This window comes from Apium graveolens, chromosome 4 (assembly GCF_009905375.1).
Source record: "Apium graveolens cultivar Ventura chromosome 4, ASM990537v1, whole genome shotgun sequence".
Classification (NCBI taxonomy): domain Eukaryota; kingdom Viridiplantae; phylum Streptophyta; class Magnoliopsida; order Apiales; family Apiaceae; genus Apium; species Apium graveolens.
In genome coordinates this window covers 287342258-287414346 of record NC_133650.1, presented here as the reverse complement: position 1 = coordinate 287414346, position 72089 = coordinate 287342258, and the positions used below count along the sequence as shown (strand labels likewise).

The window sequence follows — 72089 nt, the reverse complement described above, 5'->3', positions numbered from 1 at the left end:
AAAACAACCCCCATAAGAAATGACCTATGTACTAAATCATATTCCATTCGCCGTATGGGCCGTAGACATAGTCGGCATACTCCCAACTAGCACGAAGCAAGCAAAGTACTGCATAATCGCCATCGACTACATGACCAAGTGGGTCGAAGCCCGTCCTCTATCATCCATAATCGAAGAATCCGCAAAGAAGTTCTTCCTAGAACAGGTCATTCTCCAATTTGGCATTCCGAAAACTTGCATCTCAGATAATGGAAATCAGTTTATTGGGAACAAGTTCCGCAAGTTTCTGCACCACTTTCGGAATCGAACAAAAATTTAGCTCAGTCGCTCACCCTCAAGGAAATGAGGCAATCGAAGCAGCAAACAAGGTGATATTTCGAGGAATAAAAAAGAGGTTGGGCGAGGCCAAAGGAAGATGGACGGGAGAACTCCCTTGGATCTTATGGGCTTACCGAACGACCCCTAGGACATCAACAGGAGAAACTCCCTTCAGAATGGCCTATGGAACCGAAGCCCTAGTTCCTGTCGAAGTGGGCTTGGAATCATACCGAACTGAGACCTACAATGTGGAAACTAATAGCTTCGGGTTGAGGGCGAACGTAGACTTATTGGAGGAGGAAAGGGAAGCCGCCCACCAAAGGAACATGAGGTACTTACTACAAGCGGCACAACACTATGACTCCAATGTGAAGAAAAGGTATTTCGGAGTCGGAGACCTAGTCTTAAGGGAGTTGGCCTCATCTATGCCGGTCAAACAAGGAAAGCTTCAGCCTAACTGGGAAGGGCCCTATAAGGTGATCGAGGTCGTTCGTCCCGGAATGTACAAGTTTGAAACATTGTCGGGCTAAGCAATCAAAAACAACTGGCACTCCAGTCGCCTTCAGAAATTTTATCAATAAGAAATTTCTTTAAAGTTTGTATTTGAATTTAATATGAAGAATGTAAGCAATTCGATTATAAATAAAGATGCATTTTCTGTCACATTTTTTTATTTACCAAAGCCGCGGCCGCATGAGTATTATCTGAGGGCGATCCCGAAGAGAATAAACCCTTCGGTCGCCGCCCTTATCTAATTTGTTAATGAAACATGTAACTTAAGGGGCAATCACCCAAAACTCAAACATCCTTCACCACACTATAATGATTTAATTTGCACGTGGTAAACATGAATTAAGGACTTTAAGGGGCAATCCTAGAATAATGCCCTATCATTCGTCTTTCCCTTGTTCGTGTGATATTAAAAAGTCTGAAGGAAACCCTGTCCAGGGGCAATCTAAAAGAAGAACATGATCCTTCGACCTCAATCATGTGTTCTTAAAAGGACAAAAACCTGGTCTAGGGGCGATCCCGAAGAAGACCTCTTATTAACCGAACGAACAATGACATGCTGACCTAGGGGCAATCACTGAAAGATCAGCATCCCCGTTCCTTCGCCCAAGTGCAGTAGAAGAATTAACAGCCCGAAGTCACCTTCGGCCTTTAACCCTTGGGGTCATAGGGGGTAGTAAGGCAGCAATTTATTTTATTAAAATTGCTCAGGCAAAAGCCGAAGATGCTATTTACTTCATTAAAATTGTTAAGGTAAATAAAGCCGAAGATACAATTCATTTTATCAAGATCGTTAAGGCGAATGAATATGCCGATGATACGATTTATTTCATTGAAATTGTTAAGGCGAATGAAGCCGAAAATACAATTTATTTCGTTAAAATTGTTAAGGCGAATGAAGCCGAAAATATAATTCATTTCATTAAAATTGTTATGGCAAATGAAGTCGAAGATATAATTTATTTTATTAAAATCGTTAAGGCATCAATATTGTCGAAGAGGTGATTCATTTTAATTGTTAAGACGAATGAAGCCGAAGATACAATTATTAAAATCAGTAAATAAAAGAGACAATGCTGACGAAAGATGAAAGATGCATTAAAATATAAAACTCCGAAGGCTAGTTAAATTACAAAAGCTCGAAGGCAGGACTAACAATTACAAAAAATAAAAATACAAGTCAAAAAGATGAACGAAGAATGTCGCTGCAAGAGTTGGGTATGACTATGGAAACACCAACGACAAACTTCGCAACAAGATCATCTTTCGTCATATCAAGCACTTCAGTGCTGAAGGCTTAGGCCTTAGGGTCTTCATCCGAGAGCTCTTCGTCTTCGCCAGAGGAGACAGGAGGGACTTCAACTGCTGGCCGGCCGATAGGATCCTCCAAGCTGTCGTCCAGCAACTGTTTATAATCTTAGTTCAGGCCATGGGCCTTCTCCAGGACATAGTCAGCGCCGAACTGGAAGCAGCGCTCCTCCGTCCGGTCCAGCTGCTTCTGCTTCTTCCGAAGCTCCTTTCGGGACCTCTTCATCTGGATGTTCCGGTGGGAGATCCTCCGGTTTGCCTTCTCCAATTCCTTCTCCAGCCGGGACTTATCCCCCTTCAGCACGGTGGCCTCGCCATCCAGGATCTCGTTCTGGGCTTTCACCCTTACAAGTTCCTCCTCGGCCACCGTGGCCTTCCTCTCTAGCTCCTTCACCTCGGTCATCCAAGTCTCCATGTCCCTAACTTTATCCTTCACAGCTGCGGCCCAAGGAGCAGCATGCAAAAAAGACACGGCAAAAGCATTAGAAAAGGTGTTGAAGGAAAAAAGGATGAGCGAAAGAAAAAATGAAAACTTAAAAACATACCAGGGACAAAAAGGACAGAAGCTCAGTGCAAGCCTCGGTCGGAGAAGCCGAAGCAAAGGCCGGCAGATCGCTGGGAGCTGGAGGTCGTGGCACAGGTCCGAAGCAACCTCCTTCGTAGACTGCCTCGCCGGGTAGACAGTGTGGTCGGATATCAGCACTCCCCATCCAGGGAGATAGGAGTGAACGACCCCCTCCCGTTCGCGGGTCCTCTTGGAAGAGTTCCATTCCCTCACCACCATCGGTTCGTCCTCATCCCTATCGGAGGCCGCCAGAGCGGAGTGACCCTCTCCGCCTCCGATCTATCCTCCGTCTCCTCAGAGGGATTCGGTGTGGACCCTCCATCAACAGCCCTCTTCTTCGCCGCCTCTTCTGCGGTTCTCTTCTCGGCCGCCCTGGCCTTCTTCCTCTCTATCAGGGGCTCTCTTGAAGACACTGAAAAGTAAACAGGAGACAAGTCAACACGAGAAGGTATGACAAAATGCATAAAGAAGACATATCATATAGGCAGTGAAACAAAGTAAATAATGAAAGAATGAAGGAAGAAGTTTTGTTACCCCCGCCCCACAAGCTGAGGAGCCAATCTCTATCCCGAAACTCCTCGGGAGTCAACTTGCTCATATTGACGTCTACCAGGGCCGCGTAGTCCTCCTTCTCCCTCTCTGTTAGACTCGGAGCGAGGAGCAGCGAAGGGTTCACGTCCCGCCAGACGCCCAACGGAGCCAATTTCCGACCACTCACAAAACACCAGTGAGTACGGGTCTGCTTGTTGCTGGAGTTGGTGGCCGTCCAATCTGCTCGGCCAGCCCGACGAGCAATGGTATAAAAACCCGGGCTCTTCGGGTTCTTTCGGAAGTCATAATGCCACCAGAACAACCTTGGAGTTGGGCGAACTCCGGTATGAAGGCACCTATTCTGGAAGCAGTTGATGTGGATGAACCCGTTGGGATCCATCAGCCCCAGGGCGATCCCCATCTGTCTGAAGAGCTACGTCACCATCTTCAGAATCGGCACTCTGAAGCCACATTTAAAGGCCGCCTCCGAGATCCCGACGGCACAGCCACCAAACCCTTCGGGCACTCCAGGCGTGTCATAAATCCGTTCGTGCTCCTTAGGGGCGTAGAGCCAAAAGAAATTCCGAGGGACGAAGAAGTCAGAATACATCTGGACTATTCTCTCATTCATCAATTCCGACCGGTTATTCGCCGCCGGGTAATTCGCCACCGAACCATAAAGATCCCGACCCGTTCTCTCGGGGCGGATAGAAGAGGCTCCCGCCAAAGTGCCCGACCTTGGATCCCAAGTCTCTGGGGGCGGTTCGCTCGGTCCATCTCCCTGTATTTGTAAACAGAGTGACGTTAGTCCATGTACTCGGGACACGACAAAGGAAAAATAAAAAATATTAGAAGGCCGAGTACATGTCCCAGAACCGAGCGAACAGGAAAAAGATCCGGAGTCGGCTCCCGAAGACTGTTCTAAAGGGAAAGTCTCCCGAAGGACGTACTCGCCCCCAGAAAACTCTTCGTCTGCCATCTTTAAACTCCGAACCGCCCATCAGCCCCCGGGTCGGCTTCCGAAGAGTGTTCTTAGGCCAAGGACCCCCCGAAGAGAGTTCTTGGCCATAAAACACCTCGCATGCCATCTTTAAACCCATGGGGAACCCAGAAAAACTTCTATTTCCTACCCAGAAATGCCCAGAAAGTTAAAAACTCCAAAAAACACAACAACGCACGCGTAAAACCCAGAAAAACCCCATAAACTCAGAACCCCGTCAAAAACCATTGAGCCCACATGCAAACATCATAAAATACAGAAACTTGCATGCAAATGTACCAGGAAACTGAAAAGCAAGAAAAGGGACTTACTGATTTGAAGGTGTTCTTGGATTGAGATGGGATAATCTGGGAAAATGGAGTTGTTGTTGCCCGTGATTGAAAAACTCGCCGCAGTTAGTTGTTGTGTGTGGAGAAACTGAAAATGATGAAAAGAAAAGGAAATGCACAAATAGGCTTATATAGGCGCCTAAAATGAATTTGTAAAGGCGACGTTTGGGGTTTTTTAAAATAAACGACCCAGATTAAAATGGTTGAGATTCAACGGCTGAGATTGAACCATGGAAAGACGTGCCAACAGCTGTCGAGTTAATGCACTGCAAGTTCCCACAAGCTTCCCACATGTACGACCGAAGATCAGGGAGGAACTGAAGCGGTCACCCTAGGGTTTCTTCACCCCAATATGGGCCGAGACCGGTGTCCGTCGACTGGCCCGAAGGCCCAGCCGAAGGACAGGGACATGTTGGTTATAGGCCCACCAAGGCCCATTGAACGAAGGCCCAATATGCGATTGAGCTACGGGGCCGAAGGACCTACAGGCCCGCGAGGCCCGCGAGACGAAGGCCCACGGAAGCTCAGGCCAAGGCCCGCTACTCGCAGACCGTTGGAAATAACAAGGGACATAACGCCCCATTTTCACTCCCTCCTTAATGATTGGTAACAGCTGAACATTCATGGCAGAATTGGGTATAAAAACCCTGTGAAGTAAGACAAGATACACACATTCTCGCATACACTCTGCTTTTCTTGTATTATTACCACACCTTAACTACCAGATTCTTATTCTCACACCGGAGGAGAATCGGGGGTACAAACCCTCGCATTATCTTAACTTTCAGGTATCAGCCGAAGCAACCTTCGAAACAGCCGAAGCCTGTTCAAACTCACGAAGGAATCTGGGCGTAACAATACCTAATCACATTTAAACTCAGACAAAATACCCGTTAGATTTTGTACTGGGGTATGAAATCAATACTTCATTAACAAAAGAGTATCTGATCTGACTTTCCATTTTTAGTACTCCTTAGCCTAATATGTATTTGACGAAGCGACGGATGGAATCCTCTTTTTAAGTGAAATATCCTCTTAAATTTTAAAATTGTTGACTTAAACCCCTAAATCGTAAATCGAAGTGCCTTTTATTATTTTTTGAAAAATATTTTAAAATTCAAATTGGGGATTGTTGAATCCTAAATTATAAAAAATTGCAGAAATAGGATCCACACTTAAAAATTGTAAATTAAGGTCCATACGCTAGTCAAATCCTAAATCGATGTGTTATTTATTATTTTTTTAAAATGATTCTAAAACACAATTGAAAAAATATTGAACCTGAAAAATATTAAAACTTGTAAAAATACAGTACATGCTTAAATTTCAAAAGATATTTAATAAATATTTAAATATTTTTTAAAATAAAATTTTTGTACACTACTTTGCTGTAAAAATAAAAGTATTTTAAAGGTAAATTAGGCCTGATACTCCACTAGCACTAACAAAGAAGTATTATGTTCAATACTCCAACACATTCTGGAATTTGATACTCTACTCAGACGGAAGTATGTTGGTACATATTCAGACTTACATATTCTAGAATTGACATTTTCGGCCATGTGATCTCAAAATTTCAATAATAGTTATTCTGATAATATCTCTGTATATTTGAAAATGGTATAAATTATGTTATTCACAAGCATACAATTAACAATATTTGTATATTGTACTCAATATTTCTAGGAAAAGGGGAACGGTTTTTTATTAAGTTTAACTTAAATTTATGGTTTTCTTTAACAAACTTTATGATATTTTTTTACTAAATAAAATCAAACTTCTGATATAGTTCATAGCAATTTCAATTTTCAACATTATATAAATAAGTCCAAGTTTTACAATACACCATTCGCCTAATTTATATTAACTTTTTACTTTTTGCACGCATATTTATATATATATAAAGATATTTTTATATATATTAAAAAAAATTATTTTGTACTTCCTCCGTCCCAATTTATCTGTTTTGTTTGATTTTTTTACGATCAAATTGACCCAACTTTGACCGAAAATTTCACATAGTATAATATCAAAAATACTTATAAAATTTATATCATTAAAAAATATGTTTAATCTACATGTATATGTATATTTTAATTTTTCAAAATAATGAAAGAATTCATTTTTATTTACGATCGAATTTGAGTCAATTTGACCATCAAAAGTCAAATAAGAGAGAGTGTTGGTCCTACGGAGACGGGCTCAAGAAGACATAGGAAAATAATAATATAACTCTTATTAATAGGCTCAAGAAGCCCACATTTAAAAGAAAAGTCCACTGGGGACTATTTATAAATATAAGGGTTCAACCCCATTTGAAGGGGTTGATAAATTAAAGTAAAAAAATTATCTCCTAAAATTATAATTTTAATAATATAATAATATTATAGGCCTGTACAAATTTGAACCTTAAACCGATACAAAAGAGTAAAACTTTTGAATTTTGGCGACGTAGCGGGGCAGATGTGTTGGTTTGTTTGTAGAAGTGGATGCAATATCCGTCAAAAGTCCAAGTCTTTAAATAGGGCATCCGCGGGCAGAAGCTTCTCATCATCTCATGCCATCAAGGGAGATAAAAAGAAAAAATAAGCCCAGACTAGTCCAACAAAGAAGCTTTATCTCTCTCTTTTTTTGACCATGAACAAAGAAGCTAGTCGAAAGAAATACGGAACCTCTTCGCCAAAAATATATCAATTTTTTAATAGAAAAAGTTCTTTAAAGAAAAAACATATGGGCCGACCCAACTACATCAGGCCGAAGCCCCTAACAACAACAATAGACCCCTTATTTCTGTTTAGAAAAACAACCGATCAGAAAGATTAAAAAATTTTGTCAAAAACAAGAGAGAGTAAAAAACTTATATTACATGTGAATTTAGGGCCAGGAAGGGCAAGTACAACAAATTCCCTGTAAAAATGTCCTAAATTCAAATTTAGTGCGATGATTAAAAAATATAGCTCCTGAATGTATATTAAAATATTAGGACACTTTTTAAATGTCCTATTTTTATGATTACTGAAGCCATATTTCACTTTTAATAATAAGAAATTATTGTTACATCTTTTTTTCACACTAATTTTCTTTTCCTTACAATATTACATTTGAAATTATTATAATAATAACACATAAAAGTAAGTTTCATCGTTAGAGTTCATGTATACAAATAATTTCCTAAATTACTAGAACACTATGTTTTTTTAATATTTAATAGACAACAATTACAACACTTTCGGACCTTGTTAAATAAACTAAATTAATAAAATTCACTATTAATGGGAACACCACACACACAACAAATATTTAAGAATAAGATTTATTTTAGAGTAAGGGGTCATTTGTTCAATCTGAATTCTTATCTCCGAATAATTTATATTTTTGAATAATTAATAATCTGACACAAAATAATTAAGATTTTGGCAAAAAACACTTTGTGAACTCTGAATAAGTATATTTACTTCAATAATTACATTTTTTTTGACAAAATGCAATTTTATTACTCCATTAAATCTTGGTGAATACAAACTTTGATTCTAACTGGAACAGATTCCCAATAAAAAATGCAATCACGATACATATACGACACATGTGCTAACTCATGAGCCGGTATATTCGCAGACCGCTTCACAAAAACCAAGATACTCCCAAGTTTTCGCAACTATTTTCATGGCTGACCATCTCTTGTTGTTCCATAACAGGTTGTTTCTAGATCTCCAAATTGACCAGCAAAGAGTGATTATTTTTTTTCTCTCATTCAACGATTGACTTGCTAGTACTCTGTCTAACCATTTTACAAAATCTCTACTCTCCTCCATATTGATCCCTGGGTCAAAAAATTTCCAACACATAGCTGCCAACTTACAATGGACTAAAGCATGACAAATGGATTCATTTCCTTCGTTATAAACTGGACATATGGCATCCAGTTGCACATGCTTAATTTGTAGTTGTATTTTGGTTAGTAGGCATGAGTTGGCTGCTCTCCATACTAGATTTAAAACTTTTGGGGGAGTTTTGATTTTCCACAAATATCTCCAAAATGTACTATTGTCTTCCTCGATCCCTACTACTTTTTTGCTCTGAATCAATCTATAAGCGCTCTTTACTGAATACTGACCAGAGTGCTCGTGTTTCCAGCATAAAACATCTTTCTCAAGCTCATGTTCAATCATGGTGTTTAAAATACACTGTTGATCTCATTCTTCAAAAATGTCTTGAATTATTTCGATGTCCCATTGTTTTGCATCAGTGCGGAATAGAGAAGCCATCTTTTTTTGAGCTATAGCAGGAGAGTTCATGATAATGTACGGGTTTTCGACATTTTGTAACCAAGGATGCTGCAAAATTGATACGTTTTTGCCATTACCTATCCTCCAACACGAACCTGAAGAAATTACTTTCTTGGCTTCCCACACACATCGCCATATAAAGCTGGGACTATTTCCCAACTCAACCTCCATAAAATCCTTATCCGCATAGTATCTAGCTTTATATACACGAGCCACCAAGCTATCTGGGTTCGTCAACAGACGCCAACATTGTTTTCCCATCATGGCCATATTAAAGTCCCTTAAACACCTGAACCCCAGACCACCTTCATATTTATGCTTTGACATTTTTTGTCAGGCCATCCAACTGATCCTTGACTTTCTTTTCTTTAAAGTACTCCAGAAAAATTTGGACATACATTTCTCAATATCTTTGACAAGCTCCATTGGTAGTAAGAATATCTTCATAGCAAATGATGGTAGATCTTGAGTTACCATTTTCAACAAAATTTCTTTGTCTGGCTTCGAAACATTCTTCTCACTCCAAATTTGGATACTGGCCTTGACTTTATCTTTTAAATAACTAAAGACCGCTGATTTGTTCCTCCCCAATATATTTGGCAATCCCAGGTACTTAGAGGAGTTATCAGCTTCCTTAATTTGCAGATTTTGGCAGATCATATCCTTATTATATTGAATGACATTTGCTCTCTAGAACACCGTAGATTTAGCTCTGTTAACCCTTTGTCCCGAAGCACGTTCATAAATTGCCAACAACTCCATTACTTTCATTGCTTCTCCTGTATCCGTCTTACAATAAAGATAGCTATCATCAGTGAATAGTGTATGACTGACAACTGGAGCTCGCCTTTAAATTTTGACGCTCGTCGACCATTTTTTTGATTCATAATGGGAGATTAGAGCAGATAAGCCCCCTGTACAAACAATAAAGAGATAAGGAGGCAAGGGGTCTCCTTGTCTCAAACCTCTACTTGGCTTAATCAAGTCACCCTCAAAATCACCATGGACTATTTTGTAATCCACAGTTGATACGCATTACAAGATCAGATAAGTCCACCAATTGCTAAACCCCATCGCCAACAACATACCCCTCAAAAAATCTCCATTCGATTCGATCATAAGCTTTGGACATATTCAATTTAATGGCCATGAAACCTTCTTTTCCGAACTTCTTGCGTTTCAAGTAATGCATAATCTCAAATGACACCATGATATTATCGGAAATCAACCGACCTGGTAAGAAAGCACTTTGAGTGCCCGAGATCACAGTTTCCAACACTTTCTTCATTCGGTTTGCAACTACTTTCGTGATTATTTTCATAATAACATTACACAATGCTATTGGCCTCAAGTCTGTCACTGATATTGGGTGTTTCTTCTTTGGAATTAACACTATATTGGTAGCATCTAGACTTTCCATGATTTCTCCTGTTGCAAAGAACTCATTGGTCGTTTGAATAACTTATCTTCCTACTACAGACTAGTTTTTCCTGAAAGAAGGCAGGGGTCATGCCGTCTGGCCCCGGTGCCTTGTCAGGGTGCATGTGAAACGGTGCTTCTTTGACTTCTTCATCCGTAATTGACAGTAATAATTCATTGTTCAGCTGCTCCGTTATTGACTGGGGGATACAGTTCCATACAGCTTCACATTGTGTTTGCTCTTCTGTAAACAACTGTTAAAAATACCCTGTAATCACGTCCTGAAGACCATTACTTCAGTCAACCCACTCTCCCCCATCGTTATTCAGTTTTTGAATATGGTTTGTCCTTTTTCTTCTGTTGCAAGATTGATGAAAATACTTAGTATTCTTTTCACCAGCCTGTAACCACGGTTGTTTAGACCTCTGGCGCCAAAAAACTTCGCGTTGGTCCAGCACCAAATATAGTTGTTTCTTAACAGTATCATATTCTGCTAAAGATTGAGGATCTCGGTTATTTCGTAGCCACTTCAGTTTGATTTTACAATCTTTAATACGTATGCTAAAATAACTAGTGATCTCCCTGCATCACACTTCCAAACTTTTAGTACAACTTCTAACTGTTTGAATGACATTGCTTTTACTGTTATATTCCCAACAATTCTTAGTAATTTGAAAACACATTGGCTCTGTTAGCTAGGCATTTTCGAAGCGAAACTGCTTCTTTTTGTTACCTCTAGGTTGCTGTTCCGGAACTACCAGCAATGGACTATGATCAGACGGCGAACCTTCAAGGTTATAAACCTTTGCCATTTGAAAAATGTTAAGCCATTGGGAATTAGCAAGAACTCTATCCAACCTTATTTCAATCCAATGCACAGTATTGCGTCCTCGCTCCCATGTAATTTGATGTCCAGTAATATCAAGATCTTGGAGTTCTGTGTCATTCAAACATTCATTAAAACCATATATCAGTTGTTCCGGGAATGGAGCTTCTCCTCGCTTATCCGCTTGAGAAGTAACATTATTAAAATCCCCTACTAGACACCATGGCAGGTTTGCATCTCTGGATAAATTTCTCAAAAAATCCCAGGTTTTATATCTCTGTGATCTCATTGGTTCTCCATATATACTTGTGAGTCTCCAAGGAGCTTTATTAGTCGAACTTATAGAAACATCAATGTGCGACCTCGACAAACTAAGCAAATTTACTACATCTGAATTTTTCCAAAACAAAGCTATGCCACCACTCTTACCTTGCGGCTCTACTGCAAAAAAACTTCAAAATTCAACCGACTGCATAATTCCTCCATCTTGGCATAACTACTTATTGTCTCACTAAGAAAGATAAATGTTGGTTTTTCCATATGGGTTGTATCTTTGAGAAACTGAATCTTCCTTGGGGAATCCAAACCCTGGCAGTTCCATGACAAAATATTCATAATGATTGGCGGGCCCGCCAATAAGTCATTTTTTAGCCTTGATCGAGACTAGACTGTGTCTCTATGTCTGTGTACTGGGCTTGGGCCGTAGGAGTAATTTTCTCGTGGTCTCTTGTTACTTTACGTTTTTAGGGTCCACCACAAATAAAATATCCGGTCCATTGAGATTTCCCTCGTTATCAGTGTTTGAATTGTGATTTTGCTCTATCACTTCCATAATCTGTTGGTTTTCGCCAATCCTTCCTAACATTACTCCCTTAGAACTTGTACCACATTGTTTTCCAATCCCTGATTTAGTGCTAATCAGCTGTACCTGCCCACTTTTTTCGTGACTTACCATATCCATATTGTCCTCTCCTCCACCACCCGAGTTGCTTCCCTGAGAACCACTTCCGCTCTTCAACCACTTGGCTCCCATCGTATGTGTTCTTCTTCGTGATTCTACCCTAAGCCATGCTCCATATGGTTACTCGATACGTTCAAGTGGAGTATCAAAGATACGATCACAAAAATGTTCACCATGTCCAATCATTCCACAAATGAAGCAAAATGTGGGGATAGTTTCGTATTTAAAATTGACCCAACTTCATTCCTTCTCTGATTTTCTTAACTTCTGTTATTCCCAGTGGACTAACAATGAGATTTACAGAAGGGGGTTGAATGTAAATCTCAAAACTTTTTCAAGTTTTGAGTAGTTTCTAAGATTAAGTGTTTTAGTGAGCAAATGTGTGTGAATGGCTTGAAGCTAATACCGACAGATATATATTCAAACACAAATGTAAAGAACACAAAGAACTTAAAAACTTTTCTGGTGGATTTGTTGTTCCACCAGAGATGTGTTATTTCAGAAAATCTGTGATTCAAAGAATTAAATCACAGCTGCTTCCTAGTACAAACTAGATGATTTTCTCTCTGGATTTTTCTAAACAGCTCTGGAAAATTCACATCTAATTACTAGCTGTTACTTGGTTTATATATCACCAAGTTTACAAGTGAAGAAAAAACTGTAAAATACAATTAAAAAGGTTCTTCACATGTTTCTTCTTCATTTCTCTATCCAATGCAATTTAGGCTTAGCTGTTAATCTTTGAATACTTCCTTGTTTGCACCAGAATGGAAATGCTGCATTTTCTTGATTCCTCCTAGAGGCTTCCACATTCCAGTTTGTCTCTGTCAACCCATGTGCCTCTGTCAGCTTATGAATTGTCATTATCAACTGCTAATGAACTAAGCATCCGTTGAAGCTTTTATCCGTTGATGCATTATCCATTGAGGTTTTATCCGTTGATGCATTAGCAGTTGAAGTCTTTATCCGTTGAAGCACTTATTCGTTGATGGATATTATTCGTTGAAGCTTTAGAGACATCCGTTGAAACTTTGTTTCTTATCCGTTGAAGGTCTTCAATATCAGTTGATACTTCCTCACTTATACAAAATTACAAGGCATGAAATATTTACAATTAGCCCTCCTATTTGCATATCCACTAGTAGTCAACATGACTGATAATTTCCCACAACATCTAAGAATTACAACTTGAATCCAGAGAATGAAATGTGCTACAATACTAAACTTATTGCTAAGTAAAGCTACTCCTTCAACGGATATCCAAGATGGTCTTATCCGTTGAGGCTACAAACACTAGATTTCTACTTAAGTGTTTTGTTTAACTTATCATCAAACTAATACACATATTCCTAACAATCTCCCCCTATTTATGTCTACTAGAACTGTAGGCATAAATTTGGGTTTAGCTTGATGATAACAAAATACTTGACAAATATATTAACTATAATAAAGCATAAATTCAAAAGTGCTGCAAAAATGTATATGTTGAGATGGAATTGAAGAATTACATTATTTCCAAGGGTGCTCCTTTATCCTGAGCAGATTAATTTCTTTTCCTTTGATCCCTTATTTTCTTTCCTAGCCTCCTGTCATTCTCCTCTATTTGAAGTTGAAGTTGTCTGTAGAACTCAGCTTCATCTTCTTCATTGATGTCCAGCTTAGATTGCATATCCTTGAGAGTTTCATTACTGGCAATCTTGAGTTGATCTTCAAGTCTGAAAAATCTTCCGACTCCTTTGTTGTCTCTGAACTCCATCAACCAATGAGGTGATTTGTGAACTGTAATTCCTCTTTCTTGAATGAGTAATGTTCTAGGCAAGGCATTGGGCTCCCACCAAGTTTTCCTTATGTTGGCAATATTGTTAAGAATCTCAGTCTTGGCAGTCCTGGTAAAGCCAGAATCCCTTTGTATGGCTGAGTAGACTCTAACCAAGGTAGAGTAGCCTTCATTCAGAATCCTGTAGAGAGGTCAAGTTCTTTCCCCACTTCCTTTGTATTTGAATACTAGTCTTTCTGGTAGCTGTCTGTAGGAAGCTATTCCCCTTACTTCCTCCAGCTCCTCCAGATAGAGTTCAATGTCTGAAAATTCTTTTATGTCACAAATGTGAACATAATCATCCTTAGAGGCTTGTGGCTTAGGCTTAGGCTTCTGAGTGAATTTGATTGAGGTTTTAGAAGGTGTTGATTTGATTCTTCTTTTCTGCTTCTTTGATGGTGGAGAAGAGGTTAAGAAGGTGGGCAATTTGATGGTGTCCCAATCAATTGGTTCCTCCTTAGGAATGATTGTTTCACCATGAATATTTATGAAGGGGTCAGGCACAATGGGTTCAAGAATAGAAGGTAGTGGTTTGGATTTTGATTGGGTTTCTTCAGTCTTATCTACCATCTTTCTCTTTGCATTGGCCTTCTTTCTGTTCCCTTTCTGCCATTCCTCTCTTTCCTTACTTCTTTCTTCCATATCATTATCAACCATGTCCACCATACCTTCATCTTCACTTTTGTCTTCAATTTCTTTCTTTTCTTCAACTTGACTTGACTTTAGCTGTTTTTCAAGCTTTACTTGTGCTCTTTTGTCAGCCTTTAGCTTTTTGGCTTCTTCCTTCAACCTTCTGGTTTCTTCCCTCTTGGCTATTGGGAATTTGGGATGTCCTTGCATCACACAAATGCTCTTTCCCTCTCTAAAGATAATAGCCATGTTCCTCCTTTCAACCACATCCATGGTCTCTTTGTGCTTTATGATACTTCCACCCAAAACCTTGTCTTCATCAGGCTTTGGAAGAGGAAAGTCCACTTCTTTCAACTGAGCAAGGCTTAGAGGGTTCTTTGTAGAGTCCTTGTTGGATCTGTTGTTGGGCTTGAGAACCATAGGTTTCAGATTCTTGGAAGAAGTCTCTCCAACCTTATTCCTCCTTAATGGCTTGAGCTCCATAATAATTGGTTCCACCTTTGTGCTATGCTTCACAGATTGTGATTTAGAAGTTGTAGAACCAAAAATTTGTTGCATCTTTTCATCAATTTTCCTTCTTTGCTCTTTGACTTGCAATTCAGCTGCTGCTATCTGGATTAGATCAATTCCATCAAGCTTTCCTTTGATTTGAATAGTTGGAGAAGTGGTGATGGCAGGAACTAGCACTTGAGATATTGAACTGTTGTTGATGGCTCTCCTTCCCCTTCCCCTTTATTCTCCCCATTTTTGTTATCATCAAGGGTAGGGGTCAAGCCTTGTGTTTTTGCCAGCTGCATTAGTAGATTTGTCTGAGTTTGTTGATTCTGAAGAATGGTGACCATAGAGTCTTCAATGATCTGAACTCTGTCTTCCAACCTGGCCAGCCTCTTGTCAGCATCAGATGCTTTCCTCAGCCTCCCCAACAAATCTTGTATAGTACCATAAGGCATGACTGAATCCATCTTCTCAGCATTGTAGGATTTCAGATCAGCAATGTCCTGCTTGAGTTCATCCACACTTAGATTCTGTTTGAAATGCTGCAACTGCAAGAGATGCAGAGAGTCCAGATGAGCTTGAAGAATTGCCTTGGTACCAGCATCTGTAGTCTCCTGAAGGGCCTTCTGAATAGTCATTACTTGCCTGACCAAAGTGACACCAAACTCTCCTGGTGTAGATGCCTTTGACCATGCCCAATCAGGGAGATCTGGAACAGAACTTGGACCTGCTTCTCCCCCTAAGTTCATGCTCTCATCCAAAGAATCAGAGTCATCATCATTAGAATTTACTCCAAATTCTTCAGATGGCTCACCAGCTTGAGAAGGCAGCCTGTTAACAGCAGCATTGTCTCTGAGAAGAGATTTTGAAGTGTGTACAATGTTTAAAGTCTGTTCTGCCTCCACATTTTCCTGAGCAGCCAATAATTGATAGGCTGAAACAAGGTGAGTAAAAGTGTCAGCATCCAAGGAAATGTTATCAATTATAGCTTTGTAATGTTGCTGCAATTGTATTTCCTTTTCTGCATCATCCACTATCATTGACTCACTAGCAATGGCTGGATCCACCCTAATAGCTTATGTACCTACCTTTCTCTCATTTTCTCTATTTTCTTGCATCAGGGACTCCCCCTGGCTCACACACACCCTCACACCCTCACCCTCACCTTCTAAGGTGGCACTCCCCTCACTCACTTTTGCCATGCTGGAAGAAATAGCATGCATATGGTGACTCTCAACCTCTCCTTTTGCCTGGGAGCAACCCAGCCTCTCACTCAAATTATCATTCCCTTCCCTCAAACCTAAAAGTGATTGTACAGTAACCATGTCCTCTACAGTTGGAATTGTTTCTGTTATATGTGTAGAGACCATCAATGGATAGGGAGTATCCGTTGAAGTGGAAACTGATGGTATCAACGGATAACTACTGTTAAGCTTATCCGTCGAAGAACAACCACTTATCAACGGATGAGATATATCCGTTGAAGAAGGAAAAGATGTATATATTGAAAGTGACATAATTGTTGAATCTGTGTGAATTGATTTTAAGTGAGGTGACACAGATTTTTCAACTATATCTGAAAGAATTGGCTGATGATCCAACAAATCATCTAAAAGATGATGATCATCAGGTTTTGAGTGGGGCTCCTCCCTGAGTTTTAATGAGGGAGAATCAGGAATTGATGTGAATATCATATCCACATCCAGAGAGGGTGATGGAGAGTTTGAGGATTGATGTGTTTCTATTATGAGAGAATGGGGCTGTGACTCCACATTTGCTGGAGTCACATCAAGCTGAATTTGAGAAGGCAAAGATACAGGTGGATGTATATGTGCTGTGTGTGCCCCTTGTGTGGAAACTAGGGTCTTGGCCTTCTTCTTCCTTGAAAAGGCTTTGATTGGTGAATGTGTGGCTTCAGTGTCCCTCCCTCTTTTGTTCTGTGTCCCTGGTTGGGGACTATTTTCAATAGTTGCACCCTTTTGGGAGGATGCAACTAGGGATGTGTTTGACTCCTTTTGAACCACCACAGTCTTTTGAGAGACTGTGGCTTGGCTGGCTGGGGTACCACTCACCTCTCCCACCTTATCCTGGGGGGTTTCTTGATGTTCACCCCTCCCCTCACCACTCACACCCTGTTCACTACCTTCAGGGTTTATGGTAGTTGTTACAACTGTTGTCTTTTGAGAGACAGCAGAGGTGGTTTTCTTTGGCTTGTGTTTTGAAATTTTAGTTTTGGTGGCTTTGGTAGGAACCTGTTTGGACAAAGACACAGATTCCATTGCCACACTGGAAGGCAAAGAAACAATGGGGTTGGAAACAGTAGGAGTTATAGAAGTGTTTACCTCACTTACCTGTGGTGCATTCATGATTGGAAAATATACCAATGGCACCTGGCTGTTGAGGTTCATTCTCAAAAGGTCTGCAAGGACCCTTTTCTCTTGTGCCCAGCATTTGAGTTTATTATTCTCATTAGATATAACCAATCCTTCAGCAACATGGTTAGCCAATAACATAAAGAATCTAGTATAGTAGATGTTATGTGGTCTATTAGCTTTGTTACCTAATCTGGAACCTAATTCTAGCATGACATAGTTGCTAAAATTAAAGTACCTATCAGAAACTAGCATATAGAGCATATTAACAAGAGATGAAGTTATGGCATCAAAATTGCTAATCTTCCCAGAGAAAACCTTGATAAAGGCATCTCCAAGAAAACTCCATTCTTTCCTAAGGCCCTTCCTTCTAATACTACCTAAACTAGCAGAATCAAAAGCATAGCCTATGGAATCTAACATAGCAGATACATCTTTATCAGTGTGTGGTGTCATGGTATTATTCTCAGGCAACTTAAAGCAAGACTGTATATCATCACAGTTAATGCAATAATCCTTACCTTTGAGAGAGAAGGCAATAGTCATATATGTGGAGTTGAACTCTGCAGTTGTCCAAATCTCCTCAATCACCTCACAGTAGATGGTTGGGGCTTCCAGCATTGTATAGCTTAGTTTGCAGTTTTTGATGAAGTCCATCATCTTGTGATAATCAGAATGGGCTTCATTCTTTTCAACCAAGGCTACGAAATTATTCTTTTCATAAACAAATCCAGATTGAGACATAATTTTGACTACTGGTGCCATTGTTGTGAGTAGAGGTTGCAGAGAAAAACTTGAGAATTTTGGGAGAGAAGGAGAATAAAAATTGCAAGAAAGCGTAAAGTGAAAATAAGAATTCAATGGGCTTTTATACTTTCTTGAATTAAAACGTAAATAAAATGATTAAATGATACTTTTAAACAAATTACAGCCGTTTAAGAATAAAGAAAACTGTAGAAATTCTGAAAACTGCCTTTAATACAAATACATACAACAGTGTATATCTGTATCAACGGTTAAGGAAAAGAATCAACGGCTGTGACTCACTTAAAGTAACTGATGTGACACTTCAACGGATAAGGTAAATAGTTATTCGTTGATGATCAACACTATTTTATCCGTTGAGGGATAAAATTACCAGAAATGTATTTGTCTTTCAACGGATAATGAACATCCGTTGATAGAACAATTTTGGCTTTCAACGGATAGGGAATATCCGTTGATAGAATAAGTCTCACTTAAAGCCAACTTTGTTCTTGCAGCAAATTCATTTCAGGCTTCAAGGCAGATTATATAGAGGACATAAATTTATGAATAATTAAGCATACCTAGCTCACTTACTAATCTTGTGAATGTTAATTCATCAAGTGGCTTGGTAAATATGTCTGCAATCTGCTTTTCACTTGGAACAAAATGAAGTTTCACTGTACCTTTCATCACATGTTCCCTAATGAAGTGGTACTTGATGTCAATGTGCTTGGTTCTTCAGTGCTGCACTGAATTTTCAGTAATGGCAATGGCACTTGTGTTGTCACAGAATATAGGAATTTTGTCAACAGTTAGTCCATAGTCAAATAGTTGATTCCTCATCCATAGTATCTGTGCACATCAACTACCAGCAGCAATGTACTCAGCTTCAGCTGTTGATGTAGAAAAACAGAATTTTGCTTCTTGCTGAACCATGCCACAAGCTTGTTCCCTAGAAATTGACAGGTGCCAGTTGTGCTTTTCCTGTCTATTTTGCAGCCTGCATAATCTGCATCTGAGTAGCCAATTAGATCAAAACCAGACTCTCTAGGTACCAAATTCCTAGATTTGGAGTCCCTTTGAGATATCTGAAGATTCTTTTAATAGCCACTAAGTGAGATTCTTTAGGGTCAGCTTGAAATCTAGCACAGAGACATGTAGAAAACATTATATCAGGTCTACTAGCAGTTAAATATAAAAGTGAGCCAACCATGCCTCTATAACTTGAAATGTCCACAGACTTTTCAGCCTTGTTTAATTCAAGCTTGGTGGCAGTGGCTATGGGAGTTTTTGCAGATGAACAGTCCATTAAGTCAAACTTCTTTAAAAGATCATAAATATATTTAGTTTGACTAATGAAAATTCCACCACTAACTTGTTTAACTTGTAAACCAAGAAAATAAGTTAGCTCTCCCATCATGCTCATTTCATATTTACTTTGCATTAACTTAGCAAACTTTTTACAAAGCTTATCATCTGTAGATCCAAATATAATATCATCTACATAAATTAGAACAAGTATTTTAGAGCCATTAACATTTCTAAAGAAGAGAGTTTTGTCAACAGTACCTCTTGTGAAGTGATTATCTAGAAGGAATTTTGACAAAGTCTCATACCAGGCTCTAGGTGTTTGCTTTAGTCCATAGAGTGCTTTCAACAGATAATACACATAGTCTGGAAAGTTTGGATCTTCAAACCCTGGAGGTTGGCTTACATAAACTTCTTCCTCCAATTCCCCATTTAGAAATGCACTCTTGACATCCATTTGATAGACTTTGAAATTGGCATGGGCTGCATAGGCTAGAAAGATTCTGATGGCCTCAAGTCTGGCAACTGGAGCAAATGTTTCATCAAAATCTATTCCCTCTTGTTGAGAATAACCTTTAGCAACCAATCTGACTTTATTCCTTATGACAATGCCATTTTCATCCATCTTGTTTCTGAATACCCATTTTGTGTCAATAGAACTCTTGTTCTTTGGCTTGGGTACCAGCTTCCATACTTTGTTCCTCTCAAATTGGTTTAGCTCCTCTTGCATTGCTAAAATCCAATCTGGATCCAATAGAGCTTCTTCCACTCTCTTAGGTTCCTCCTGTGATAGAAAGCTACACATTCCCTTTTCTAACTCTAGTTAGAACCGCTTTATTGTCCTTCTTACTTGTGACAATACAGGCTTTAGAATTAAAGGAAACAGTATTCCCTCTGTCACATAGTTGACCGATGCTCAATAAGTTGTGTTTGAGACCATCAACCAATACAACTTCATCAATGATGACATTTTCTTTTGAAATCAAGCCATATCCCATAGTGAATCCTTTGTTGTCATCTCTAAAGGTTATGCTAGGGCCAGCTCTCTCCTTAAACTCTGTGAGCAGGGTGAAATCTCCTGTCATGTGTCTTGAACAACCACTGTCCAAATACCATAGATTCCTTCTTTTTCCCTGCACACAACAAAATCAATCAAGTTGATTTTGGTACCCAAGTTTCCTTGGGTCCAGCCTTGTTAGTCTTTTTCCTAGACTTCATTCCTCCTGCATATTTTGACTTAGGTAACTTTGGGTCAACCTTGATCTCAGATGTGGTTGGTTGAAGTGTAGGGTTAGTCACAGAATCATTTAGCACATTTGATTGAATTTGATAAGGCATAGATTGTGCAAACATGTTATTCCACATAGGCATATTGTATGGCATTTGAGGCATACTAAATGCAGTAAAATAAGGATTATTAATATATGGCATGTTTGCAAAATGTGCATGGGGATTCTGATGAGACATAACAGGCATAACATGCAGATGTGACATAGACATGTTAGGCATGGAGGGATTTGAAGGCATGGGAGCATTTTTAACAGATTTGCAATTATCAGATAGGTGATTAACACTTTTACAATGCACACAGCTTTTTCTAGGAGCATACCTATCAGGTGTGTAATTGTTATGTTTATTAATCCCTACCTTCCCATTTCTTTTAGATTTTCTTTTAGTTTCCTTCTTATGCTCAACCAACTTAAGCCTATTTTTCAGCTGATCTAAAGTCATGTGTCCTATATTCACCTTACTGGCATCTTTGGATGTGCTAGCTCCTTCTTTGACAAAGTTCTTAAGAGTTGAACCATCCTTCTTATTGAGATTTTTATTTTTGAAATTACTTGCCTATTTTAATTGATGAGCCTTCAACGGATGCTCATTTTCTTCCTTCAACGGATAACTTTCATCATCCGTTGATTCCACATCCGTTGACAATCCATCAATTAATTCCAACTCCTTTTTGTTTTTCTTTCAGGCATCCTCACAGAATGATTCAATTTCCTGAACCTTGGCAATCTGAAAACTAACATCCCTAGATGTTTTCCAGGCCTTGATTACCTCTTGCTCACTTTCTAACTGTTTAGAAAGAAATTCTATTTTCTTAACAGCTTCTTCTAGTTCACTCTCAACAGTCAAGCATTTAAGTTTATTCTTTTCAAGCTCAATTACCTGATCCTCTAACACATCATTCCTATCACTTAAAAATACATTATTCTCTTTGATCCTAGTGTTTTCCTTGGCTAGTGATTTAAGGGAAACTCGCAAATGATATAATTCATTGGACATATCATTTATGGCTTCATTGCATTCATTTTTAGAAAGCTGAGAGAGATCAGTAGTAATTACCTGGTTGCTTGATGAACTAGTTTTATTTTCATCAGAATTAGCCATCAGGGCTAGGTTGACATATTCCATATCATCATCTTCATTGACTCCATCTGCTGCCCAATCATCTTGAGTGAGAAAAGCTCTTTCCTTTTATTTGAGCAAATCAAAATACTTCTTTTTGTAATCAACTTGCTCAAATTTCTTCTTATCAGAGGTTGGCTTCCTACACTCACTTGCAAAGTGTCCACTAATGCCACAGTTATAACATTTGAACTTGGATTTGTCCACCATGTTTTTGTTTGGCTTAGTAAATTTTGTATTTTTCCTGAACTTCATCTTTGCAAACCTCCTGGACAGAAAAGCCAGATGTTCATCAACATCATCAGAGTCATCCTGACTGGAATTGTTTTCATCCTCAGCTACTTGCTCTTTACCCTTGCTTGATTCTGATTTGCTTGTGCCAATTTTGAGACTTGGCATTGTCTTCTCCTCATTCCTGGCTCCAACCTTCTCACTGTCAGCTACAAGTGCAACTGATCCTCCTTTTCTCTTTCCCTTTTCCAACAGCTCATCTTGCTCCATCTCAAGTTCATATGTCTTCAAAATTCGATATAATCTTTGAAGTGTGAAGTCCTTATAATCTTGAGAATTTTTTAGAGAAACAGTCATAGGCTTCCATTCCTTTGGTAGAGACCTTAGAAATTTTAAATTGGAGTCCTTGACTTGGTACATTCTGCCATACAGCTTCAATCCATTCAACAGTTTCTGAAATCTGTTGAAGGTATCATTCAATGATTCTCCTTCTTCAAAATGAAAATATTCATACTGTTGAATGAGAAGCTGCATTTTGTTTTCTCTAACTTGCTCAGTGCCTTCACAGATAAGCTGCACAGTATCCCAAATTTCCTTAGCAGTTTGGCTGTTAATGACATTGTCAAACATATCTTGATCTAGGCCATTAAACAGAATGTTCATGGCTTTCTTGTCATTGTGAACCTCTTCAATATCTTCAACAGTCCATTCTGCTTTTGGCTTGGGAATAGACTGTCCAACAGCAACTGTTGCAGTAGCAGTTGTGGCCACCTTGTGAGGGATGTGAGGACCATTTTCAATGCAGTTGATGTAGCTTTCATCTTGAGAGAGAAGATGTAAATGCATCTTCACTTTCCAGTGATGATAGTTATCTCTTTCCAAGATTGGAATCTTTACACCAATATCCTTCTTGCTCATGATGTTAGCAGAATAGATCTTTAAACTCTTTGTATGTTAAGAGCTTGCTCTGATACCAATTGTTATTCCCAGTGGACTAACAATGAGATTTACAGAAGGGGGGTTGAATGTAAATCTCAAAACTTTTTCAAGTTTTGAGTAGTTTCTAAGACTAAGTATTTTAGTGAGCAAATGTGTGTGAATGGCTTGAAGCTAATACAGACAGATATATATTCAAACACAAATGTAAAGAACACAAAGAACTTAAAAACTTTTCTGGTGGATTTGTTGTTCCACCAGAGATGTGTTATTTCAGAAAATCTGTGATTCAAAGAATTAAATCACAGTTGTTTCCTAGTACAAACTAGATGATTTTCTCTCTGGATTTTTCTAAACAGCTCTGGAAAATTCACATCTAATTACTAGCCGCTACTTGGTTTATATATCACCAAGTTTACAAGTGAAGACAAAACTGTAAAATACAATTAAAAAGGCTCTTCACATGTTTCTTCTTAATTTCTCTATCCAATGCAATTTAGGCTTAGCTGTTAATCTTTGAATACTTCCTTGTTTGCACCAGAATGGAAATGCTGCATTTTCTTGATTCCTCCTAGAGGCTTCCACATCCCAGTTTGTCTCTGTCAACCCATGTGCCTCTGTCAGCTTATGAATTGTCACTATCAACTGCTAATGAACTAAGCATCCGTTGAAGCTTTCATCCGTTGATGCCTTATCTGTTGAGGCTTTATCCGTTGAAGCTTTATCCGTTGATGCATTAGCAGTTGAAGTCTTTATCCGTTGAAGCACTTATCCGTTGATGGATATTATCCGTTGAAGCTTTAGAGACATCCGTTGAAGTTTTGTTTCTTATCCGTTGAAGGTCTTCAATATCAGTTGATACTTCTTCACTTATACAAAATTACAAGGCATGAAATATTTACAATTAGCCCTCCTATTTGCATATCCACTAGTAGTCAACATGACTGATAATTTCCTACAACATCTAAGAATTACAACTTGAATCCAGAGAATGAAATGTGCTACAATACTAAACTTATTGCTAAGTAAAGCTACTCCTTCAACGGATAGCCAAGATGGTCTTATCCGTTGAGGCTACAAACACTAGATTTCTACTTAAGTGTTTTGTTTAACTTATCATCAAACTAATACACATATTCCTAACAACTTCATTCGACGTTTGATAGGTGTATCCAATGATATTGATACTCTTATACGCAGAAATTCTCTCCAGACACCCACAAAATTGTTTGGATCTCCACCAATATACATACCTAAGTAATTGTCAACATTTATGACTTCGCATTGAGACATAAAGCCAGCACTCATGTCGTGAAGCTGGACCCATAAATCGATCTTATTAATCTTTACTGTCCTTGGATTGTCTCCTTCCTGAAGCCTTTGCAGCACTAGATGAAATCTTCCGAACATCCATGGGCTCCCGTCAATAACCCTCTTAATATCAACTTCATGATAGAATTGGAAGATGAACCTATTAGTTTCCAGTTGCTTCACATATTCACCCTTACTAGGTCTCCATAGTGAAGCCATCTTATATTGCATGGCCTGAAAATCGATAGGTGATTCTGTAAGAAAACGGCCTACCGGGCACCAGTGTGTGTCGATTTCACTTAAATCCTCCACTATATTCTCATAATTAAATCCACCGGTTTCTTCATCTTCAATTTGTATCGTTGCGAAAGCGTCTTCCATCTCTTGTAAATATGATTTCTGATTGTTCATTTTGAAATGGGTAAACTGGGGGTAAACAAACTCATTGAAAAAACCTGATACTCCAAATGATTGAACGAAAACGAAGTGATTACCACTTCACCGACACAAACATGTCAAATGACAAGACTTTAAAAAGTATGATTACGAGAGAAAGACTTTAATGCCTAAAATTCATTTAATTATATGGATTCGAAACCCGTTACTCTAAATCTTCTCAATAGTTACATTTTAAGAAGATACAAAAATGTTAAAATTACCACATCGATTATTTGAAGGGAAATTTTCTAAAATATTACTAAATCTTCTTAAAATATTTGAGAAATACATTTTGGAACCAAAAACAATAAGATGTATATTCATTTTTACGTTTTTTTGGAAAATAACTGAAATTTATTCGGGGTTGTAACTGAGATTATATTTAGTTGCAAAATCATATTTTTGGAAAAAAAATAATTCTTGTTTTTGTAAAATTAAAAATCGTATTTTAAAAAAACTTCTAATCTCTACTTTAAACACATAAAGTAGGAAGAAAAGCATAATTTATGTTAATGATAACAATATAATCAAGTAATCTAATAAATATTAAAATAAATATACTTTTTCATAAGCATGCATATGCATCAAAAACTAATAAAAATGTGTGCAAATATATGACGTAATGTGACCGGAGAAGTGGTGACTGGAGCAATGTACTCGCCATCTTAACCCCTCAAAAAAGGTGTTTTTTGTACGAGAGATTAAGATTTTTTTTTTTTTTTTTGCTAAATGATTAAGATTATTAATTATTAAGAATTAAATAAGAAAGATTCAAATGATTTTAACAGGATAATAAATCTGTTAAGAAGAATTAAGGAGCGTTAATAGAAAAACAAATGACCCCTAAATCCAATATCAATTGTAAAATAATTATATTAAGAACTGGCTTAGTAAATGTAAAAAATTGTGTGAGAAATCTAAAAATAAGTAACTTATAACTTAAACCGAATAACAGGTCGTTTGGTTCACAAAATTTGGGTATTAGGTACTGGTGTTTGGTTCATGATTTTTATTCGTTGATACCCAGACCTGAAACCCACTATAAATTAAATTTGATACCTTAGGGGAGAGGTGGGTATGAATAAGGGGTATGAGGTATCAGATTTATTTTTATTAATCATCATTATTTCTATGATTAAATATAATTTATGTACACATATTTTAAATTTGAAATATTATTTAATTTTATATAAAATCATAATAATATTTATTTAATCCCAATTTGTAAGATTTACTTTATTAAAAAATATTAAATTATTATTTAATTGGTTAAATTATATTTTTCTAATCAAATACTTTTTTTAGTAGATTTTTATTTGTAAATTATGTAAGAACTTACTTTTAATGTACAATATATACTTACACATAATATTAGAATCAAAACCGAGATCTCGATTATATTTAAAATAAAATAGATTCATTCCAGTATTGAACCAAAAACAAAATATCAGAAATCATTTCTCATCCTCATACCAGCCTAATCCGATTCCTGATTTCAAACCCATACCGATTTCTGAACCAAACGACCCCTAAGTGATTTTAAGTAATAAGTAGATAAATATTTATCAGTTATATAAGTGTTTAGATAATTTTACTCTTAAGTCAATTTATTTTGTTAAAATAAATTAAAATAAATATTTTTTAAATACAATTATTTAAATTCATGAATTTTAAAATTAGATTCACATTTAAAAATATATATTTTAAAACTTAAGCTAATAAAAAAGCGAAAAATTAAAATAAGTTAAAAAAAATACATTATTACTAACATTAAATTTTTCAGCTTATAAATTAAAAATTCAAACTTAAAATTTTGATAAACAAACATTCGTTGATGAGTTGTTATTAAGAAGTTATAAATGATAAGTAGACTTTATATGTTATAAACAAACAAGCCCAATATATAATGTTATGATCCGACACCACAAAGCATTTTTTTTTTTGCTAAAATACTGCTTGCGTTACCGCAATGCTCCATATATTTTACAAACCAAATTTTTTAAATTGATTTTATCTAACTTTTTCACTTTTATTAAAAGTGGATCATCTTGCGCTCTATATTTAGTTAATGAATGATTTTAATAGAATGTTCATTCTAAAAATATAATTAAGAATTTATTTATACACTTATCCATGTAAGAATAGATATGTATTTGCTGTTGATTTTTTTTGATTTTGGTTATTTATTAAAACTACATAATTACCTATACATATGCATTAGTCCGAAAAAATTAGTAATTTGGTAAATATTGATTGTTGATTTGTATCTATAAAATTTTTAAATATTTTATTCTTATCGATGTGAAATGTTATAAATACCCTATTTCATTACCATCATTCAAACCTTCTTGTAGTTTAATGAGATGATATAAAAAGTTTTTGACAACGCAGTTTACCTCCATTTTTAGATCTAGGGTTCTAATCACCCCTTTTATTTTACATTCTGCAGATCTACAATTCACTTCCACCGTTTAATTATATTCACTCTTTATCATGTTTTCTATTTTACTGTTTTTAAAATAATTCGAATAAATGTCCTTTTTAAGCGGGATTTAATCCTTTTTGGATGAGATATTTTTTATATCTTGTTATCAATATTTTCCCAAATCTTTTTCGGGTGATTATATTTTGTTTAAAATATTTGTGTCTTTTGAGTTGGTTTCTTTGAAAAGGACTTTTCAGGATTGGTGTTGGTTGGATTTGTGAGAAAGTTATTACAATCCTTTTTATTTCAAAAATTTGTATTCTATTTATTAAGCAATCTAAAAATAAGACAATTATTTGTTTAGTTCGTGTATTTATTTTTCAATCAGACTGTATTATAAGTTTGAAGATTTGTTCCAACCGTTTTCCTGTATTTTAATAAATACATTCTATTTTGTTGATTAAAGAAAATGATTTTTGAAATATATTAAAGGACATAAAGTTATTTACCATGATCATGGTTTTAAAAATCGGTGATTTGTCCGATAAATCGGCCGATAAATTGCTACTCGGAGAGCTCTCGATCTAATACCGTGAAATTACCGGAAAAAATGTTTTCCGGTTAAATGGTCAAAATCGCTTAAAATCGGGTCAACAGTAGGAAAAATCGGAGGAATTCGTAGTTTGATTCAACAGAAAAAATAAAGAGGCATGTAAGTTGGAAGAAAAGAGTGAAAGAAATCGAAAAGAAAGAATGTCATTGAGAGTTTGAAGGTGAAGACAACAGAGAAGATAAGTGCATGTATTATAATAAACTTTTTTTTTTGTATCATTTTTTGAGTTATTTGTAAAGCACTATACGTACATCACTCAGTACATAGCATAAGGTATGAGCATGTGACTTTACAAGGTTCATCATGGACCAGGTCCATACAAGACCTAACTATAAATACAATATATATTTAATATATATTATAATTTTTTTTAAATATATCCGATTTAATTTTGATAAATCGCCGATTTCCGATAAATCGCAAATCGGTAGATTATTCGATCTAGTCCGATATCCGATTTCTATAATCATGACTATGATATGTTTTAAAATATTTTATAAACAAATGATTTATTGTAAAAGAAGACAAAATACAAATTTTAAAAAGTAAATTGCAAAAAATGTAGTTTACAACTTCGTAACTATATTTTCAACCGAAGTTAATCATAGATGCAATTTCAAATTTCAAATAAAATAAATTATATGTAGTGACATTTTTTTTTAACTTTGATTTGAGTTCGGGGACTTCCCTTAAATGCGTTACTCACTGAAATGTTATATGTCATGCAACATTTTAACAATGGTTTCTTTAATGTATGTCCAAAGACACACAAATAAATAATAATTTTCATGAATTTGATGTATTTTAATTGGTGCTTTAAGAGTATTTTTAATTTATTATATTATTTTAATATAATTTTTACATCAAAAATTAAATAAAAATTATAACTATTTGAAATTTAACTCTAAATGAGTAATTCTAAATTTTACATATTTTTTGTACTATATAAATTATTAAGTACAAAAATAAAGTTAAAATTAATAAAGTGGTGGAATACAAATAAAACAAATTTATTTTAGTAAATGAGTATAAGAGCAACATGAGAATATATAAAAACGCTAAAAATGTATTCATTGCTCCGAGTGTTAAAAAGAAACGAAAGTAAATTAAAGGTAGTTAAAGTAATTTCACTTATACTTATAATTGTGCTTCCGAATTTTAAAAAGTAACGAAAATAAGTAAAACGTAAGTAAAGTGGTTCCACTTTTACCCAGAGTCGTGCTCCCTAACTTTAAAAAGAAACGAAAGTAAATGGTGATAAATATAAATTTGACATATTTTCACTTAAAAAACAAGATGCACGTACACTTAATTCTCTCCTTTTTAAAAAATCAGGAGTAAGAACTAAGTGTGACCAAATTTTGTTATCACTTTTCGTGTGAGATCAAAATGATGTAATTTTTAAAATTGAATTAAAAAATGGGTTTAAATCAAAATAATGTAAAATGCATATTTAGGTTAAAAATAGTCTAATCATAAATGATGAACGCTCGTATTTACAATAATTTTATTAATAAAAATAATTTAAACATATAAAATTTAAAAATTTACTATATACACTTAGTACATATTAAAAAAAAACTGTCTTAACAATACGCTAAAAAGGTTGTGTTAAAGTATTAGAGCTCTTATCCACTTTGATCGGGGCTTAACGGAAGAACATGTATTATTTTCGATTAACTTAATTTAATTGTAATATTATTTAGAAAATTTTAGTAACTTTCTTTTTTTTTTGTAATTTTAAATTTTAAATTATAAACAAAATTTTAAAGTCAAACCGGCTGCAAGCGCACGTTAGACATTTTCAATTAAAATTATTGTATAGGAAATTTGGTTGGAGAGTGGGTGCAGTAAAGATTTGGGGATTATTAAACTGTGGCCAGGATGAGGAGTGTCAAGTGTGGCATGAAGCCAATGTCTTGAGAGTTACATACACAAAAGTGTACAACTATAACAACTGAAAATGTTGATAACTGCAAGAGATGTGTGTTCTTGGTCCAAGTTTAGTACTTTCACAACTCCTAAACACCACTATAATTACAAGTACAACTCTCCAAAGTTGCCTAGATATTATTCTACCTCTATTTGCAGAAGCAGCCTCTCTCTCAACCCAAAACCCAATTCTGACCTCCATTCTAACAGGTGTCCATTTCATTTTCTTGATTTTTAGTTGGTTATTTTGGGTCTTTTTAATGGGTTTTTAATTATGGTGTATGCTAGTTATGATTGTAGTTAGATGTGTTATATAGTGATAGATAAGTATTTGTATATTTAACAACTTGTTAAAAGATAAGAGAAAGAAGATTAGAATGCTCGCAAGACTTTCTTGGTGTAAATATTGGATTTTTATGCATTTTTTGTGGCTCATTTTTTAAGTTTAGTTGTCAAGCTCATAAATTTTCTTGATTTTTCTAAAGGGTTTTCAACTTCTCCCTGTTGTGATTTTGGGTATACATGAAATTATACTTATGATTCGAGTTAGATATCATCCAAAACTTTGGTAGTGATAGACTGCGTAAGTATTTGATGACTGTATAGTTAGTTGAAAAATGAGAAAATGCTTTAGCCAAATGAATATGAAAAACTACCTATTATATGAATGTGGGTTATTTTTATTTCGATTCTCTGCAAGGTTTTTTGAAGTTTGTTCGGAGGAGAGGGTGACGATTCAAACAATCAACCTCATGATCTTGCAATGGGGGTGGGGCAAGGGAGTGGTTTAAAAGCTTTTGCCACTAGGCTATCCAGAATCGATAAAAGTATCGTTTTTAAGCTGTAGTTATCAAGCTAAATTTTTTAATAATTCTTGTCTGCCCGAAGGCCCCTATGTTAATACTGATTGTATAATTCTTGTCTTAACAAACAAAGGTCATGTTTGAGCTTTAGTAAGCCAGCCAAGGTTCTGAAGTTGCCATATCTCCTATGTTAATACTGATTGTATAATTTTTCAGTTGCAAGACAGCTGTTTTTGATACCTTGGGCATCAGTTCAGACAAGTCATTTAATCTAAATTCTGCCTGGGATAGTTTTATAGGCTTGTTTGAGAGTTCCTCAGGTACAAAAAGGGACAAACCTTTACCTAGAGGAGTAGCAGGTTTGCTTCTAACTTATGCACATTCTTCTGCATAACTTTATATCTATTATCTATATGCTTAGTCATTCATATGGCTCTTTAATATTTGATTTTCGTTTTATGACATTGGCAGCTGCAATTGAAGATACTAGTATCGATTTTGGTGACTTCTTTAAAGGACCATTGCCCGGAAAGTTCCTTAAGCTGTTAGGTTTCTTGGCCCTTTCTCGACTTGGAATATATATACCTCTAGGTGGAGTAAATAGGGAGGCTTTCACTGGGAGTTTAGATCAGAACAGCATCTTAAGCACCTTGGATTCATTTTCTGGAGGAGGCATTGGACGTCTTGGGATATGCTCTCTTGGTATTGTACCTTTCATTAATGCGTCGATTGTGTTTCAGCTTCTAACTCAACTCTACCCTAAGCTGCAAGATCTTCAAAAAAGAGAAGGTGAAGCTGGAAGGAAGAAGATACTTCAATACACTCGCTATGCTTCTGTTGGATTTGCCATAGTACAGGTATGGACTTCTCTTTATTGTCGCTGTGCCTGTTAAGATGTTGAACTGTTTTGCTCAATCTTTATTCTTTTTGAAAAATCACTCAACATATTCTGTGTGAAGCTATATTTATCTTTGATGTAAGGCCTGTCTGTTTTGTCAGGCTTGCTCAACGAGAAACTATGATTGTGTTATTACATGCAGTTTTTTTTTTTAATTTTGATACCTATAGCAGTATGGAAAGTGTGAACTTCTACTCAGAGAAACCTTTAAACTGCAATGTTATTCCATCACCATATTATCTGAATGGATGCTGCGTTTGATGGCTTAATTAAGCTTAAAATGTTTTGATGTTCTGCTTAAAGTATCCGACATGTCTTATCTAATGCGATATAACCCTTGCTGGATTTAAAGCTCAAGATTAGTAACAAGAAATTGAATCTAAAAACTGACAGTTAAGCCCGGAGCTTGCTAATACCAAATATGTGATAAATGTATTCATTTTCATCAACATTCTTATTTCTTACTCTCTCTGTCCCATTCATTTCTATACATTTTCCTTTTTTGGATGTCCCATTCAATTTTATACATTTCAAACTTACCAAAAATAGTAAGAATTTAAGAATATAAAAATCAACCACATCCACTACTTTCTCCTACTACACTCAATTTATTCATTAAATATTGATTGGTCCCACCACTTTATCCAACTTCATACTTTTTCTAATTAAATTACACTTTTTCTTTCTCTTTCATCCCACTACCTTACCAAAACTAATATTATTTTAATGAATTTCGTGTCCTCCGTGCCCAAACCATTTGTATAGAAACGGTTGGGACGGAGGGAGTAGTTGTTTAGAATTGAACTGTGGGGTTTAAGGTTAGGACTATTTTAAATTAAGCTTTTTGATCATGACCCATTGCTGATAGTAGTTTAAGTTGTTGCATAAATGCTTAGGGCTGTGAATGCTTGTATAAACTGTCAGGCTATTTATATATTTAGACGAATGATAATTGTAGCCTCGACGCATGAATTGAAATAATGTAGTAATATCGATATCCATAGACATGAACAGCAGGTACTATCGAGTTTACGTCACACGTTAAGTTTTGTGCAGGCAATTGGCCAAGTACTCTACCTCCGACCTTATGCAAATGACTTCAGTACCCAGTGGGTTCTATCCTCAGTTATCTTATTAACACTTGGATCAGTTGGTACAACGTATATAGGCGAACGGATCACTGACTTGAAACTTGGAAATGGAACATCTCTTCTGATCTTTACAAGCATTATATCCTATCTGCCAGCGTCTTTTGGTAGAACAGTTGCACAGGCATTTCAGGACGGCAACTACACCGGACTCATCACTATTGTTATCTCTTTCGTGTTGCTAGTACTTAGCATTGTTTATGTTCAGGTAAGCAGTGATTATTGCTATATTTGAAGCTGATTGATATTTTAAAACAGAAAATTTACAATGCTCTCAACAAAGGGTCTCAGGAAGCAGAAAGGAAAATTCCGCTTAATTATGCTTCAAGGTACACTAGCAAAGCAGGCGGGCTTCAAAAATCTGCGTACCTCCCATTTAAGGTTCGATACTTGGTTTTGATGCTATTTTCATCTGCATAATATTTGTAATAGCTTCTAGAAGTAAATGAGCTTGGAGCTCTTCTAATTAACACCATTAAGCATCAAAAAGGAAATTTTTATTGGGCTATGTACGCAGTTTTTCATAGGACAGTGTTTGTTGCGGTAAATAAGTACCTATGGCACGGAAAGACGAGGAAGAAAAATAATTGATGTATCAAACAATCATTGGTATACTTAATGCGTAATATGAACAATTTGAAATCAAATCTGGCTAAACAAAACCTATCAAACAGCCATGCTTTTAGAGTTTTGTCTCTGCCACCACCATTGGAAAAAAGAGAGTAAGATACGAACTCCCGCTATCTGGGTTATAAGCATCCCCTTTGCCTAGGTTGCATGTTGCATCAGGCTCCAGTTTTTCGCATATCAAGTGTACTGATTCCGTGTTTAACAATAGAAATTTTTGTGATTTAATAATTAACCCTCAGGTTCTGATAATTATGAGGTTAAATTATGATACTCGAAAAAAAACAGGAAGTTTCTTATAATCTACTGTGCAGAAATAAGTAAAAAGAAATTTTCTACTTCCGTTGCTACTCATCTATGTTTCAAGTGACCTTTAGAGTTAATGTTCGTGCTTTATAACTTTATTGGTTATATTAACGATATCTGTTGACCAGGTGAATAGTTCAGGAGTGATGCCAATTATATTTTCTACATCATCTTTAGCACTACCGGGTACGCTAGCACGATTCACCGGCTTGAGTGCGCTAAAAAATGCTGCATTGGCTCTAAACCCAGGGGGTAAGAACCATGTTGAAACCTAATTTTGATTAGTGGACAAAGTTCTCGAGTTTAATCACAATCGCTAATACAGGGCGTCTCAGTAATGTTTTTGTTGGCCAATATTGTACATTCTGGCTATTGCTCATTGTCTATAATAGAGTATTAGTGGTGTCTTTCTTTCCAATCCTTAATTACAACAATATAACAATTTAAGATCAGGGATGAGAGGAGTGGTTGAAAAGGAACATTTTAGGAGTGGTTAAGAAAGAACTTGTGCGAAGAAAATGAAGACTTTGAATGTAGAAGATATTGGAACTCTAATGTAGTAACCACTAATTTTATTCTTGTAGGATTGAAAGTCCTGTAAACTGTTACTTCCTTATAACAATTTGAAAATGGTTGTGGTTTAAAGGTTTGCATTGACAAGTAACCTGTATTCTAGTTATCAATATATATAGATATATAGATGATAAGTCATGTCATATCTGCGTCATTTTGATTAATTGATTCTAAGCTAAAGAAATAGAAACAATTTACTTGCTGCTTTTTGAGTTGCCGCATTTGTATGTGGGTGGCAGCGCCAGTACGTGGCACCTCTATTTAATATGCGTTATCACTTGCCCAAAATGGGAAAAAAATACGCAAGCCCATATTAGTTGTTTGTTTGATTTAGCTGGATTAGAAGCATATCATGTTTCTATATGTTCTCTCTTTAAAAGAAAGACGTTTGACCGTATTATCTACAGGTTCTTTATATGTCCCAACGAACATCGTGTTAATAGCCTTCTTCAACTACTACTACACTTTCCTGCAATTGGACCCTGATGATGTGAGTGATCAATTAAAGCGCCAGGGTGCCTCAATCCCACTTGTACGGCCTGGTAAAAGTACGGCGACATACATTAAGACGGTAATTCCCTGTTCTGATAATTACTCATCACCGGCAATTTTTCTTTTCATTTTGTTTCTAATAATCACTCAGCCCAAAATAAATTTCTAAGGTAATTTTACGAACTTGTGCACTCATATAGGTTCTAAGTCGAATATCAGTTCTGGGTTCTGCTTTTCTGGCGATTCTCGCTGGCGGCCCTGCGCTGATTGAGCAAACTACACACCTGACTGCTTTTAGAGGGTTTGCTGGCACATCAGTTCTCATTCTTGTTGGTTGTGCTACAGATACAGCAAGAAAAGTTCAAGCTGAGATAATATCACAGAAGTATAAGAATATAGAGTTTTATGACATTGAGAAATATTAGCTCCTGAAAGTCAAATTTAAACATGGAGATCTAATGGCGCAGATAATAGCTCTTTCATGTATGTTAATGTTGTACCTCTACCATAGATATCTCTTAGTACTTGTTCTTTTTACAGATGAAATACACCTCATTGGTGTAAGCAATTCAGTAGTGAAGGATAGGCTGAATACTTGTAAACAGTTGCAATTCTCCTTTATATGGTTTAAGAGTTAAGATTTGTAAGTAAAGCAGTTGTAAATCATAGGAGTGCGTGGTTAAAGGTCCCTACCACAAAAATTACAATTTTGGTCAAAAATCAAAATAACACTTTTTATAGTTCTGTAAACACTACACGTGACACGCCATTCGGGATAGAGTGTCATTTGAACAGAGCAGCTTACAACTAAACTTGATTATATGGGCTCGATTCGACTTCGTTGATGAAATAGGCTTGATTCGACTTCGACTTGATTCCATTCTTGATAAATATTCGAATATTTTGAAATGTGGCCCATAGTCTGATACTTTGATTAGATTGTAAACATTACCGGATATACTTATTGCCTCATTGGTTATAAGGCCATGTTCTCTTGGCCTAGATTTGGACCGAATGCCATGTTCTGCTGGCCTAAATTTGGACCGATTTCGGTCCAAATCTACCCAATAATGCTCTATTGCTTTATTACATTTTAGGTCAGTGAATAATGAATAGTTCCGGCCTAAATTTAGACCGACTATTAACCGGCCTAAATCTTTTTAATAATAAAATATTAAGTTTTTATGTTTCATATATTTATTAATTTTTTGATTCAATGTTATTATATATATATTAAGTAGTTTTTAATTATATTTTTAATTTTTACTTAAATATATAATAGTTATTTAACAAAAATATATTTTAATTCAAATTAATAATATGCTTGATTGAAAATGAACGTGATTTGAGTGCTCCAGTTCAAGAATTGATCGAAATTTCAAATACAGAAGAGACGGTTGAAAATGATGAAAGACGGTATCGAAAAATAAAAAATAAAGAAGCTTATATTGCTCTTCGAGATGCATTAATCGAATATTTCTGGGAACACTATACTAATTCGGAGTAGTTCAATATTTGTTATTTTTCTTTTAGTTAGTTAATTATAATATTATTTTTTCTTCTTTAAGTGTAATGTTTTTATAATTTAATAATTTTTTAAGTTTGAAATTAATATGAATAGGTATGTGAATTAGTATCAAAATATTAAAATAACAATATATTAATAGTTGAAAGAATTTTTTTCAAAAAAAATAGTTGAAAAAAATAAAATATTGATATATGAATTTGAACCAAAAAATAGATATAACCATTGAAATAGAGAGTTGTCTCGGTCCAAATTTAGGACAAAAATCTGGGACACTCTTTAAGTTGCCGTAAGAATCCCAAACTCTGGAATTACATGTTTATCCCTACAAATAGCGTATATAATTAGTTTATACATAGCCTATGTACTGTAATTAGTTTATATACTGGTAAATCTTGTTGTTTGTGCGATGCTTATTAAAAAGATGTATATCATTTGATAGTCACTTGTTCTTCCAAACAAGTGTGGCGAGTTTTGTAATGTGGTATTCTTCATTCTAACGCTACATTATATTTCTTTCAAATCGATGGAATGATATTTCGCGGGCTCAACCGTTAGATCATGTCAATTCATCAGCTTGGTTAATCTGGGAAACTCCATTATCTCGAAAAATGGTTGTCCTGCTTCAACATTACAAGTGTAATATAATTCTTCTTTTGAAGATCAAAGCAGAAATAGTAAAACAATGTATGTCCCAGCTCAGAAATGGTGCAAACCTTGTCCAAGTATGTCAAACATAAATTTCATTGTGATACTTCTATCGGCCTAAGTAACTGCAGGGTTTGCTTTTGTCGTATGTAACAAACTTAGAGATAATGATTCTCTCCAATGTACTCAAGATCTCTCAGCTGGATTAAGGTTAACCGTACTCTCAGCAAGAATAAGGTTAACAACCCTTCGTAATATTGTCAGATTGTCAGGTGTTGCATTGGCTATTCAAAGTCGTCCTCGTATGTATACTGTTGGTTGGTTCTATAATTAGAAATTGTTCCTCATCATATATAATTAGGATTATTTTTGGCCAACAGACCCTTAAGTAAAGTAAATCAGACAATAGCAAGAGCTTATCATGGAAAACATTTAGATTTGATTTTAATTTAATTAAACTAACATATAGATTTCATTTATTATATGCGCGGATTCTGTTAATATTTAAATAATTTTTAAATTTTATTCATCCAATTATATAATAACTTTAATATATTTATATAAATTTATAATAAGCATATATTTATAATTAAAATAATAAAAAAAACTAGGAAAAAGCTGTGGTCATAATTTGATAGAAAAAGTTTTGATTGTAATTTAAAGGGATAAGAAGTACTTTAACAATTTAGTAGTTTAACATGTGTATAACACTATTTATTTTTATTTTTTAATAATTAAAATAAAGGATAAACCAAATTATACCCTCATCCCGGTTTTCATAGTTCTAGCTGTGTTGTTCGATAGATGGTGTAGAAACAAACAAATCACCAGGCTCTTGTAACATCAGGAATATATACTCACCAGGGGACAACACAGACTTGTCTATTCACAGAAAAACTAGATATTAAAGAGCGTTCTAAAGGCCATCACGGATTAAGTTCACTCATTACACAGCAACTGTTGTGTCCGACTAGTTTGTAAACTTGGCTACCAGATTAAACTAAAAAAGTATTCACATGTCATAAGGATTGCACCTAGAAGAAGAGACTCGGCGGGGATATATAGGACATCGTACTGGTGCTTTTTCTGAAAGCCCGTGAAGCAACTTAATAACATCATCAGTGTCATCTAGGTAGAACTTTGCCTTACTTGGTTTCCGACCTACAGTGCAGGCAAACACTTCCGCTACCGCTGGCGAGGATGTTCCAGTGACACAATTGGGAACACTCACGAACATGTCTTCATCCGACGAGTCATCACCTATACACAGCACAAAGTCTGGAAACCTACTGTTGCTCCGCATGCTTGCAACAAGTCTCTCCACAGCTACACCCTTGCTTACACCCTGCAATAAATTTAGCATTGCAGATGAGGTCAAAACAAGATGGCATGTTGACATGAGTTTATCACGGAACATGTACATTTGGTAATGATAGGTGCAATTATTTGATAACCTATACACTCCTTAAAATTTGATATCAGAAGTAGAAGAAATGGATACGTTCGTACCTGTGGTTTCACTTCCACAATGTGTTGACCTCTTTTAACAACTACAGGCTCGTTGGCCAGCACACTCTCAAGATGATCATGGAGCTCCTTTGCCTGACCCAAACCAAAATCAGGGTCAGCTTGTTCATGGTGCCACACCAACGCACTTTCCTTCTCCTCTATCGATGAACCATCAGTTGCCTCTCTGTAATGGACCATTACAGGCAGTGCCGTCTTTTTCCACCCGAAACCCGCTGCTGACATGCTGCATTCCCATGGCGAATCCTTAGTCCACCTATGATCAAACAAAAAAGAGAGATCGTAATCTTTTGCGAGGAGAAAAGAGACATCACTAAAATAGATCAACAATACACTATATAGTTTTACGAAAAAAACTGAAAACGGCGAATTTACCTAGTAAAGTAACCATGTTCCGCTGATAGACCAAGTCTTCTACACGGTGAAAACCAAGTACTTAGAGATTCCTTTCCTCTGCCACTCACAATAAACACAACATTCTTTGGATCACTGCATAAATCCTTCAGAATTGTGATAACTTCATCGCTTGGTGCTTTGTCAACTGTTCGGTGTGGCGTCATGGTGCCATCATAATCCAACAGAATCAGACGATTGTTGGCCCTCCTGTAAGCAGATAAAATATGTTCCACGGAGAGTTTTCTGAAATCAGGGCTCAATGCAACAACTCTGAAATTCAAACCAAACCCGATTTCCCAAAATCTCTTGTTAAAATGGTCACTACTAGCTCTCGCCAGATCTTGGTCAAAACTCCTAGCCCAGTAAGCAACATCATGAGAACTCACATACTTGTAGTGTTTCTCATGGCACAACTGCATCTCCATATCAGGCCTTGATATAGCTGATCTCATCGCATCAGTGACACTTTTAACATTCCAAGGGTTAACCCGAATTGCCCCACTCAGTGATGGAGAGCAGCCAATGAATTCAGAGACAATGATAACACTCTTCCTTGAGGCTTCTTGGCCATCGAGTCCCATTGCCTTGTCTATTTCAGGACTACCTTGTCTGGAGACAGTGTACTTGTAAGGTACCAAATTCATCCCATCTCTTAATGCATTCACGACACAACAGTCTGATATGGCATAATACGCGACTTTATCTTGAGTAGAAACTGGACCATGAACAAACACAATCGGCTCATAACCCGAATCACCAAACCTCCTATTAATCTCACTAGCAACTTGATAAGTCTCATTTTCAACTTCTTGAATATCCTGACCCTGACTTCTAGCTGGATTCAAAATCTGAACCAAAACCACTTTGCCCCTCAAGTCAGGATACTCTTGCAACAGCTGCCCCATTGCCCAAAACTTCATACTAATCCCCTTAAAAATATCAATATCATCAACACCTAACATCACAAATTTACCCCCAAACCTTTCTCTCAATTCCTTAACTTTCTTCCCCGTATCCGCCAAGGCCTTAACCGATTCAATCTGACCCATATGAATACCAACAGGAAGAATCTTGATACTCACAGTCCTACCATAATACTCTAATCCAATGTAACCCCTCTTTGACTTATATTCCAAACCCAACAATCTCTTACAACATGACAGAAAATGCCTTGCATAATCAAAAGTATGGAACCCCACAAGATCACAATTCAACAAACCCCTCAAAACCTCATCCCTGACAGGCAATGTACGATAAATCTCCGACGTAGGAAAAGGACTATGCAAGAAAAACCCAAGCTTAATTCTATGAAATCTCTTTCTCAAGAAAGTTGGCAATAATAAAAGATGATAATCTTGAATCCAAACATAATCATGATCAGGGTTTATCACTTCAGACACTCTATCAGCAAAAATCTTATTAGCAGACACATAAGCTTTCCACTTAGTACTATCAAACCTTACACCAAGATTCTCAGTCATAGCCAATCTATAATGAAACAAAGGCCACAAATAATGCTTACAAAAACCATGATAAAACTTATTCATTATATCAACAGGAATAAAAGTAGGCACACAATTATACTTATCTAACAACACTTGAGCCACTTCCTCCTGATCACAATCTTCAATCTCCACATTCAAACACCCAACATAAACAACTTCAACATTAGATTCAAACCCATCTTTCAACTGCAAAACCAAAGCATCTTCATCCCAATTAAACCCCCATTTCTTTGTTTCTTCATCAAACCAACATTTTAAAGGCAACATATTAGCAACAATTATTCTCTTTTCTTTACCAACACATGAAACGACGCCGGATTGATCTTCCATATCAGACACCATCCCAGACGTTGTAATTCTTGACATTAAAGCACTATTAGTACCACAAGTATACTCATTCAAGTCAATCAAATTAAAGCAAGAATGTGATAACATGACAGATATTAAAAAACTAACAACAGCCCAGATCAAAAGTTTGGAGTTTGAGAAAAGGGTTGTGATTAGTTTTGAGAGATCATCGATGTGTATTACAGATGAGAATTATAGACATAGTTAAGAAAAACGTGTATATAGAAAGTGAATATTTTTAAAAATACATTATGGGGATTTTGTTTTGTTTGTACTAATATTATTTTGGTATATGGGAAGGTGGTGGAATGGATAACAACGAAGAGACCGACTTATAAATGTCTACGTGTAATGTGGGACCTACTTGCTTTTATCGACGGTCAAGATTTGATTGTGATCTTTTATTCATCATCAACAATATCTCACTCTTTGTATTGTGTAGTATCTATATTTGTGTGTATAGATAGATTTGTGAACAGAGACTGATCCAGCTGGTTATTACTGGAATTCTCGACAGCTTATGTACAAGGTTTTAAAATTCAGTAACCGGGTATAGCCGGTCGACTTTAAACTAAATTGCGAGAAAAATTGAAATGTGCACCCTTTCGATTTGTCCGGCACTCTGATTATAATTTAAACTTAATAAAACGTGTTCATCTATAATTTTAGAGGAGTCGCGATCCCCTATTCCCCCTAACGTTTAACGTAATCAAACAACTGACCAAGAATATAAATATCAGCGAAGCGATTCTTAAAAAAAGATAAAATATATTAGGAAATGCCGAAGAAAATAGAGAATCATTTTAGAGTAGGTATATAAGCTCTTTTGTGAAATTTTGACAATACTTTTACTTATGCAACGAAAGTGCAACACTAGTTAATCTGTTATATTTATTATATGTTTTTTAGACTATGAAATTATAAGAAAAATATCAATATGACAATTTTATTTAAAATATAAATTGGGCAACGGAAAAGTGACTGACAGGTGGAATGATTTAATTACAGCTGGGGAAGGTCACTCTGTCTGTATAAATATTTAAGATATACAGTACAAGTAGTAATACTAGAATCATAGAGCCTTCAACGCTCATCCGTGTGACTTTTTCCTTTCTTTCTGTTTGTGTACCTATATATCCTTATCTTAAACTCAAGTATATCCGTTTCTATATATCCCCTTGCGTATAATATACACGTGGAAAAAGGTGATGAAATCAGTCGCCCAATATCAAGCTCTAACTCTCTTTTCTTAAAAAAGAATATCCATCAAGGTCTAGTTTGGCACGCCCCGTTTTATTTTTGAAGTTTTTTTTAACAATACTAGCTTAAAACCAAACCACTGCGATGTACAGGCTCTGTTAATATTTATATTTTATATAATTTTATTAGAATTCTAATATAAATAATTAAATATGTAAATTAATAATAATATAATTATAATTTGATTGTATATAACTTTAAGTTAAATCATATAGTATAGTATATGATTGATGAGATTTGAACCATTAACCTTATTTATAAATAATAATTAAATGTTTGATGTTGGCGGAGATGTTGGGGGTTCGAACTCGTGAATTTGGTTAGTGTATTTTTTTATAAATATTAATATAAACGTTTATTGTTGGCAGGATTCGAACCTAGAAATTTATTTGTAATTTTATAAATAATAATATAAATATTTGTTGTTGGCGGGATTCGAACCAGTAAGCTTGGTTGGTGTCTTTTTTTTTGTATTCGGATCTAACGGTTATGATCATTTAGTTAAGAGATCTGACGGTCGTGATCAAAAGGGATTACCAAAAATAGGGTTAACCAAACTACAAAATATACCCTTGTTCAGTTATTATAGTTTAGTATAGATGTGATTTTAATTTTTCTGCAAAAAAATATATTTTTTTAATAAAAATATATTTTTTAATAAAAACTTATTTTTTTAATAAAATATATATATATATTTTCAAAAAAATATGATTTACAATCCAATTCGATCTCAAATATAATTAAAAAAAATCAACCATTTTTTAGAAAATATAAATAAGCGGAAGATGTGATTTTTTTGTTACAACCCGTATTTTTTTGTAAATAAATTTTATAAAAGGAGTATTTTTAATATTTTATTATTATTTTTTTCGTGAAATTTTTAACTGTAGTATTATGAGCAAAACTAGAGAATTAGGTATTTGATAGTTTTTGTTATACTGACTATTTTAAAATCGCTGGATTAAAATTTGAATAGATTAGAATTTTTAGATTTAAATTAAATAAAAATATTGTTCTCTTTTCTCTTGTTCTATTAATAATGAACTTTTTCTCTATTCCTGTTCTCCAATTATCTTATTTAATATATATAAAAAGTAATTTATATATTTATTTATTAAATTATAAAGAAATTATGATTAAGAATGTGACACAAACTCTATCTATTTTCGCCATGTGTGTCTTTCTTTTGCCGTTGGAGATTACAAAATATATAGAAAGAACACTGTGTAAATATTGGTGGGGTTCAAAGCCAAATCAGAATGCTGACATTCACTGGATGGACTGGTTTAGATTGAGTACCCACAATGCAACTAGAGGTCTGGATTTCAGAGATTTCGTGATTTTAACTTGGTTATGTTGGGTAAGCAAGGGCGGAGATTCCTCACAAATCCAGAGAGCATGGTTAGTAAATTTTTTAAAGCCAATTATTTCCCCAACTGCAATTTCTTATCTGCATCTTAAGGGAACAATCCCAGTTACATATGGAGGAATGTCTGGGAGGCTAGAGATTTATTAAAAGGAGGAGTTAGATGGATAGTTGGCACATGAGATAAGATTGATATAATCACTCAACCATGGCTTAACGAGGAGAGTAATCCTTATGTCACTTATGACTCTCTTGGGCTAGCTCATAATAATGTTGTTTCACTGATGTGTATAGACAGACATGTCTGGGAGGTTGAAATTATTAGGGACCTATTCAACGAAAGGGACCAGCGGTGTATCTTGAGAACTCCTATCCAGGATAATATAACAGAAGATATGTTATTTTGGTATAAAGAAAACTCGGGTAATTACTCTGTTATGAGTGCTTACATGCTTTTACAAATTAAAAAGGAACGATGGCAGCTCAGTGATAGAAGTAGTCTCTGGTGTAAACTATGGAAAATCAAAACGCCACCAAAAGTGCTGAACTTGTTATGACGAGCGTTGTCGTTTCACTTGTCAACTATGACGATGTTATTACAAAAACGCGTTCATGTTCCTGGTACTTACCCTGTGTGTGGAAAAGCAGATGAGATTATCATGCGCGTTCTACTTTCATGCTCGTTTGCATCTCAGTGTTGGCAAAGATTGATTCCAAAAGTCTGTCAAGATTTAAGTAGTGAATTCTACACCTGGCTTGAAAGTGTTCTTAATGCTGTAAGTAAAGAGAAAAATGCAGTGGTTGCTACGGTATGTTGGGCTATCTGGAAAGCCCGAAATGAAAAGGATTGGAATCAAAAGCAAACTTCGATAAATGGTGTCATTGCTTCGGCAAACAATACCTTGTATTTTGGAAAGATGTCCAAGGCCGATTAACAGAGGCTCTAGTCCAGTTTAGAAAAATAGAGGATGTAGCTGCTTATTGGGGTTAAGCCACTGACTGACATAATCAAGGTTACGGTCGATGCTGCAACATTTAGAGAACAATTAGCAAGTGGAATGAGTCTGGTTGCGAGGGACTCGAAGGGAGAGATGATCCAAGCTAGATCAGTATATATGAATGATGTTGTTTAACCTGAGTTAGCTGAAGTTTTAACAATTAAGAAGGCGCTAAGTTAGATCAAAACTTAATGTTGGGGGTCAGTTGAACCGGGGTCAGACAGTCTGATATCTGTCCACGCCATTCAGAGTAAAATCCCAATGTCTTCACCTTTTGGTTTAATGGTAGAAGGCTGTAGAGCTCTGTTGCTAGAGTTAAACAAAGTTTCTTTGTATTTTATTCGTCGGTCTGCTAAAACGGCTACCCATTTCTTGGTAAATGAGTCATATTCATTCCTAGACTGAATTATTGATAACAGTAATTTTCCTGTTAACTTTAAAAATGTATTGTTGGCTGATATAAGTTGAGTAATAAAATTGCTCTTTTCGTATTAAAAATAAAATAAATTGTAATGAATGAAAAGAACATATATACATTATTAAGCTTTAAATTCTTTAATAGTTTTCATTATATTAAATTTTCAACGTTGAATATGATTTAATAATAATAAATTTAATTTATCTCTTAATATAGATATATTTAAATTGAAATTGCTATTTAAATTATGATGTTGAATCTAAAACATATTTATGTACCATGATTTGTTTTTTTTAAAATTAAAAATGGATTAGAAATATATAAAATTTTATTTCAGCAAAAACTATTAAAATTTTAAATTATTTTTGGGATTCGCGTTTCTCATTAAAGGCGGGAATCGAAATGCGAAATAATTCTCAATCGGAGATCATGACGAATTTGGTAATTGAGTTAGGGTCGAATATTAGGGATTTAGGGGCAAGGATAATAAACCTGTAATAGTCTGATACCGAATTTTAAAAGGATGAAAAATAAGTGAAAGATAAATAAACCACGTTCCGTAATTTTACCCCCAAATTTTTAAAAAACAAAAATTAATAATAATGAATATAAATTAAACATATTTTCAATTCAAAACTTTCGCCTTAAAAAATAAAATAAAAGTATGCAATACTGTGTCATAATAACATATGCATGGGCCTTATGGGTCATTCCTGGAGCTTTTTGTGTATTTTCTAGTAATCTAAAAATTGGACTGGATTTTTAACAACCAACCCTAGCCCAAATAAAGCCCATGTTTCACAAGTCCAACATTAACCCGACCCATCTAACTCGAACAAGGACGAGTATAAGAATTAGGGTTTAGCCCCTTTGCCCTCTTTCTCTCTCTGCATTTGCAATTAATTGTCGGCGCTCACAGCTTGAAACCTGCTAATCAAACGTTGTAGCCATGGCCGACAAGAATGTAACTATCCGAACTCGAAAGTTCATGACCAACAGGCTTCTCTCCAGGAAACAATTCGTATGTTGTCTTTCACTACTCTCTACAAATAAATTTGTGTGTTTTATGTTGTTTCTTGTTTTTCATTGTGTGAGTCCTCGAAATGTATAGTTTAATTCAAATTGTTAAAGATTATATCTATTTTTTTGTTAAATTAATAATGGAATTTTAATATAGCTTGTTGATTAAAACTATGGTCCGTAGGATTGTAGATTTTGGATTTTGGTGCCGCTTGTTAAAGGTAATGAGATTTCAATACAAAAATGTATTAGAGCCTCCTTCCCATTATTTTTAACCGGATTGTAATCCCATGATCCAAACGTTATGTAATTCCATTTTTGTATGCGAAACATATCCATAGAGTACGGGGAGCTTATGACTTATAATCCCTCGAATTCGGAGTAGCTTTTATGCAATGTTGTTTTTATTCACTGAATAATATGTATATAAGAAAAGCAATTACAATTTGTAAATTACCGTGGCTTCATTTCCCGAAGTAATTATAATATCATTGCATATCTCTGAAGTGATGTTTTTCCTTGGTGGCTGGAATTAGCTTATGCTTAGTAGTGTTTGTGTACTTTTTTGTTGAGGATATAAAAGGATAGTTTAGTCTATGTATCAAAACATACTAATTATTATGTAAATCAATGAGGCTGCTCAATGTTATAATATCAATTTCCCGGGCTGCCGGGATTGGGGCCAGGAAAATAGTTTATACTAAAAGTATATGTGTGTGTATATATATGTATATAACGAGATAATTTGCAAAGTGCTAAACAAGTGTACCACAGTACTAGTGTATATGATGGATGACGGTAAACTAATTAAAGACTTTTTCTATTGCACTTTGAGGTGTCACATGCCTTTGTCTAGAAGTCAAAATGAGAAAAACACAGTAGTAATTATAAAAGGTTCTAAACTTCATATCCAAGCCTTCCGTATGTTTAAATACCTTTCTATTTGATTGCTGCAGATCATTGATGTACTTCATCCTGGGAAAGCTAATGTCTCTAAGGTAATTTAATTTGTTTGCCTTTGTTTTGTTTACCAAGTCTTTAAGTTGTACGCAATCCTTTGTTTATCTATGTTTTATTATCTTATTAAAGGCCGAGTTGAAGCAGAAGTTGGCTGAGTTGTACTCGGTCAAGGACACCCAAGCTATCTCTGTTTTCAAGTTCCGCACTCACTTTGGTGGTGGAAAGTCAACTGGATTTGGTTTGATTTACGACTCTGTTGAGAGTGCTAAGAAATATGAACCCAAATACAGACTCATAAGGGTAAGTTTTTCACCTTAAGCAATCTATAGTCATCTAAATTTTATCTAGTATTCTCTCCACTGATTGTTTTAACACTTCCTGTATCATATCTAGGTAACAATGAGTTTCTTTATTAATTGTAGGGCTGTCAAACGGATAATTCGGATATGGATCTGCCAATATCTGTATCCGGATCCGAAAATTAGTATCCGTATCCGGAAATATTTAAAGAATAATATCCGAATCCGACGGATACTATCCGGATACCGGATACGGATAATATCCGGATCCGAATCCGATTTTCAATCAAATTTTTTATTTTATTATAAAAATTAAAAAAATTGAAAAAATATAGTAAAAATTAAAAATTCATTTTTAAAAATTAAAATAAGAGATAAAGTGATTTAATCATATTTTAATATTTCAAAAATTAATTTTATTTATCTTTTCAATATAATCACTATTTTTAAATTGTTGAACTCAAATGATTTTTTTTCTATATGTCTATAAAGTTTGTATAAACATAATATTTAATATATATATATATACACAAACACATTGTAAATTTAATATAATGTATTTTTAAATTATTTAAATATTTAAATATAAAATATATTTATTCGGATTCGGATATTATCGGATACGAATATGACTATATCCGTATCCGTATCCGCAATCGTCGGATTCGAATACGGATAATATCCGCTTTGTTTCGGATACGGATAATATCCGCTTTGTTTCGGATACGAATGCGGATTTTTCGGACGAATATCGGATTTTTGGAATTTTTTTGACAGCCCTAATCAATTGTTGGTTATGATCTTGTTTATCAGTTGTTTTTTTTCTCATGAATGAAGTAACCTGGTGAAAAGCTCTACCAGTATATTAATGTGCATCATCAAGTTGTTCTTTAAAATTGATTCTTACTTTGATTACACTGGTCACCTGTAATGGTGAGATGAATCAGTTATATTTCTTGAAGATCTATTGCTCCTGCTACTAGATGTAAATTAAGAAAGTTTATTATATATATGGCCATATTTTGCATCTTGCCATGGCCCATGGATAGATAACCTTGTAAGTACGGAATCATTGATTTGTTGTTGGACCTTGTTTTCCCATTCGTACTGAAGTGGTATTAAAGTATTTTAATTTAGGGAAGCATATATTGATCTATTTTCTTGGTAGTAATTGTAAATATGTTGGCAATTGCAACCTGTATGGTTTGTTGAATTCTGCTGGTTAGATGAGTAAAGCAGTCTGAACGGCTCAGGAATTAATAAATTGATGATCATAATGTTGTTTTATCCATGTGTTGGCAGAATGGACTCGATACCAAGGTTGAGAAGTCAAGGAAACAACTTAAGGAGAGGAAAAACCGTGCCAAGAAAATCCGTGGTGTGAAGAAGGTAGCTCCGGTGTATAAAAACCATTTTACTGCCTCCACCCTCCCAAATGTTTATATTTTGAAGTTAACAGGCTGTGTTTTCCTATTTTTGTTGCAGACCAAGGCTGGAGATGCTGCCAAGGGTGGAAAGAAGAAATGAGCAATAGCAATTTTCTCTCCAATCTTAATCTGAGTTGAAAGCTATCACTTTTTTCCCAATGTGATCTCGAGGTGTTACCTGTGACTTACAAGAAGAGTACTGTTTTTTCTTACCTGTTACCGGTGCTTGTTTGGATGTTTTAAAGATTGATGGTAATAGCGTTTCAAAAGTAGCTACTATGGTTTTAGGCCTAAATTTGTACTTGCCGTATAAATTCCTATTCGATTGAAATTTCCATCTGTTTAATGCAGTGTTCTAAAAAGTTCATTAAGCAGAAGCTTAAGCGGAATTGGGGTGTAAGTGCCTCGATTAGAGCAAAATCGGGGTTTTAAACGTTTAGTTGATTTTAGGCGGGGTTAAGCGTGGGATTAAGCAGCTTAATTAAAATAATTAAATGAAACATACAAGAAAACACCGAAACTCCAAATACAAGATAAGTATTAAAAATAATCTTCTAATCTATTCCTAGAAATTCAAGTCTAATTTGTCTGAAAACATCAACTGTATGTAAAGTTCTTGAAAAAATTGGAAATACACGGGTGTAAATCAAATTGCGCGTTTAACAATGTCAATAATTGACGATTGTTTTCATGATGATATTGATAACATCTCATCATTTATGTAAGTCAAGTCACGGCTTATCTTCCGGAGCTGCCGTCGTCTCCTTTTTAAGTTGGTTGGAAACATGGCCTAGATTGCATCTATATCAACAGAGCAAGTATCACAAAAATGTATAACTATAAATGTACACTTGCTATTTCTTAGCTCCCAATTTGGGTATTTTTAGGATCAGTGTATTGGACAAATGATTGTGTGTGTTGTGTGATTTTTTAATTTAAGGTTTGAATGAACATTTTGGGATCGTTTGTTTCGCATACTGGTGTAAGGTTATAATTAGAAACCGGGTTAAGTAATTGTTAATGTTATATTTATGTTATTGTCTGATAAATAAATGATATATTTATTTGTGTATACGAGCATGAGTATTTGTGGTGGGGTTGTAATGTTGTTGCGAGTATTTGTTTTGTTTTAACTGCAATTATTGACAGTATTAGAGGTGTACACGGTTTGACCAATCCGATTAATCCAATCCGAACCAATCCTATTTTGGCCGATCCAAACTGATTTTTCAACCTGATACATATTTGGGTTGAAAAAATGTGAACCAGATTTAATTGGGTTAGATATGGTTTTCAATATATTTAAATCAATCCAACTCAACCCGATTAAAAAATATACGTACATGCTAATAAGTTAATCCAATAAATATTATATAGATCCATTTATCTGTAATTCTAAATATAACTTATAACTTCTGTATTCATAGTTCATTTCGTAACAACAATAAATGTTTGACTAGTGTTAGGTCTTTACTTTAATGATTCATTCCAATATTTAAAGCGTAAGAACTGTATTATCAGTCTTTTTGGCATCAAAAATTGGATACTTAAGACCTATTCGACATGGATTATTGTAATATTATTTTGAACTATGTTCAAGTATTTTAGAATTTGAGGCCTCATGTTTTAGTATAATTTTGTATATTTAATAAACTGATCAAACCGATCCAAATCGAACCAAACCGAAGTATACAAATTGGTTTGGGTTACAAATTTAAACGGTTCGGTTTGGGTTGAAATTTTAAAAACCCGAATTAATTGGGTTGTGTTGCTAAATTCTCTCAACCCGCCAATTTCGATTTGTGTACACCCCTGGACAGTATATTCATGTCGTTACCCGTTGGATTGAGTACATATTTGTTTGTGTATATGAATTATTTTTGGGGCATGTTGATATTTTGGTTAAATGTGTTCTTGGAAATTTAACAGTAAAATGAAATAAAAAGGTTGAAAGTTGTATTTCTTGTTTCTTGTTGTCCATTACTAATGGCGATTCATGGGGTTGTTGTAGAAATGTTATGGTATTTCTTGTTGTCCACTGCTAAAGATGATCTATGGGTTGCTTTAAAAGTGTTTGTGATTGTTTGAGATATTGCATAATATAGTAGTTTGTACGCGTATAATTTTATTTTCGATTGTTATTTGAATATTTATTCTTGACCTTAGCAACTTTTCAAATCTCTCATTCAATATTAACAAATATATAGTTCTGAACTTGGTAGGCTCCTTCGGGTATCATTAGATACAAAAAATATTACTAAGATTATCTGCTTCGGTTGATACTACTCTTTTAAGTTGTGACGTGTAAGCCGCTGCCAAACACCAATATATATCAACATGATCATATGTTTAATGAAAACTATAGGCCAAAAATTATATATGTGTCTGTGTTCATTTTCTACCGTATATTTCAAAGAAAACAAAACGGTATACAACTCACTTTGGACGATAAAAAAAATAAGAACAAGATATCTTACAGGTCGATTACTTATACATAGCACAATATTTAGTCATTGTGATGCACGAACATTCTCTAAATATATATAAAATATTGATTTGTTCATAATTATTTTTTTTGTTTATTTGTTAGAAATGTGATCAAAATAGTTTGTATATTTGCTCTGTTAAAAAATGTGATTGATTAGTCATACAATACTTAGTGTCAATACAAGTTTGTATTGCACTTATCTACATGAAACTTCCTTAATATTTATCTGGATTTGAATATATTTGTACCATATAAATATAATAGTTAAAGTATGACAACAATATATATAATTTATCTAATTAGAGGCATACATAATTCCATGCACATATGTATGCTCGATATATAGTTTTCCCCCGTTGATATCTAACTCATATATTTTCAATTATCAAATTAATAATGTAATAAGTGAATTATAAATATACACATTAAGAATTTTAAATTTCACTGAAATATTAAAAAAATACTTAATTTGAAATAGATTTTTGTTTGATATGTTTCTCACGTATAATTATTTAAAGATATATTATTATTATTATTATTATTAATATTATTATTATTATTATTATTATTATTAATGACAAAATATATGTATATATGAGCTTATTACTCAAACATAAATCTAAATCAAAATAAACTTTTTTCAGTGATATTTAAAAATATAAATTTTAATGATACGTTAATTGAGAGAATAAGTGTGAAATTACTATTATTAGATTATTCACCGAGATGAAAATATGTATAATTCGTTAATTTTTTGAGATTATTTTATGTGTTTATATTATAATTTCGATTTAAATTATTTTGTGTGTCAAAAATACGATTGATGAGTAAAAATTAGTAGCCCCGTCGAGTATTTAATTCGAGTATTGGCTTTTGACCCCTAGTCTCGTTCAAATAAGTACTTATGCACGTGTGTGTATATATATATATGTATGTGTATATGTATGTATGTATAAATAAGTATGTATGTGTATAGTAGTCATGCAAAATTAATATATTTTAGAAAATGATGATTTAGTTAAATAATTTTACATTTACATTAATGTATATATAAAGTATATTATGATGAAACATGTTAATGATATGTCAATTAATATATATTAATTGTGAGCAATAAGTAATATATATATATATATATATATTAATAGTTAAATAATAAATATTAATTATGAGAATAAATATAAAATAAATATTATATAAATATTAAATAGGGGCATAATAGTCATATGAATTAATTTGCTCAAAAACCCCCCATGTTATGTTGTTGTATTATGTATGTAATAGATAAATAATAGATTATCAATACCTAATTTAATTATTAATATATATTTTTGAGTCATTGATTTAATTTTAGATTAAACATTTGCTTATAGGTCATGAAGGGTTTTTAGCACATAAACGCAACGAAAAACGTAAAATTTAAATCTTAAAAATCGAAACCCTCCGCAGGATTCATGCGGAAAACAATATTTAATTCGTAGTTCAGTATGTTTACTTTAAGAAGATTTACGTTAATGGAAAGATGGAGATCTTGAATGATCACCACGTAGCCCGTCGCTGGAACGATCTACGCCTTGAAGGTATCCACACGAATGATCGCTTGGAGGATGGGTGTGTACTAACACGTTCTTGAGGCCGCCTTCTTGCTCTCTCTATCTCTCTTCAAGCTGCTAGGGTTTATGTTTTATCAAATAAAACGTGTAACCCTAATTCTATTAGAAAAATATATTATATAAGCAAAAGCTAATGGGCCTCCAACCCTAAACTGAATTTTAGAGTTATTATTATTATTATTAAATTCGAAATTCTAATTATTATATTATTAAGTCTCACTTAATCATCCAATAACTTAATTTTGAATTTAATATTAAATTCAGATTTCCTATTTATCTAATTAATTTAAGTCACACTTAATTAATAATAAATAATTCGAATTACTTACATTTAATTTAAATCCGAATTTAAATTAAATAATCCTCCAATCATTTTTTGTGCGACCCTTTAGGTTATTATTACGTTGTCAACAATTTTAAATCTAATTTAAAATCATAAACAATGAGCGGCATCTAGTAATACATCATTGTTACCCAATTAACAATAATTAAATCGGTGATCAATTAAACCTTTCGTGAATAATGTAAAATATAATATAATTCCTTTAGCCTTATATTATAGATCAAACTCGAGGCATGCATTGTGTCATCCTCTGTTAACGTTCAATCCTTCTTTTCTTGATCAATGAGTAAACTATTAAACAAATCAGTATTTGAGCACGACCATGCATTTTATAGTCTTACTTAATCAAGAGGCTAATAATATCACTCCTTTAATAAAGGAGGGATAAATCCCATCTAAATCATTCATACGATTCATAATGTACCTAATGTCTACTTTTATTATTACCCGGTCAAGGATAACTTTTAATAGTATCAAAGTATATTAATTCTCGTATTGAAATATAATAATTTCAGGTCAAAGGACCAATACATCATTATCACTGTGAGATTAATTTAACTTATAACACTAAAACATGTAGTATCTCACAACGGGTCAATCCAGCACCATGTATTTAATATATGTGCCTGTATTTTGACTTTAGTATCACCATACCTATGATCAATGCGATATGATCATCAACCAACAAATACACTAGTCTCAATGTATTTATTATCGTCCCTTAACAATAATACTTGACTAGGGATCTTTAGGAATATCGATACTATTCTCATAATCTCATTTATAAGTCACGTACTTAGAGATATAGATTTACATATCATATTCCAAGGATATTTATTAATCTAACATCTTATCGCAGAAAATAAAGATATAATAAATTACTAAAGAATAATTCATATAATCATAATTAATAATCCAAATATTTCATAATATAAACATAATAGTGTTATCTCTAGGGCACAAACACTAATAGGTCATTCATGCATGAATAACACCCTTATATAAAAAATAATACAAAATATCATAAAATCATACATAAAACACATTTAGATTCTAATTTTCAGAGCAAAAAATGTTTTCAATGAATAAAAATAAATCTAAGAAAAAATTAAGATCAAATATAACATTACTACATATAATTTGGTTGTTACAAAAATATATAAAAGATTCTATACAAAATAATGCATTGAATTCTATGTTATACTTTATTTTTAATTCTAGATGAGATTCTACGTTATATTCTATATGTTAAGCTTAATCGACTTTAAATATTGTGATTATAATCTTAACAAATCATTTTCTATAAAAATAAAGTATTTTTGATGATATTTTTTACATAAGGTATTCTTTGTGAAATGTAACTATTTGCTCGTAATTTTACGTATAAAAATCAAAATAAGAAAAATAGAATTGATTTCCCAAAATTATATCTCATGTTCAATTCACTTATCAAAAATTCATACTTTAGGGACATATTTGGTTCGAAGGATTATAATCCCCGAATAATAATATGAGGATAACTAATTCCAATCTCATGGATTACATAATGTTAGGTCACACAACACTGTAGAAGGGGGTTGAATACAATATTTATACAATCAAATCGATTTCAACACAAGTATGTAACAAAGATCAAGTATATTTAATAATGTCAGTGATGAACAAATATCACTAAGAGCTGTTAGGTTACGATGTATAATCTTCTCGATAATGATAACACATTTAGTGTAAACCCCAAGTCTGTGTTTATATAGTACACATTTACAAGATAACTTCTAATTGATATGGAATATAATTATGTCTCCTAAACTATATCAATCAGATATCTTCTACAAGTCTTTCAGTCTTCTAACTCTTTCCATGCATATCTTCTATTGTTTTAGTCCAGATCCTCTCCTGTAAATCAGCTTCATTCCTTATCTGGAAGTCTTCCCGCACTTAAGTTCTGATATGACCTTAAGTTCTGATATTAAGTTCTGACTTCCAGTAAGTCCCGATTTCAGTAAGTCCTGATATGTCATGTTGTTAAGTTCTGACAACTAAACACAAATCAATTAAACATGACATCTCAAATATATCTAACACATAATTCTATTCTATGTTATTTGGAAATATTAAGTTTAGTATGTATTATAATACTTTAAAATATATCCTATATTTGTTTATTTTGAGGGGATTACAAAGTTTTTAAAAATGACGGAAAAAATAATATTACCTTCTACCCTATGAAGAGGATTATATGCTCTACTCTAACAAAACAAATATGAAATAGAATAATTTAAATGATTATAATTATTGAATAATCATTCAATAAATATTTACAAAAATAATATGAGATAAATAATTATAATCTTATCTCATATTTAATAATATGAAACAAACATGACCCTTAATGTTTTGGTTTTAAGAAAAAAATGGAAACCAAACACCATAAAGGTTTGAAATAAACAAACACCATAAACGATTCTCGAAAATATGGAACTAAACGACCCAAATGTATTTTTATACATTGCTCCGTAAAAGACTTCATCCAACTGGCCATCATGACTTCATTCATACAGACATGACAAACCTTTTTTGCATAAATTAACCACCAAATAACCCGTTGAGGCACTTTTACTTTATTATAACCGTTACCGGCTACCTAGGTCCTGGACCACCACAACTATCATTATTTTGTCTTCATTTCCTCATCATTGACTTTTTTATTTACTACAAACATTATCAAATCTGTACAAGGGGCTTATCTGTCTTTACATTCCTAGTGTACTTGGTAAATTTTATCAATATAAGAATAAAGGTGAATAAGACTTGAATGTAAGTGAACTATTGATATATTCTACTGAGAAATAGAAGAGCTATCTTTCTTCAAGTTATTTTATCTTTTTAGCTGTAACATTAATTTGATCCATGTATCCTCATGGTATCAGAGTTAGTGATTATAGTTAAAGCTTTCATACAAGTGGACGAATAGATTGTAGTGCTCTTCTTTCCCTAACTATTTTATTCTCTATTTTCCAAATATCGTTTTTGTGACGCCCTCCAAACCCGGGTCAGAAGTTTGGGGTTCACAACACACACACACACACACTTAATAAATAAATACCTGCTTATGAAAGTAATATATGTAAAGACCCTACTTACCATAACCATGGATCCCAACAGGTTAAAGTATGAAAACAAGCCACAACCTTAACTTTTATTACATCGTACCAAATCCCAACTAGTTTCGCTTACAACTGATAATGATTTCATTCTTACAATCTTACATAACTCATCTACATTATAAAGCTCCTGCTAACTCGGTCCATCTTATCATAGAATCCTAGCTCGCACACTGGACTGGGAATCCTCGTTACCAACCATTTCCTTTTCAACTGTAAAATAACATAACAGATTTGCAAGAGTGAGCTAACTAGCTCAGCAAGTCATAATAGCAATAACCGAGGTTCAACAATGATCAGTTGAAATGATTCATAAAAATCAAGTTTCTGGATAAGCAATGAATATAATTGGATATTCTTTTTATTTTTTTAAAACCAAGGTTAGGTTGCTGATCAGTCACGCACTAACCCCGAGCAAGACTCCCGACTTTGCTCTATATACTAGATCCGAGACACGCATTGGCCTAATATGACCATGAATCTGGTCTGACCACGAACCTGGTCCACATTTATAAAACCATCCAATTCTAAAATAATTCAATATGATAACCATTGCAATTCAATAAAATGGAATCATAATTAACATTGATAAAACATTTATCTCAAAGCATAAAACATTTGACAGGTATCAGCAAGGTGTATCAAGGTGTAAGTATGAAGAATGGCTTCAAGCCTGATAAAGAATCAAGTATCGGAAGAACAATGGTTCAATGATAATACAGGGTATTTATCTTTGATGTGATAGGGTATTCCGGGGTGTATAAGTTTTTGCATGCTCAAGAAATTCTGTTGAAATACTTGGTTTATGGTGTGTATGTATTTATGGAGTAGTATAGTATTTGTATGGTTTAATATTTGGGTAATCAACCATTGGTGGTTTATAAGAAATAAAGCTTACGGCTCAAGCTCAATGATATGATCAGGGTTCAAGGTTGAATAGTTTAAAACGCTTGCAATATAAAACAAGATTTATTTTGAATAATAGCAACATGTTATGAGAAAATTCAGAAATATTTACAATATATCTCGAAGAAAGGTTCAGAAGGACTTGCCTTATCATAGATAATTTCCAACTTTACTTGTACTCATCTAACAATTCTACTCATCAATCACTTTCCTTCTTTTTCTATGCCTTGCTTCCATTCGTCAATCACTTGCCTTCTCTTTCTACACTTCAATTCATATTTACGGATCACTGACTTTCATTTTCTATGCCTCGCTTACTTTTCTAGGCATCACAAGTATCTATCAATACTCAATCTCATTTCATTCTAATCATCACATAGACGTCATAAGCTCTTATCTACCCTTCGTTTTACCCAAATCCGGTTTACGGATTGAAAGTTACAGCATAAACCGTCAAAAAATAACCACATAGGCATATAACACATCAATCAGATAGCACATAGCACATAGCACGCAAGATATTCGATTAAAATAATTTTTCAAAGAAGATTCGGGGTCAATATGATTTTTCAGGTATTTAATATAAATTTTTGAACATTTTTCGGAATTAAAATGGGCCTCCGAATCATTTTATAATTAAATAATAGGATTCTAACACCCGAATCTGACTTTAAAATAATTTTAAAATAATTATCGAGCCTTAAAAATAATTTAAAATAATATTTTAAAGCTCGAAACTATTTTTCGTAATTTTTAAATCTAAAAAAATAATTAAATCTAATTAAATAATCAATTAAAATTAATTAATAACTAATTAAATTAATTAATCAATTAATATTTAAATTAATTGACTAATTAAATAATTAATTATGAACTAAAGTTAATTAATTAAATAATTTAAATTTATTTTGGAATTTAAAATAATTTTCAAAATTAAAAATAATGAATTTTTGAAATTTTAAATAAATAAAAACCATTTATGAAATTAAAATAAAAAGGAAATACTATTTTTGAAAATATTTAAAACCACGATCCTGTTTTATAAAGTTTTGAAACCAAGATACAGGATTTATACTTTTTGCAAACTACAGGGGGTCAAATTGTAATTCTCCCTCCTGTTGCCTGCTCCGGTCACCGCACGACCACCGACCGTCGTCTATTTGCATATAACTTCTCCGGGAAGTGCAGATCCAAAGGCTAGCTTCCCAGGAACCTGTTTCTATAGTCCTTTTCAAAAACACACCCCGATTTTTGGCCGTGATTCGCAAGCAAATTTCGCCGGCGGTGAGCTTCGTTTCTAGAATCCGGCGAGTGAAATCGAGGCCGGTTATTCGATCTGATTACACGAATCGATTCCTTTCAACAAGATACACACTCTGGTATACTAAGTTTCATCACAGAGTTCCCCAATCAAAAATTCCCAAATCGAATTAAAAATATTCAAGAACATAAACCTAATTTATGAATATGAGAATCAAACAACAGTTTTTATATGTTATTGAACTCTATTTTTGACATATAATATACCAAATTGACCAGGAAGAAAAGATCTACATGATTATGCCATCAAATCATATCAAAAACATCAAGAACAAAAATTCCTAATTTAATCCATAAATAATTCAAATTAAATTAATTAAATAAGAAAATCACCTTGATTTCTGCAATGAAATGGATAATTGATTATGAAAGAACTTTTCGAGAGCTTCAATTTGATATATTGGACGCCCGAATCGGAGTTCGATAACACCTTCGTTTGTGCGATTGATTTTCAAGAATACAGTATTTTAATAGGGTTTTCTCTGGTTTTCAGTGGTTTGTACTGTCTGATTATGGTTTTACGCGTAAAATGAAATAAGAAAAGGGCTATTTATATTTATGGAATATTAGTACGTTCTGGATCATGTTGGATCGATAAATACGTTACTTAGCCACTAAGTAACTATAAATACGATCATATCGGATAAATATTATCCTGTTTTGGATAAGCGTTATTCTGTTTTGGATAAGCATTATCCTATTTTGGATAAGCATTATCCTGTTTTGGATAATTATCAAAATCGGGCTTTTATAAAATGATTTGTACGAAGATAATGTTATCGAAAAGGGTTAGCGTATCAAAAATATTGTGGCCGGCCGCGCACGGGTCTAACCGTAATCCGAATCGAAGAAGTCAAAACACGGAAAATGTCCGAAATTACGAGATTAGGTTACGAAGGAGTTTTCAGAAGAATTTCGGGTTGTAAAAACGTAAAAACGGTTGAGGTTGGACAATTCTCGCTTTTATAAAATAATTTTGTAATTATTCAGAAAATAATTAATAAATTCATAAATCATTATAAAATCATATAATACTCCAAAAATTACCAGAAAAATACCTTAATTATCTATATTTTATTCTCGACATAATAAGATTAACATACTTATACTTTACCACATATAAACATCCACATAACAACACCAATCATTAGATAATTCACCAAAAATCACAATATAATCACATAATAGTTATTTATCAACAAAAATAATTACACGTTATGTCCCGGATATTACATCCTCCCCCCTTAAAAGGATTCGGTCCTCAGAATTACATTAAGGATCAGATAATGATACATTCAAGTATCTCACTTCACTTTTCTCAGGTTGATCTCTCAACCTTACAACTTTTCATAAACTTTTACTCGCAGCATCACTCATTACTTAACAGCCTCTTGCTGACATCATATTCTATCTGTTGCTCTGATAACTCAACTTAAGTCCCCCTTTTTATATATAAGGGAGCTTAATTACTTTTCCTAAATATACACACATAAATACCCGATGAACCAGCTATACGTGTGGCGGTGAAGCCAACTCACTTACACTTATCCTGCCTATTTTACTGTTTCAGAAGGACCAGCATAATGCCTATTAATTCTAGTAATTCGTGCTCATGAACGTTTCCAATAGTTACTGGTTATTGAACCTCATTCCCACTTGTTTCTCTATTCAATTAACCTAGTTCGTAATCGCTCTCAATCGCATTCAAGGCTCTTTAATCGTCCCCTTAATCTTCTTGTCCATCTGCGAACGATATATTGAAACCAGGGCGTATTCAATTTCTAACATTCTCGAAATTACTTTAGAATAAGAGGTAACGAGAAAATCTTGACTGGATACGATTGGCGCACTTCCGTATCATCATACCTTAATTTCCTTAAATCACAACCGAGTAGATTTGCCGAGCGAAATTCTCTTACTGCTTAGAAGAAAATATACTAACCTGGAGGCTTCACCCGCATATTCTAATCCATATTATCATTACTTTGAGTTTTAAAGAGCTCTCATACGAACTGACTTCAATGCTCTTTCTTAACGTCTAGTCATATATAACACTTATTCTTTTTTTGTGCCATACTATTAGAAAGTCCTTTTTGACATCTATGTCTCATATCATATTCTCGGAGTAGCTTGAATCCCTTGAGTTATCGTAGCCAATATTCCTATCTTTTAGTTCAACCTTACTTACTGCCCGTTTATCTAGGAGTGGTATATACTATTCTGGTTCGACATAATTCATCGTATTCAGAATACTCCTGTCAAATCTCAAATCAAATAATATCGATCATTTATAATCAATATATGTATCTGATGAAGTACCACCATTTCTTCAAGCAACAACTAACCCACTTATTGGACAAAATTTGGTTCTCAGGTGACTTTACTACGACGTTTCCTGGAAAAATGTATCCATCTAGTCTTTGACGTCCCGCCTTAACTGTTGGGTCGGCATAACGTTCATTCATATATTTCCTCCCATTTCCTCTTCATGTCTAGTCATTAGATATCTTCTTTTAGCCCTCGGTACTTGATCGTTCTCCTGGGATGCATTCCCTATCTCAATTTACTAATGTTTCCTAAATTATTCACCTTACTTCTGTCCCTCATGTTACCCATATCTTACCTATAAAGTTTCTTTATCATCCTTTTGATTCCACTTTCTTTCCTATTTCCGTTCTTCATTGTCATAGCTCATTCACAACCGAACTCTTGATATTATTACTCATTTTGATGTCATATCAAATTAGATATCAATACGAACTTTGATGCTCACAACATCCCATACTGAAGTAAACATCAATCATCTATATTAATACCACTTTTGATATTTAACAACCTAAGTATCAATATCAATCAGAAACTGAACTAAAACTGTATCTCACATTTTATCCAAAACAGAATTACTTGATAAATCATTTATTGTATGATTATCAAAACAATTTGGAAACAAGATGTCCTTCAATAAAACTTTATTGCAGATGATAGAATCTCTTCGATTGTCTAATAAAATCCATATTGGTGTGATTATTAATCTCTTCTTTATTCCTCCTTCCTTCTTCCTTCCTTTTCTTTACTCTATCTTAAATATTTAGTTCTTTAAAACATTCTTCTCACTTGTCCATATGAATAAGTTTTTATTTCTCTTGTTCATTACTAGGGGTATATTCATGTAAGTAAAGCCTCACACACTTGCAACAACTTCTAAACTCTACTGGTGTCCTTACCTTCTCCAAATTCCTCATTGTTTTGATTTCGGATTTGAAAGTCAAATCAAAATTTGACTTAATTGGAATCGATTTCCATCTAACTGACCATTAAATGGTAAAACTAACCAATTAACTTAATTGATCAATTGCACTAGGTGATGACTAGCTAAATGAAATCAAAGACCAATTATATATAGTCAGATTAGCTGTAACAACCTCTTTCAAGAGCCGAGATCACAATTATTTGGAGTGTCAACATGAATATCAATAACACACGGAAGTATACTTTCTATTTTTAAGAGTAGGGTATTTTCCAGAAATTTGGGCAGCATCTCCTTTATATTATTGATTACCAGTCGGACTCAAGCCGACACCAACAATTAATCAAACAACCAACAATCAATCCACAAGTGTACCAACCAACTGCCACCTTCTAAACTCACCATTTCAGCACCACATATAATACTGGCCAGTATAACCCATATATTTAGTTCAGCTTAAGATTATAGGGAACGATTCTTATTATACTATACCTTTTCTTATTTCTTCTGATTATAACAGAATATACCTAATAAGTACAATTAAAAATTAATCTAAAATTCTTCTAATTCATGTTTCAATTCAAGCTCTCTCTTTAATAATTCGTCTATCCTTGACGATATACACTTGTTCTTATTAGTTAACTTGTTCAACTTCTGATAACCCACACATGGTCTCAACCAACACTCTCATAATCTTGTGAAAGAATTTCTTTGGTTTAAAAGCATCACTTTGAATCACCATATCTTCATCTCCCCTTATGTCTTTTCATACTGAACTTCTTTCACTGCCTCAGTTATGAGTATCAAATTTACCATAACTCATTTACTTAAGTGGGAAAATCCAACAATTCCTTGAAGAACACATTTGAAGTTTATTCGTAACTAGCATTTCTTCGATCTTGAACCTTCATGATAAGTATCTCTCACATGATTGGGGTATGCTTCATCTTCACAATGTATTAATCGATTATCTGGTTATTATTAAGAATTTCTTCATTCGCTTCTGCTATCCAATCAATCATTTGCCTTATCCGATATAAACAGCTTTACTTTCTTATTCCTCTAATTAATCTACCTCATATGGTTCACTAACTATTCCAATTCATGCCAAAATCTCATACTTGCAACGTATCATGTATACAGATTTTCGCCTCTGATTTGATGTCCTCGCAACAATCCTGTTATCGACATAATTGTTATTCTCTAAACATAAATGTCCACCATTTATCGGCTTGCAATTATCCACACTTATCATATAACTCCATCGACTACACGGGTTCATTTCACTTCATTTTAAAACATTCAAGAAATAGACCTTACACAAGAAAGAATATGTGTATATAATTCTGATTGGTAACTTTTTGTAAATGATAACAGTACAAGGAAACAATCGGAAGGATTCATAAATCAAGATATCAAAATTAAAGAAGAAAGAATGAATGATGACTTAGATATGAGTGAGACAACCATATTTGTACTCAAGATGACCAGTCTTTCATACTATATGGCATACAACACATGATTAGGTGGCGTCCCACCAGACTCTTCGTTATTCCGACAAAGAGTCACACCATAACACTGCTTGTCTCAATCAAAAAATAAGTCTTGAGGGAAAAATGATTTTTGAAAGGAATAAAAGAATTTCCTTATCACCTCATAGAGGTGATTGTGAATGAAGTTCATACTTGATTTAAGATTCATAAGAATGTATGATATTATAAGAAAGAATGATAATATTGGTCGCCATCCACATTTTATCTATTTACAGCTGCAACGTTCGTTCGATCAATATATCCCATTCCGAGTCATATATTGACTTTTAAAAGTTCTCTGAAATGCCTTCTTGAATCGATCATTAGAATAAATTCCCATGTATTAGGTCTTGAATCTTTAGCGTCACACTTCCATGTTCAATATTTTTATAATTCGACCCTATTTGCACTCTTACGAGATTTACAATCATAACTTTAAATTTCACTTACGCTACTGATCATTCAACATATCAACCCCTTTGCTAAAAGCATTCTTCCTTTAGAAAAGTCTAGAGATTTTCTCAATCTTCTTTGCTCATACTCGGTTTCTTGTGAATCGATGTATTCTTTGAACTCTAAACATCTCAGAAATTGGATGAATAGTTTCTCCGTACATTGGTTCCATCGTTAAACTTATCAAACAATATTTGCACTCTTCTGATAGGAACGATCCAATCTTTTCCATAATAGCGGGTCCACTTAGCCTTTTAAATGAACCATACTAACTTCTAAAAAAAGTATTCTTCTGGATAATCTGAATCTTATAACAACAAGAAACTCAAGTAGTAGTTTGACAACCAAGTTATTAAAACTTGTTTTGTTTAAAGGATTTTTAGAAAAATCTTGTAAAGAAAATCTCTTTTGAAAACTGTTTAAAATCTTGAAAATTGTACACCTGGTCATCATTACTATATGAGTTGGTTGTTGTCCTTCCCGACAACTACAAGGTATCAAATTAGAGAAACACTCATATAAGAGCTCATTTATTTCCATATATCTTCTACCCCTTATTGGGTCCATTTTGCCTTCACTGGTCAATAAAAACTCCAGTTACCGTTGCATATTATCTTATTCGTTGCTTCACCTCTAATCTTCCATACTGGTAACATTCCCATCATCCTCTCTTACGATTACTAAGTATAACAAATTTATCCAGTAATCATCAGATCTATTTTACAACACAAGGTCGATTTATAGCACATTACTTCTACACGTATCATGTTTGGTCATAACATCGTTATCAAATTCCAAGAAAACTCTCGATCTCCAATCCTCTAAAATTTCTTCAAGAATCCCTCTAGCTTACTCCACAAGATAATCATAGGTGCTATACTCATCAATAGCTCCATATAACCTGGTAGCAACTATCCTCCAGGATAACTCAATTCTCTCTCTAGGTCTCTTCTTACCCCTCTTAATATCTCGTGTACTCACCATATGCTGTAGCTCTCGAATCCATCCTCATAAGTGTTATTACATTATAAGATGAGTTTTAAACTGCTGGTATTGAACAAGGTATAGGGTAGATAGAAAATATGCACTCACAGGTGAATATCCAGTAGAACCAGAATCAACATGTGGGAGATTCTCGAATAGGTAGTCTCGCATCAGGGGATATGATAATAGCTTGAAAAGGTGCAACCGTCGCAACTGGTACTATAGATGACACCAGTGGAAAAGCAGGGCGTGGATAAGCTGATGGTCCTCCAACCGAATGCTTCGAGTGATCAAATGATATCAAAATAAAGGAATCTTCCATCGCCGCTATCTGAAAATTACGCTTCTAGATAAGAATCTTACCACGAATCATACTAAAACCTACTATTCCATCGCACTCAACCTCTCGATGTCCTATCTTTCTAATTCTTACCCCTAATCCTAACCCTCTATCCATTCCCGACAATCTAGGCTTGTTTCAGTGACTTTTAACCTGTAGCTCTGAAACCAAACCTGTGACGCCCTCCAAACCCGGGTCAAAAGTTTGGGGTTCACAACACACACACACACACACTCAATATATAAATACCTACTTATGAAAGTAATATATGTAAAGACCCTACTTACCATAACCATGGATCGCAACAGGTTAAAGTATGAAAACAAGCCACAACCTTAACTTTTATTACATCGTACCAAATCCCAACTAGTTCCGCTTACAACTGATAATAATATCATTCTTACAATCTTACATAACTCATCTACATTATAAAGCTCCTGCTAACTCGGTCCATCTTATCCTGGAATTCTAGCTCGCACACTGGACTGGGAATCCTCGTTATCAACTAGTTCCTTTTCAACTGTAAAATAACATAACAGATTTGCAAGAGTGAGCTAACTAGCTGAGCAAGTCATAATAGCAATAACTGAGGTTCAACAATGATCAGTTGAAATGATTCATAAAAATCAAGTTTCTAGATAAGCAATGAATAAAATTGGATATTCTTTTCAATTTTTAAAAATCAAGGTTAGGCTGCTGATCAGTCACGCACTAACCCCGAGCAAGGCTCCCGGCTTTGCTCTATATACTGGATCCAAGGCACGCATTGGCCTAATATGATCACGAATCTGGTATGACCACGAATCTGGTCCATATTTATAAAACCATCCAATTCTAAAATGATTCAATATGATAACCATTGCAATTCAATAAAACAGAATCATAATTAACATTGATAAAACATTTATCTCAAAGCATAAAACATTTGACAGGTATCAGCAAGGTGTATCAAGTTGTAAATATGAAGAATGGCTTCAAGCCTGATGAAGAATCAAGTATCGGAAGAACAATGGTTCAATGATAATACAGGGTATTGATCTTTGATGTGATAGGGTATTCCAGGGTGTATAAGTTTTTGCATGCTCAAGAAATTCTGTTGAAATACTTGGTTTATGGTGTGTATGTATTTGTGGAGTAGTATTGTATTTGTATGGTTTAATATCTGGGAAATCAACCATTGGTGGTTTATAAGAAATAAAGCTTACGGCTCAAGCTCAATGATATGATCAGGGTTCAAGGTTGAATAGTTTAAAACGCTTGCAATATAAAACAAGATTTATTTTGAATAATAGCAACATGTTATGAGAAAGTTCAGAAATATTTGCAATATTTCTCGAAGAAAGGTTCAGAAGGACTTGCCTTATCATAGATAATTTCCAACTTTACTTGTACTCATCTAACAATTCTACTCATCAATCACTTTCCTTCTTTTTCTATGCCTTGCTTCCATTCGTCAATCACTTGCCTTCTCTTTCTACACTTCAATTCATATTTACGGATCACTGACTTTCGTTTTCTATGCCTCGCTTCCTTTTCTAGGCATCACAAGTATCAATCAATACTCAATCTCATATCATTCTAATCGTCACATAGACGTCATAAGCTCATATCTACCCTTCGTTTTACCCAAATCCGGTTTACGGATTGAAAGTTACAGCAAAAACCGTCAAACAATGACCACATAGACATATAACACATCAATCAGATAGCATATAGCACATAGCTCGCAAGATATTCGATTAAAATATTTTTTTCAAAGAAGATTCGGGGTCAAAATGATTTTTCAGGTATTTAATATAAATTTTTGAACATTTTTCGGAATTAAAATGGGCCTCCGAATTATTTTATAATTAAATAATAGGGTTCGAACACCCGAATCTGACTTTAAAATAATTTTATAATAATTATCGAGCCTTGAAAATAATTTAAAATAATATTTTAAAGCTCGAAACTATATTTCAGAATTTTTAAATCCAAAAAAAATAATTAAATCTAATTAAATAATCAATTAAAATTAATTAATAACTAATTAAATTAATTAATCAATTAATATTTAAATTAATTGACTAATTAAATAATTAATTATGAACTAAAATTAATTAATTAAATAATTTAGATTTATTTTAGAATTTAAAATAATTTTCAGAATTAAAAATAATTAATTTTTAAAATTTTAAATAAATAAAAATCATTTATGAAATTAAAATAAAAAGGAAGTACTATTTTTGAAAATATTTAAAACCACGATCCTGTTTTTGTAAAGTTTTGAAACCAAGATACATGATTTATACTTTTTGCAAGCTACAGGGGGTTATTGCCTGCTCCGGTCACCGCGCCGCCACCGGCCGGCGACCGGCCGTCCTCTACTTGCACAGAACTTCTCCAGGAATTGCAGATCCAAAGACTGGCTTCCCAGGAACCTGTTTCTGTAGTCCTTTTAATAAAAATAACCCGATTTTTTGCCGTGATTCATAAGCAAAGTTTGCCGGCAGTGAGCTTCGTTTCCAGGAATCCGTCGAGTGAAATCGAGGCCGGTTATTCGATCTGATTACACAAATTGATTCCTTTCAACAAGATACACACTCTGGTATACTCAGTTTCATCCCAGAGTTCCCCAATAAAAAATTCCCAAATCAAATTAAAAATATTCAAGAACATAAACACTAATTTATGAATCCGAGAATCAAACAACAGTTTTTATATGTTATTGAACTCTATTTTTGACATATAATATACCAAATTGACCAGGAAGAAAAGATCTACATGATTATGCCATCAAATCATATCAAAAACATCAAGAACAAAAATTCCTAATTTAATCCATAAATAATTCGAATTAAATTAATTAAATAAGAAAACCACTTTGATTTCTGCACTGAAATGGATGATTTATTATGAAAGAAATTTTCGAGAGCTTCGATTTGATATATTGCACGCCCGAATCGGAGTTCGATAACGCCTTCGTTTGTGCGATTGATTTTCAAGAATATGGTATTTTAATAGGGTTTTCTCTGGTTTTCAGTGGTTTGTACGGTTTGATTATGATTTTACGCGTAAAATGAAATAAGAAAAGGGCTATTTATATTTACAGAATATTAGTACGTTCTGGATCGTGTTGGATCGATAAATACGTTACTTAGCCGCTGAGTAACTATAAATACGATCCCATTGGATAAACATTATCCTGTTTTGGATAAGCGTTATCCTGTTTTGGATAAGCATTATCCTGGTTTGGATAAGCATTATCCTGTTTTGGATAATTATCAAAACCGGGCTTTCATAAAACGATTTGTACGAAGATAATGTTATCGAAAAGGGTTAGCGTATCGAAAATATTGCGCCGGGCGCGCACGGTTCAAACCGTAATCCGGATCGAAGAAGTCAAAACACGGAAAATGTCCGGAATTACCAGATTAGGTTAGGAAGGAGTTTTCGGAAGAATTTTGGGTTGTAAAAACGTAAAAACGGCTGAGGTTGGACGATTCCCGTCTTTATAAAATAATTTTATAATTATTCAGAAAATAATTAATAAATTCATAAATCAATATAAAATCATATAATACTCCAAAAATTACCAGAAAAATAATTTAATTATCTATATTTTATTCTAGACATAATAAAATTAACATACTTATACTTTATCACATATAAACATCCACATAACAACGCCAATCATCAGATAATTCACAAAAAATCAAAATATAATCACATAATAGTTATTTATCAATAAAAATAATTACACGCTATGTCCCGGATATTACACTTTTGGTCATTTCAGATATGTGAGTAAAGACTTTGTTCTCTGAGCTTTTTACAAAATTACAAGAACGACTACATGAGGACGTTTTACCTTTGCTAATACACATAATCCACTTTTTTACACCCATATGACGAACCTCTATCTATAAGCACGGTGAAGCTGCTGATTACAGGATCTGAAAATGTTCCTTTGAGATTTAGCTTTCTTCCAAACGTAAATTGGGGTTTGTGACCTGTACGATGGAGAGAAGTGCTACAGATGAAACACAAGTTGTGCAATGGGAGACATATAATGACCTGGTAATTTTTTGGTTTCATAATAATGTCATTGCTAGCATTAGAAACTCCATCTTGTTTATTAATACTGCTCATGAAATATGAAAGCACCTAGAATCTAGATTTTTTCTTAGTGATGGATCTTGAAAATACAAACTAAATAAGGAACTTTTTGCCTTAAAACAAGATAAGCTCAAAGTTACCGAGTATTATACTATGTTGAGTAGTTTGCGGGGTGGGATTGACTCTATGGATACACTTCCAATTGTTACAACTATCCAATTTCTGGGGGTAGGTTTCTATTCTGGATCGTTTATATATCTAACAACCCTAAAGAGGGAAGGCGCATTAAAATACATATTCATATCGATTAATATGGTAATTTTACGCATGTAGTAAGCAGTAGACAAAAACGAATTCATTTTTATGAAATCATCCCTATAACCTCATACTAATTAAACATCACAATCTTAGAGAACATTATTTTATAATGCTATCATACACAATAAGATTTAAATCAGAATTTTTACCACTTACAATAGCTTTCTGGTCACCGGAAGTCTCAACTCACCCTTGCCCTATTATCCTTAACGCTCTCCAAGCTCCTTTGGATATTCTTGGCTGGATGCAGGAGTCCTCACACGGTCTCTTCCATATTGCTATTCTTCAAGGTATTTTCTGAATCACTCCTGATTGTATATAATACATATAAAATAATCTTTTCTATTATTATGCTATATCCTTAGTAGAGATTATAGAGAGTGAAGAAGTTTAGCCAGACATATTCAAAGAGAAAATTTAACTTCAGAAATTTCAGATATCCTTTACATTTCATGCATGGACTTATTTATAGTAGTCCTTCTATATGGTTACAGATTACCGGGATAACCGGTTTCTTTTACATAATTACTAATAATTCTCTTTTGCAGGTTTTTTCCAGGAATCTTTTATTTTCTTTGTCTGCCATTTCTTTGTCTGCCATTTCTTCTTTTGTCGTCTCTTCATATTTTCTTCATCTTTATCTTCTGTGTCTGCCATGATATCTTGCAGGATCTGTCATCTTTTCCAGGGAATCTGCTTTTTCTTTTTCTTCTTTCTCCATTTTTGTCATTTTGCCTTTTTGTTGTTGAAGGGAATCTTCTATCTCCTGGTAATATAACTTTTCATATTTTTTGGTTTTCACCATTCAATTTACAGTGTTTTGGTGTATCACACCATTTTTGTATCATGCAAAGGGATCAGAATTCCCTTTATCATCATCTTTTAGACTTATAATAGGTCTCTTTCTAGGACCTGTTATTCTTTGATAATATTCAGTAGTATGTTTTGCATGATTATATTTCAGGTTTTCTATTTTATCAAGCATTATTTCTAATGCCATAGTACCTGAATTTTGTATAATATTATCATAATATAAGGTTATTATACTTTCGGTGAAACCTCCACCATGGCTTTCAGAAATGATTATAACTTTCCGAGCTCGTAGTATATCTTGTATTTTGGACCTGAGGGTAGCTAGTCCAATGACTCATTTTTCACATAACCATTCCTGGAATTTGTTAATATCACAGGGATTTGACAATTTCAAGCTTTTGGTTTCTCCCACAATATCTGTCATATTCCTTCCCAATTTAAATAGTTGACATATTATTATGGGTTTTCCAACTAGATCAGTTGATGCATCAAAAACTTGTATTCCGTATGAGCCTGCTCCCATTTCCCGTACCATAGCTTCCATGGATTTGACAATTATACTTGGTAGTTTTGATATACAATACATGGTTTCATTTGTTAAGATCTTATCAACAAAACCATGTATAAACAGGTTATAGACTATGTCAGGTTTTGCATTTTCACAACAAATATATCTGGGATATTTTGTAGATTTTGTCAGTCTGCAAATATCAGGGTTAGATTTATAATCTTAATATTTCATCATTTGTTCATATGTTTTCACTATCTCAGGTGAGTGTTTCAGCTTATCACTCATTGATAAATTTGATAGAGTAGTTGATATGTTGGTTGAAGGTGATGGCATGGTTGCAAGCTTTGATGAAAATTTATAGGTTTTATTGTAGGGATTGCAACTGAAGCTTGTAGAGTTGTTTTATCTTTTACAGCTTCCATAATTTGTTTCAGAAAATGTTGGTTCTCCTGAACCAGGGTTTCTATTTCCTTTTGGAGTTTGGTGATTTTCTCATTATTGGTTGATATATAAGAAGTGACATCAGTGATATATTTCTCAAAATTTTCCATCTTTTATTATCCTGCTAAGAACAACAAACAATTAAATTTTCCCTTTACAAAAACAAAATGCATGACATTCAATGGCATTTAATTTTCTAATAATTGATATTAATAATTCATCAATATACCTTCTATTAGGAGTGAAATAATAACCAATGTGTTTTTCTATTTCTAGAAATCCTTTATATGCTTCTTCTAGTTTTTCTGTATTATTTTCATCTAATCCTTCGAGAGCAAAACTTTTTATGAATTCTACAGCTTCTGAAGTAGTAGTCCATATTATTAAAGATCCCGATATTATTTTCCATGGTTGAGCTTGTCTTCCTGTATATTCTATTTTCATTGTTTATTTTCTCTGCTAAGATAGTCAGCTAACACATTTTTTGTTCCTGATATATTTTTTATTACAAAATCATAACAACAGAAAAAAGATTGCCATTTTCTTCTTTTATTTAATTCTGGTAATAATTCTATTTTATTAGTAATAAAGGCTTTTACTTGAGTATTATCTGTTCTTACTACAAATTTAACAGGCAATAAATGATAATGAAACTTCTTAATCCCATATTTTACAGCTAATAATTCTTTTTCATTTATGTGGTAGTTTGATTCATTAGGTTTCCATGTTCCTCCTGCATATCCACATATATGTGGCCTTTCTTTATCTATGTCATCCTTCTCATATGTTATTAGGACTGCTCCCCATCCTATATCGCTAGCATCAGTATATAATTCTAAATGATCTGTTTCTATGGGTATTCTATATTTTGGTAAATCTTTCACCTTTTCCTTAAGAATTTTTATACAGTTTTCATGTTCTTTTGTCCATTCAAAAGGTTTATTTTTTGTTAGTTCCTGTAATGGTTTTCTTAATTTAGGTAAGTCTTTAATATGATCTGAGGCATAATTTACTATTCCTAAAAACTGTTGTACCTCTTTTTTATTTTCTAATTTATCCTTAAAATTTATAATCTTTGTTACTATATGATCTTGTAATTGTATACCTTCTTTATCTATTTTGTATCCTAAATATTCTATCTTATTCTTAAAGATTTCAGATTTCTTTTCAGACAATAATATTCCATGCTGGTTTATTGTTTTTATAAATTGCTCTAAATGTTTTATATGTTCTTCTAGAGTTTCACTATATATTAATA

The 72089-nt window shown here is 34.0% G+C and overlaps 5 protein-coding genes across 5 annotated transcripts; 3 read left to right on the top strand and 2 right to left on the bottom strand.

Annotated features, from left to right (window-relative positions):
* Window positions 1-8754: 8754 nt before the first annotated feature.
* On the bottom strand, window positions 8755-9174 carry LOC141719805 (putative mitochondrial protein AtMg00310). Its single transcript, XM_074522181.1, has one exon. The coding sequence runs from the start codon at window positions 9172-9174 to the stop codon at window positions 8755-8757; it is 420 nt and encodes a 139-aa protein (XP_074378282.1).
* Window positions 9175-29627: 20453 nt separating this feature from the next.
* On the top strand, window positions 29628-35215 carry LOC141721158 (preprotein translocase subunit SCY1, chloroplastic). Its single transcript, XM_074523923.1, has 8 exons — window positions 29628-29926; window positions 30736-30878; window positions 30991-31376; window positions 32474-32773; window positions 32857-32946; window positions 33627-33750; window positions 34479-34642; window positions 34764-35215. Exons 1-8 carry the CDS (start codon window positions 29748-29750, stop codon window positions 34986-34988), a joined length of 1611 nt encoding a protein of 536 aa, XP_074380024.1. The 5' UTR covers window positions 29628-29747; the 3' UTR covers window positions 34989-35215.
* A 2351-nt stretch (window positions 35216-37566) lies between these two features.
* Window positions 37567-40781, bottom strand: LOC141721157 (putative alpha,alpha-trehalose-phosphate synthase [UDP-forming] 11). Its single transcript, XM_074523922.1, has 3 exons — window positions 38639-40781; window positions 38246-38519; window positions 37567-38081 (listed from the first exon to the last, which is right to left on the bottom strand). The coding sequence occupies exons 1-3, from the start codon at window positions 40597-40599 to the stop codon at window positions 37749-37751; spliced, it is 2568 nt and encodes an 855-aa protein (XP_074380023.1). The 5' UTR covers window positions 40600-40781; the 3' UTR covers window positions 37567-37748.
* A 2941-nt stretch (window positions 40782-43722) lies between these two features.
* Window positions 43723-44073, top strand: LOC141719804 (uncharacterized). The gene has a single exon (XM_074522180.1). The coding sequence runs from the start codon at window positions 43723-43725 to the stop codon at window positions 44071-44073; it is 351 nt and encodes a 116-aa protein (XP_074378281.1).
* A 1345-nt stretch (window positions 44074-45418) lies between these two features.
* Window positions 45419-48606, top strand: LOC141721156 (small ribosomal subunit protein eS24z-like). The gene is made up of 5 exons (XM_074523921.1): window positions 45419-45575; window positions 46531-46572; window positions 46664-46834; window positions 48136-48222; window positions 48319-48606. The coding sequence occupies exons 1-5, from the start codon at window positions 45504-45506 to the stop codon at window positions 48358-48360; spliced, it is 414 nt and encodes a 137-aa protein (XP_074380022.1). The 5' UTR covers window positions 45419-45503; the 3' UTR covers window positions 48361-48606.
* The last annotated feature ends 23483 nt before the right edge of the window (window positions 48607-72089 follow it).

Bases quoted from the DNA above. Each gene is read 5' to 3' on its own strand.
- LOC141721156 (XM_074523921.1), top strand. From the start codon at position 45,504: ATGGCCGACAAGAATGTAACTATCCGAACTCGAAAGTTCATGACCAAC. The intron at 45,576-46,530 runs GTATGTTGTCTT...TGATTGCTGCAG, and splicing joins TTCTCTCCAGGAAACAATTC to ATCATTGATGTACTTCATCC. The intron at 46,573-46,663 runs GTAATTTAATTT...ATCTTATTAAAG, and splicing joins GGAAAGCTAATGTCTCTAAG to GCCGAGTTGAAGCAGAAGTT.
- LOC141719804 (XM_074522180.1), top strand. From the start codon at position 43,723: ATGACGATGTTATTACAAAAACGCGTTCATGTTCCTGGTACTTACCCT.
- LOC141721158 (XM_074523923.1), top strand. From the start codon at position 29,748: ATGTTGATAACTGCAAGAGATGTGTGTTCTTGGTCCAAGTTTAGTACT. The intron at 32,947-33,626 runs GTTCGATACTTG...TCTGTTGACCAG, and splicing joins CTGCGTACCTCCCATTTAAG to GTGAATAGTTCAGGAGTGAT. The intron at 34,643-34,763 runs GTAATTCCCTGT...GCACTCATATAG, and splicing joins CGGCGACATACATTAAGACG to GTTCTAAGTCGAATATCAGT.
- LOC141719805 (XM_074522181.1), bottom strand. From the start codon at position 9,174: ATGTCAAAGCATAAATATGAAGGTGGTCTGGGGTTCAGGTGTTTAAGG.
- LOC141721157 (XM_074523922.1), bottom strand. From the start codon at position 40,599: ATGTTATCACATTCTTGCTTTAATTTGATTGACTTGAATGAGTATACT. The intron at 38,520-38,638 runs GTAAATTCGCCG...GTTTGATCATAG, and splicing joins GAACATGGTTACTTTACTAG to GTGGACTAAGGATTCGCCAT. The intron at 38,082-38,245 runs GTACGAACGTAT...AATTTATTGCAG, and splicing joins TTGTGGAAGTGAAACCACAG to GGTGTAAGCAAGGGTGTAGC.